This window comes from Neopelma chrysocephalum, unplaced genomic scaffold, assembly GCF_003984885.1.
Source record: "Neopelma chrysocephalum unplaced genomic scaffold, ASM398488v2 Primary Assembly neopelma1_61b, whole genome shotgun sequence".
Classification (NCBI taxonomy): domain Eukaryota; kingdom Metazoa; phylum Chordata; class Aves; order Passeriformes; family Pipridae; genus Neopelma; species Neopelma chrysocephalum.
In genome coordinates, this window is record NW_020897717.1 from 9,117,096 (window position 1) to 9,188,242 (window position 71,147).

The following is a 71,147-nucleotide window of genomic DNA, read 5'->3' on the forward strand; positions in this document are numbered from 1 at the left end:
TTCTAGGAGGGGGTTTATTTTTGAAACAATTGCCTTTCAACTGCAGTCACTGCCACCTTTGAAAGGAAAATAGGCTATCAAACCAAAGAGGAGTCGAGCTCCCTGCACTGCAGGGGAGTTTGGGACCTAGTGTGGGCTGATCTCTGCAGGCAGAGGTGAACTGCCAGAAGCGCTAACATCTCTTCCTACCCAGCAACCAGGCAGGGCTCAGGAGTGAGCAAACTTTCCTGGTGCAGCTCAGGTCAGAGGTGACAACAACCAAACTAATCCCAAATCTTGATGATCTCTACCAGTAGCTTCTACCAGTAGCATATGTCCTCCACATTGTTTAACATGATTGACATGCTGAAAAAAAAAAGCCCACCAAATATTACAGGTCAAAAGTGAGCCACTGCATAGAGCCGGAGGAAGTGCTTGGCCCTGGCCAGCACTCCTTGTCAGCAGCACCAAAGGCACACAATAACCTGTAAATGAGCAGGAATAGAGACTGAATAGCTGTAAGCAAGGCAGTTTTACTGCAGGCTCATGCACTCCCTGCACCATGGGAAGGCTTTTAGCTATTTCAAAATTATTACTGCACAATCCGAATGTGGCAGGTTTAAGGACCAAGACATCCCTTCTTCTTGCAGCCGGCTTCCCCCACTGGCAAAATCCCTGGTTCACAATTACCTTCAAGCCTGCAACCAGCTATTTAACTGCTAGAAACAACTCAGATTTTATCACCAGGCACCACCTGTGCCGGAACATGTCTATGCCAGGTTATTAATGTCATGTCCTTGAGCACATCTCTGGCAGGAGCTGGCATGATGGCAAACACTGATCAGTTTTGCCTTAAGTCTATCCTTAGGAATGGTCACTGCTATAGTACTGGATATGCCTGCTTCAACCTGGCATGAAAATTTGCATACAAGGACTGCTTGGAGACCACACCATGGCTACAACTGGTTTCAGTTGGCACATGTTTCTTGGCCCTAGTGATGTGATGTATAGACATTTCAACCTGTGGAGGAAAAGCAAGGCCAAGCTTTGTTACAAACTACTGGTGAAATCCTAAAATTAGCATTAAGCAGAATAGCTGCCTGAAAAATCCATGGCAGCTTGAGGATTGAAGGCATAAAACTGAAAGCCTAAGAGTTTCTATTGAGTGAAGTGCTTCAGCTGGCTTTGGGCAGGCCTTGTGCATTGGCTGCGTGCCAGCTGACACACGCACAGCGTCCTCCAGCTAAAACTAGAAACAAATTCACCTCTAGACTCTCCTCAGGGTTTTAAAAAATTCTCTGTTTGATCCCAACAGCTTGAAGAGAAAACTGAGGAGATCAGGACTGAAGGAGCAGAATCTCAGAGGTGGTTTAGCTGCACAATTGTTCAAAGACACTCACTGTTCAAACAGATGGGAGCAGAGCAGACCTTTTCATGATCCAGCAGAGGAAAAAACTTCTCCAGCACCAAAATAGCAAAACCAAACCTGAATGTGTACTACAACCTGAATAGCACTGCCTCCCATCTGTTCGATAAGGCATAATTGAAACCTATGATGTCCTGCAAAAACTGACAGAACTCTCTGCCTGAGGCAGAAATCGCAGTACTGTGTCTCCAGAGGGACTCTCATTGGAATGGAAGGGGTGGTCCTGCGTTAGATCTGACCTGCACCTCTAGCTTTTGCCAGAGTAAACTGGCTCCTTACAGCACATGCTGAGACCATCAGCCCATCTGTCTTTCTCATTCTGGCCCTCTAGTGCAGATACTTGGGCTCTTGCCAGGGCTGGTCTTCGTGCCATTTGAGCCAAGTTCAGCTGAATCCCAGCACCAGAGACTTGCCATGAAGGGGGAGGAGATTGCTCTTGCTCACATCTGTAGTCCTCCCCGGCTCACTCCTGAGGATCAAGGCAGGTTCCCACTGGCTTGACAAAGCTCCCAGCAGAGCCCTCCTCACAGCTCCCTATTTCCCAAGAGCAGCACGCAACAGGGCAGCCACACAGTCACCTCAACTCTGTGCACACTGTGGGGGCTGTGCTGGACAGGCTGTGACAGGGCCACAGAGTAACCATGAGCCTCCCTGGCTCAACAGAGGAGGGCTGGACAGCCCATGGTGCACAGCTTGAGCATGCAGGCAGGAAGGTGTGGCTGCACACCTGGCAGGATTTGCTACAAGAGGGTCTTTTTGGGAGGACAAACAAAATTTCTCCCTGAGTGAGCAGTGAGGAGAACAGCACTGGCCAGGCAGGGCATACTTGAAGGAGATGAGGACTGGACTGGTTTGGAGTCTATCACTGCTGCTGCTAAAATTCCAGGCATCTGCAGCAAGGCATTTTAATGGAAGCTAAAAGCTTTCCAGAAGGATAGCTTGAATCTCAAGTGAGCGACAGAAAAATGACAGGCTAATTCTATGTTTCATTTTTAGCAGTATTATTCCGAAGTGTAGGATGGTGGTTAACTGATTTAAGCAGGTTCTTACTTGAAGCAGAACAAAGAGAATGACTACTTTTTTCTTTCTTTTTGCAATTTGTCATTACAATCAAGCAGCAACATTTATATCTTTAGCTAAATTTCCATATATAAGCTTTTAATTGTTAATGAATGTGATTATAAGAATAGTTTTGCTTAAAAACAATACATAGAACCATAACTGTGCACTTAGGTTTGTGTAGTAATAAATAATTTTACTTTTAAATTACCCACGATGTTGGTCACCCTCAGACTGGCTGAACACACTGGTGCGTGGTCCTTGGAGATGCCCAAAAATATACCAAAAAACAAGCCAAGGAGAGAGCAGCTTTCCCTGGCCAGACAGCCCCAAGGATAGTGCCTAGGGATGGATTCCCAAATCAGGCAGGCTGCCCTAGGGAGGTGGTGCAGATGGCATTCATCAGCCAGGATTAGTGGGTCCTCCACAGGTCCTAAGCCCATCCTCTCTGCAGAGGGTAACTGAGCTACTTCCTCTCAATCTCAGTGGGTTCCAGCTTGAGGGACAGAGGTGTGCTCCCACTTGCTTTGGAATCACACCCAGAAGGCTCAGGTATCAGCATCAGTTCCCAGTGGTAAATGATCTTGTAATTAAATGCACAAACTAAACTGCTAGTAGGAGTGTGCCCACATTAGGCTGAGGGTAAGGTGTAAGGTCAGGTTAATAACCAGCTATGTGGCTCTCATGGTGTGATTTACACTGGGAACAGGAATGATGCATGTTAACCAGGGATCCTTCATCCTTAACCCAAATTATAGCAAAGATGTAGTGTTTGGCAGATGCCGGCAGGATGAAAATCCCCTCTTTCCTCTTCAGCAGCCTCTTGGTAGGTATAGGGTGGGGGTGGATGCAGAAGGCAAGCCTCCACAGCCCTTTCAGCTGCTCCTTTCCCAGGAAAGCCCAAGAGCTCAAAGGTTCAAAGGTGTTCCTGTGCCATTATCTCTTAGGATAATTTTTAGGATGTTATTCAATAACACTTACTCCTTTACAGCAGCAAAATCCTTGTTAGTGGGCCAGTGAGCAATGATTATTACCCTGATTACTAAAGGGCTTTGCACTTCTTTCTTTCCTGATCACCTAGCCCTGTGTGCTAATCCAAACAAGACCTTTACTGGCAACATGAGCAAACCAACGTTGTGTAGGCTAAGCTGGGCAGGAGCATCATCTGCTCAACTACATGAGGTGGGAAGGGTCAGACTCTGACCTGAGCTACGATAGATATAAGCTCTCTAGGACTCTAAATTTCCTCAGAGTTCAGGAGACTCCAGTCTGACACACATCTCCAAGGTAAATTTTATGGTACAGTCAGAAGACAGAATGACATGCCCCATGGCCAGCCCTCTCTAGTTGCTGTTCTCCCTTAAACTTCTTTTCTGTTTGGTCTGAGATACACCCTCAGTGGCAAGCACTCTCTTGTGCACCATTTCTGTTCCAAGAGCAGAGCCATTTGGAAGTGTCACTGGAGCATAAGCAGTAATAGCACACAAGTGGGGGAGAAGAAGCCCCCAGAGTGCATCTACTGCCCAAACAACCTCCAAGAGCTCCTTCCCTCTTTTCCTGAGTTTTGCCTTTTCCTTTGAGTCTGCAGGGCAACTTCTGCTGTTGCTGTGAGGTCCATATATCCCCCCATCCTGTAGTCCTTAGCTGCTGTGGCACCTCAGTAGCTCTGTGATTTGGTACAGACTCACAAGGCAAAACTGTCATGGAATTCCACACAGGCAGAGAGCAAAAGTGATCTTACAACAGTGACTGGTTTTTTTAACTAATTTTTTTTAAAAGTTGAGCCTGTATTTGATCACCAAAGGCAGGTCTTTTTGGGTAAAGGGCACATACATTTACTGAGCTCCCTTGTGGCAACAGACTGAACACCCTCTCCCATCACTGCTTTGCCTCAAAGAGTATGGTGAATAGGAAACAAACTCAGCCTTCCTCAATTCTCTCATCTCCTGTAATCTAGCCCACTAGCCTCCTGCACCAATTTCCTCCATAGCCCACCATGCAGAGTGTGCTCTCCTTGCCCTGGGCCTGCCTAACACGGCTCTACCTTAATCTGCACCAGCAGCAGCATTACATAAATTACTTACTCACTAATGATGCCTCTCTTAAGTAAGCAAATGGGATGACATCACCCAACGGCAACATACCAGCTGCTCAGGGAGGGAGGGAAGGGGTGAGAGTGTGCCTGCGTGGGTGTGCACACAGACACCGCTTAAGCCATGGTTGCATGGCAAAGCCCAATCCTCCCAGGAATGGAGACAGGGTCAGGAATAATTAAGGCCTTGAAGAGACTTCAGAGGATCTCAGCCCAACCTCCTGCTCACAATAGGGTCAGCGATGAGGCCAGACCTGGTTGCTCAGGGCTTTATACAGCTAAGTATTGAAAGCTTCTGAGGACTCAGACTACAAAGCTTCTCTGGGTAACCTGCTCCAGGGTTCAACTGTCCTCACAAGGAAAAAGTTTTTCCTTGTGTCCAGTCTGATTTCTTTTTGCAACTTAAGGCAACTTTGCCAATTGTAAAGGTAGTTTAAAGTACCCCTATACATAAAAACATCATGTAGATGCATTCAAATCAATCCATATCTCTGCCCACATCTTTGTTCATAGCAGCCCAAGCCTTCTCCAGCCTTTAATAAACTTGTTATACAATATTTGTTGTACACAGCATCATTTAATTTGTCTGTGGGAGTGCAAAAATTTGTTCATCTCCTAAATACCTCAAGCAAACAGGACTATATGCAATAAGGCAGCTAAAATGACTGCAGTCTGTGTTGTCTCCAGATGCTACATCATTCATTCTTGTTACACAAACCTGCCACTCATGAACTGTTCACAGCCTCCCTCCAGGCAGGAGGACCCCTGCCAGGTGCTTGTCTCCAGAAAGTTTCTTCCTGCCCAGCTCAGCCTTCTCCATGGAGTCAGACAGTCCTACGCTTGGGGCAGCCCTTCTCCAACCCAAGCTGGTTGGTGACAGAGACATCACCTTGCCAGAGGCCACACAAAGTCTCCTAAGTGCTGCGGGTCTGTCACTGGCCTCAGACACTGATAAGCTGTGCTCTGGGAGGTAGACCCTCAGCACCCCCAAAACCATTACCCCCCCACAGAACCATATCCACCAGCACCTGATTTTACTCCTTCCAAAAGTGTGGTCAGTAGGATCTGGTGTGAGTTGCTGCAAAAGGAAATTGCATCCACCTGCCACATTCAGAAATCATCTAACAAACTGACAGCTGGTGAAGAGGAGGGAGTGAAGAAAGGCACTGACAAGCACCGTAACAATTGGTGCTTGTTAATACCCACCTTTGGGAAGGGAACTTTGTGTGAGATGGTTTGGTGGTATAATGCACAACCAGGACAGTGCCAGCTTGCATCTCTGGGCCCAGATGTCTCTAAAGCTAATCCAGATGAGAACAGTCTTGCCAAGTCTCAGTTGTCACTATTTACTCCATAGTTTTATGCACAAGCCAGTTCTGTATTAGACACATGGTAGAAGCAAATACTTCCACTTGCTCTGAGACAATTATCTCCAACACCAAAACCAAGGAGCGTATCTAAGTCCACTAATTCCCCACCCCTGTACAGAAAATGTGCTTTCAAAATTACCAGCTTTAACATAAAATCAAATTCAGGATATTTTAATTTCTCTTCTGATTTTGAGCCTCTTGGATGTGCTCCAGTTATGTTGTGAGGCTTCTTTCTAGAAAGATGAGTGCCAGAATTGATTTTTTTTTTTGATCCAAAAGCAAGACTCTCACAGAATTCTGTAATTCTGTGAAGGCACTTGAGGAGAACAAAAATCTATGAGATCTTGCACAGAAGCAATGAGAGCAGTTGCAGCTCGTATCACTCACACGGAGATATACCTGTATCTGGGGGGGAGCCCTTTAAACTGAGGAACACCCCTAAAAGGCAAAAGACAGTGAACAGAGTAAACCCCTCGGAAGCTTAAGGAAGGAAGGAGGTTTGCTGCTCAAGTGTTTTGCTCCCTGCCCTGCTTGAGGGACTGTTGTTGGCCACGCCAACACCCAACACAAACATCAGTTGCAGGTTTACTGCCCACCACCCCCAGCCACACTGGGGATTACTGCTTGCAAGTGCTTTGAACACATAAGCCAAAATAATTGTGCACAGAAATACAAACAGTACAGGGGTGCTGGAGATTAGGTACACCTAGGAAATAAGGGGCTTTTCTTTCCAAAACTACCCTGAGTTGTATCAGAGGACGGGAGCCTGCAGAAACACTGTTGTTCAGTGTATACACTGCTGTATGAAATTCTTGCCTGTCATCTCATATTAGATCTGGTAACTTCCTCAAATTGGAGGAGAAAATGGATTTCTGTAGTAAATTTCAGGTATCATAAAGAAACGTTAAATTTTAGGCTCTTTAATTATCAAAGCAAATTCTGAAGCCAGAGGAAGCAGAGAAAGCTATTAAAATCTGCTCAAAGGATAATTAAGTTAAGATTGCTTGAAAATGTAACATGGTTATATGCTGCCTTTTGAGCTTTGTGAGAACAAGGTTACTGGCTCAGATATATCTGCTTGTTAGGAAGACTCATCTGCAGCAACCTTGCTGAATAGGCTTCTGGCAAGAATGGAAAAGTTGGCTGTCCTCAGTGAGTGGGTTAATACCATGCTCACAGAGTTTGCCAGGGGATAGAGAGACCTCCCTTCTCCCTATGGCTAGATTCCTGAACAGAGCTCGCCAAATCTACAGCCTGCAGGGCACTTCTTGAAAGTAAAATGTAGGGTAAAGTGTGTTCAGCCTGGGGGCTGCAGAAATCAACCTCTCCCTACCTAAAAAAGAGGATTCAGCATGTGCTAAAAATAGCACTGACTGCCCTGAAGTCTTTTCTGGTAGTGCAGAAGCCCCATCTGTAACCAGAAAGTTGCGATGTCCGGTGTAAATAATTACCAGTGGGCAATCCGAGGAATGCCAGATGTATCTACACCGAGAGAAAAACGAGGCTCGAGCTTTCCAGCACCTCCCTCTCTGGAAAGGTGCAGCGGGCTGGTGAGGCGGCATCATGTGGAGAGCAGCCAACTGGGAGCTGCTCCAAAGCCAGCGCCCAGACAGAGGAGAAAATCAATAACGCTGCTAATAAATCAAAGAGCAATCACTGGCACGCAGCCCGACTTTGCCCCAGCCTCGGGTTAGTCACTCCTGGCTGCTCTCCTCGGGCTGGGAGCGGTGTAGGTGCCTGCTCCTCCTGTCAGCCCCCGGCCCCGACAGGGGCTACTCCCGGCTCCGCTAATCCCTCCGGTTCCTCCAGCCCGGCGGGTGGCGCGGGAAGGTGAGGGGCTCAGCCGTGCTCGGCCCCCGGGCTGCCCCTTCCCGGGAGCTCTCCCGGAGCACCCGCGGGATTTCGTGGGGGGCTCGGGGCGGGGGAGAGAAGGGGCTCAGCCGGTTCACCCTGGCTGCCAGCCCGCACTCCCGCCCGCAGCCCGGCTCGGTGCGGCGGCCGGGCCGGCAGTGACACCGCGCGGCGGGCACCGGCACCGGCCCCGGGGGCGAGCGGGGGCACACGGCGGGGGGAGCGCCTGCTCCGCCGGGGGCGGTGGCCTCGCTGTTGGCAAGGACTCTGTGCGCCCTCATCCTCCATCAGCCTTGGGAGAAGGAGCTTTCTCCTCCCTCCCTTTCTGAATATATATATACACACACGCACATACACGTATATATATAAATGTATATATATAGCTACAGCCCACCTCCCTCCTCCTTAACTCAAAGCCTGTAGCGCCGTCGTGTCTTGCCTCCGCACCCCGCCTGCCCATTCCCACCGGCAGCCCGGCAGCCGAGGTGCCAGCAAACCCTCCCGGCTCTGCCAGAGCCTGCAGGAAGCAGCAGCCTTATCTGTAATCAAACTCACGCTGCTTTTTCCCAACCTCAGTCCCTTACACCATCCCCATTTGGCTTGCCCTCCTGGGATGCTTTAAATGAGATTCTAATTTCTTCGGGCCAGGGATGATCCTTTATCATGTCTCGTACAACACTTACTGTGCTGGGTCCCAGGCAGCATGGGACCTGCAGGCATAATTACAGTCCCGATGATAAGTACCAGTCATGTTGTTTGTGTCCCTGCTCAGGCTGCCACACTGTGCTGTAATCAAACTTGCTGATTGTTTTTAAAAGGCAGGTGTGTACTTTGGGCCTGATGCAAGGCTGTCCTACATTCTGCTCTGGGTCACGTCAGGATCTTTGGATTCGATGCTGAAGGACAGTGGTACTCCTCCAGGCTCACGTGCTGCAGGGCTCTGGCTCCGTGTCTTCCCCAAAAGACCTGAGACCCCTGTGCTCAACACAGCATGTGGGCACAGTGCTTGCCCAGAGGACACACCTGTTTGTTTGTCTGCTGCAAAGGAAACGGTGAGCTGATGCAGTCTTCTCGTTTCACTTGGCGACCCACAGCGTTTTGTGAAGGCTGTCAGCCCCACGATGCCCAGTGTGACTAACATGCTGGGTACGTTTCTCCTAATCTTCCCATTAAAAAGCATGTGATAAGTGCTGGTGTTGGATGGCGCTGTACTGCCAGCACCACAGACTCCCAGAAGGAGACACAGGAGGACAAGAAGACTCCTCTCTGCCTCTCAGATTAGCATATGTCAAGTCAAGGTGGTTGCTCCAACTGAGAAGATCAGTACAGGATAGATACATCAGCACATCCTGAAATGCCAATTTGCAGCTGCAGCTCCCTCTGTGTGGCCAGCCTGCCCCGTGGGAGTGATAGGCCAGGACTGCCAAACTCTCTGATGAGCACACAAGTGCTTGCACACACTGCCGGCACATGATGCTGCTGTGGAGCTGCACTGCAGACATAAACTTCTGCAGAGACCATGTCCCAGGTTTTCCCCAAAGTGACCTGGTTAAAGGGCAAGTCTTTAGCTGGGGAGAGAGAACCAGAATTGTCACTGCCAGCTCAGGTGCTGTGGCACTCAGGGAAGGCCTGGGAATGCAATGAGACCCTGGAGAACAGTCCTTCTTTCAGATGCTACTGCGACCACAACAGCAATGCCTGTCAAAGTGCTGAGGCTCACAGGGCTGCGTATCCCTGTGCCCAAGACCCCTTTGCATGTGTTACCCGTCACAGGGGTGAGTCATCCCCATATGTCCAGAATGAAACCTCAGGGACATGTCCCTTCTTTCTGCTCACCCTGTCCCTTGAATACTAAGTTTCTTCTTCTGAAGTCTCTACAGGGGCCTCAGATACAGCCCGCTCAAAAACATGGCTTGGAAAAATGTAAAACACATCCACACCTGGCATCAGGCAGATGCCCATCTGGATGCTGGAGAGCGCTACAAAAGAGTCTGCTCTCTGAATATCACTGAGATCAGAGAGAGCTGGGCCTCTCATCTGCTGAGCAAACAGTTGCATAAATGAAACTGCCTCAGGCTCACTGGAGTAAACTCACACACCCAGTGTGTCCTGGAGTTCAAATGTTTTAGAGAAGAGAAGAAAAGCACGGACATATCCTTGTCCACTGGAGACAGTTCACTGCTCCACCTTTTTCAGCTCTCCTCTGGCAGGTTGTCATCACTCCTTGCCTATCACACAATTCTTCCCTGCCCTGAACTGTGGGCAGATTTCCAGGCTCCAGCTGGGGAATACCAACTTGATTAGATTTGATTCACAAAAGCATTTCACAACACTTGTTCACCAAAGCAAAATAAAAGTCCTGAATCTAAGGATATTAATTAAAGGCAGGATATATCCTTTTGAAGCAAACTACTGGTAACTCACCAAATTTTAAATAATACATTTTCCTGCCAAAATCCCCTGCTGAGATAAAGTTCATATAAGTTCAACTGCTCAACCCATAACTTCCTGAAATAGGAGGTGACATGTTTTTTGCTTTTGGGTTCCTTAAAGATAAAGGCTCCTGTTCTGATTTTGTCAAATTAACCACTCATTACGTATGCAGGAGGTTTTAGCCACCTTTTCAGGACTCATACAAACAGGATGTCACCAAGGATGAGGAGAATGTCGTGACTCTTACTCTTCCATCTCTGGTTCCTTTTGCTTGGACTCCCAACTGATGGGTCCAACATGCACACTAGGAGCAAGAGCAAAAACCATCACTCATGCAGCAATGTTCAGTTTCCAATAATCTCTGCTCAAGCTCGCTCGGGAGGGAAGAATCCCTGGTCCAGCTCTGTGCTGTGGTTTCTGTCATACTCAAAATTCACTTTTACTCCCCTAGCTGTTTTCTCTGTAGCTACGTATAAGTAGGAATGAGCTGGCTCCTTTCTGAAAACTAGCAGTCTTTGATGATTACTGCTGAATTCATAGTGTTGTTTGCCACTCCAGCCTCTCTGTCTGACATCATGTTCAATTCCACAGCACGTTGCTCACCTTGCCCATCCACGAGGCTGTAGCTGGAACTGCTTAAAAAGCAACAAACAAAGTACGCTGCACAAGGAGAAAACTAATGCTGACATGCCAACACCCTTCCCGGGTGCTCAGGGAGAACAGCAGAGCTGACCTCTTTGGAATGAGGACTGGGGAGCATCATTTGCAAGCCACTGTCTCTCCTGGGGAAAAGGTTAGCCTCGCTTACCAGCTCAGCCGCCTCCTGAAGCATTCACAGATGCTGAGGTCAAGGCTGGCTTTGGCTCCAGCCCTTCTGGCAGCTTCATCCTGAAAGGAAACCACTGTAGGGACACATTCAGTTTCCTCTCCATTAAACCATTCCAGAAAAATAATCTCTACCAAATGTACTTTCTTCAGAAGCAGCACAAAGCCTGCTCTGTGAATCCCAACAACAATGTGCTCATTAAAAACTTCCTGTTACAAAAAATGAAAATGCTCTTGAGGAATAGGCCTAAAAAAGGGGGTACAGTCAAGAGCAGAACGATTAATTCATGAAGAAAGGAATCCACAGTCAGACAGACACTCCTTCACTAGGATGGAGGTGCTTCAATCTTACTGCAAAATGCTTCAAGGCAAAGCAAGAGCCATTCCTGAGCAGAGAAAAACATTCAGGCACATGTTACACTGGCCTATGGACACTGCTCACGTGATGGAAAGGGCACCTGAGGACCACATGACAGGTCCCAGGAGAAGGCCATGGTTGAGGTGGACCTCTGAGAAGTGCAGGAGACTGGCCTGGAGCTCAGCACTGTTCCCATCAGATCCCAGCCTTGCTGAAGGTAGAGGGGTTTCATGCAGTCTCAGATGCAACACAGGATTGTGCCACTGTTGTGGCCACAGCGCCCATGCCCATGCTCAGGCACAATCCCTCACATCCTCCAGGGAAGCACAGACCCCAGCTTGCCAGGTAGGTCTGGTGCGCCACACTGCAACATGAGACAAGAGAAATTGCCCATATCAAAATGAGTTGCTTTGATAATTCCTTTAACTGGAAATTTAACTGAAGTGAAGACCATTGTGCAAAATGTTTCCGCGTCAATGAATCAGCTTCTTCCGAAGGGAGAAAGCTGTGTCATTCGAAGAACGCTAGCCTGTTACACAGAACAAGCCGTCCCCCAGAGACCTTGCAATTAAGTCCTGAGACAAGCTGGAGCAAGCAGGCAAAATAAACCCTGGGTTCAGAGGTATCAATTAAGCAAGGAGAGCAGAAATCTGAGTTTACCGCTGGCCTGACCAATGCCAGAGGGGAAGAGTTTGTTGGCAAATTTCAAAATTAGATTTAAAAGAAGAAGAGCTGGTTAATATGAACCAAGCAGCCTCGCTAGGCTGAAAAATGATGAAATAGCCCTTTGCATGTTCCTGCCTTCCCCTTTTATGCATATGTCATAAATAATTAACTGGCTCTTTGTTTTCTGCCCTTGATGAATTCTGGGGTGTAATAACAGGAGTAGCTGATGGTATTTTGACTCTTCTCTCTACAGACAGTACTGGGCTCTTGCATGCAATCCAATAGTGGCACAAAGCAGGTTCTCCTTATCCTCTCAATCAGGCTTCTATCCTGTCTTCTTCCTGTGCATGTAATTATCTTCTGGAGTCACGTTCATAGAAGCAATAAGTACATATACCACTCACCAGCACCATATGGACTGGCAGAGCTGCTAAGGCTGGGCTGTAATTATACAGTAGAAATCCTTCAGCAGCCCTGGACAATAAACAGCAAGCAAGTAACACCTTGTAGGCCAGTTTACCCATTAGTTTTTTTATTATTTTTGTGGTCATGAGTCACATGGGAGTACCTAGAAGGTAACAAATGTTGGGCCTGGAGACCAAAGGAGCAGCCAATAATGTCTTTTCTTTGGCTGTAATTTGAGCCACCCTCATGAGGCAAGGTGGGTTATCACCATCATGGCAGTCATCCTGGTGGCCAGGAACTCTGGGAGCTGGGCAGGCACACCAGGAACTGGGCAGCATGCCTACCAACATCACATGTCCCAGTGTCATGTTTGGTAGAGAAAAGTGATTTCCTGTGATTTTGTTGAAGAAAGCTACAGCTCAGGACATTGTAGCAGGTCAGTTCCTTCTGCCCAGAAAGTTGTTGTCTCAGCTCTCTGTTGGCACCATCTCCATATGGGGCCAGGTGCCCATAGGTCTGCAGGTGACCATCAGACCCGCTCTGGTCTCGCCTGCAAATGATGTTCCATGATGTGAAAAGGTGAGGCCAGGTTCCAGCTGGTGGCCAGGAGCCCAAGTCTGTCACCTCTGGCGTGGTTCCTGGGGGTTTGGACAGAGCTAGAAGCCTTCATGACTCACACAAAGGACATCACCATCTTCCTGCTAACTGCCTTTTCCCAGTGCCCAGACATCCGCATCCCCTGTCCCAAGAGAGATTACACCTGAGAAATTCCTTGGGATGCTGTCTGTGTGGCCCATCCATAGTGATGTATCATCATGATGAGTTGCCAAAGCAACTGAAATGCAAGACAGGAGGTACTTGAAGAAATCTGATCTACCACCACTGCAGGCAACTACAGTCCATATTGAGAACAAGTCACAGAGAATGGAATCTCATCCCACCCAAGGACAGGATTGTCATATTCCACATTCTACTAAACCATTCAACTGCCAAAGCTTGGGAAGCTCTGCAGGACACCTTGCACATGGTCACCCACCTCCTGCGATGTGGACGAACATCATCCTGAAAGTGTGACAATATTGGAGGCTGAACTAAATCACACTTCCCTGTGCAGGTGCCCACATTTCATCCAACACAGCTGAGATGGGGAAAGGCAGCCTGGATGAAGACAGCGGTCACTTCTTCTGTGAACAACCATAAGAGCCTGGCAGAGGGAAGATGAGTTTTCTGGGGAAGGAGACAGAGCATGGCTGGCACAGAGGGCATAGACAGGAGGATTGGACCTAGCCAGGGTAAGACAAGCAAGTTTACATTGAGATCTTGGGGGCTGATTAAAAAAATGAAGCACAAAGGTAGGTATGAAGAGTTGCACGGGCAGTCACAGGCGAAATAGCACAAACAGGTACCGCCGGTCTGCGTCTCCCTCCCTATCACTCACACCCCTCGTCCTGCCCCAACTGCTGGCTCCACAGTGCCTGCATCTCCATAGCTCCTTTCTGGGAAAGGAGGGCTCCCAACTTTCCTCTCTGTCTCCTGCCAGCATCTCCTCCCCACATCTCCCCGCTCTACCTTTCCCACCTACATGCTCCCATGGGCCTCAGGAGGCCTGCAAACTGTCCCCGTCTGACACTGCAAAGAGGTGAGGGGCTCCTGCACCCCTTGTGGCTCCTTCCTGGCTTCTGAAAGGGTCCTGCAGGCAGCACACAAGGAGCGACAAAGCTCCAGTGGTGAATTTTCCCCCTCCTTCCATTACGCATTACAAGCCTTTTGCGAAAGCAAATAATTAAAAAACAAATTAATAAAATAAAATGAACTGAGACATGACCTCAGCCTGGCCGCTCGGAGCGAGAGGCAGTGTCTGGACCTGACCGACTGTTGCTACGTCTAAGCCACAGCACTTTACAGAGTAGTCAGAGAAAAGGCAGAGTTCATGTTGCAGGTTATTAATGTTTTTTGGTGACAGAACAACACTATATCCCCAATTTTCCAGCTTTTTTTTTTATGAGAGATGTAAGGGTTTGACTGGGAGGTGTTTACCTAGTCACTGGAGCTGAGAGTGAAGTGAGTGTGTTGCACCCAACAAACTGCCCACTTTTTCCTTTAAAACAAATAAAAACAGCAGGATCAAAACTTGTTCTTTTCTTTGGTAGAGGCAATGCCTGACTCGTTGCAGCTAAACAAAACACCTTTCCCTCCAACTTTGTCCTTCACTTTTGTGTCACTGCCCCCAGCAAGCCTGGGATCTAGGAGCAACATGGGGACAACACAAGGATCTATCTGGGACAAACACTCCTGTGCAGAGTGACAACGAGCACAAGGGAGGTGATTACTGTGGGCTAAGGAGTGTATCCACCTCAAAATTGCTGTTGACTGCAGATGTATGAGGAAACATGTCACCATTGTAGACAGACGTGTACATAGTGATGTCTGATTCAGATCACTGCTAATTACACTGGCAGAGCACCTGAGGTGCCTTAGAAAGCCAACACCCTCTGATGAGGTGTGATGCTTCCTGGAGTGGTGTTCTGCCGCTGATTGCAGCTTGGGTGTTTCAGCTTATGGTTATCTTTCCTTCTGAGAAGGGGGTTGCAACAACTTCTGACCCTGAGCTCCCACAATGAGTGTGTTCGCTGCTCTATCATCACCTTCTTAATGAAAACTCTGAAAGCAAGTAAATTTACGATAGTTTGATACTGAGCTATACATAACTGTTCTTGGGGCGTGAGCTTTCACCCACTAGGGCTTGGCAGTAAATTCACTCAGAAATTGAAAGAAAAGTAAGATGTAAACCATGCCCTAGGCAAGGAAGAGGGAAGATGCAAGCTCTGCCCCTCTGTCCATGCAGAAAGGCTCCGAACAAGACAAAGTGGAAAAAAAAGAGTAAGGCAAAAAACAGTGATGGATGTGAAATGCAAGGGGGAAATATAGCTAAATATCAGAGGGGTAAAAAAGCTTTCCAAAGACAGCAGGGACTGCTGAGGGAAGTGGTGAGAGAAAGAGCAGCAGTGAATGTACTCCCTATTCTCAGTACAGAAGCTCTATGCATTAAGACAGCAAGGGGCCAGTGCAAAAACTCATTTAATGATATCCAGGAAAAGATGTACACCTGGGGCACCCTTCTCTGCGGCCAGGGCTTCCATTCCAGGCATCTGTGCCACCTCCAGCCCTACCATGGCCTCTTACCCATAGCAGGGGACCCAACAGATGTGAAGGCCACTTAGAGCCAAGGGTCACTGATTTGTCCCCAGGGCACAGTTCATCCTGCCCAGCCACCTCTGTATTCCAGCACAGTGAATGAAGAGGTCAATGCCAGCTCTTCTGGACCCTCCCAAAGTGACACTGAACTCATGTAGCACAGGCACTGGCTCCTGCAGGACAGGTAATCTTTAAAAGATCCACTGCCCCAGGGATGAAGTATTTAAGCTTATTTGTAATTTGTTTTTAAAGGTTGAAGAATCCTAGGAAAAGAGCTGGGGAAAGCCGCGTAAAATTACTGCACTGGTTTTCTAATTGGCATCTTCTTGGTATTGTAGCAACACACATTAGCAATAGCAAAAAATCCAAGACAAGACATTCAACAAAAACACGGTCACTGGAATAAAACACATTATCACCAAAAGCACATTGCCTCACGACATTAACTGTGCCACAAAACACACTGACTCAAACCTGATAAGGGATGAAATGTTAGAGATTGCAGCACACATTTCTCAAGATCTCCTCTATTGATCCCACTGCCCAGTTGAACATCAGCCTCTGACAACTTCCAGTTTCACAGGGTGTCCTTTTATTTCAGCCTCTGTGCTGATGCGAGGCTCCCACATTATGGCTTGTGCAATCTGGCATTGGCAGCAGTGCTGGCTGCTCTAGATTCTTCTGCATGGTACTTCTCATACACCCATGGCACTGCTACCCTGGCAGTTCTACCTCCTCCTGGGCTCCTACTGCTGTTCATCCCCTTCCAGTTGTAGGGCTAGAGGGTTGTAAAAACATGTGATCTGTTATCTGTGGAAATAACCAAATATTTTTGGTTGAGAGGATTGGCATGATGATTCTGATACAGAATTTGGCATTTCAGCTGCAGAAGCCTATCCCACACAAAGGCTGTGCTTTTCCATCACATTGCTCACACATTTGTTTTAATAACTTTTTTTTCCAAAAAGGAAAATGGAATTATTTTTTTCAGGTTTGCTTTCTGTTTTGGGTTGGTTTGGTTTTAAAGCATCTTAGTATCACTTGTAGAAAAAGGGTTTGCATTTTGGACCTTGAAAAGTGGACTGACGCAAGTGGACATAGGTGAAAGGATACTCTCATTCAAATTTTGTACTAAGGTCACACAACACAAAGAAGCCAATTAGAATAGTTTTATCACTGTTATGCTAAAGACTTTTGAAAAAACATCCAACATTTTGCAACCTTACATTTCCTGACACATGAAGATAAATCTAAGTCCCAGCACTGGGAGTGAAGATCTTTGTTTCTTTGCTCATATGGAAAAAGAAAGTGAAAAAGCCCATCAAAAGGGTACTGCTGTCTATCTAGATGCCTTGTTGGAAAATGGCAGGACCATGCTCCAACAGAAACGGTTGAGTAGACACCTGCAGGTGGACTTCAGAACCATGGCAAAGTTAGGAAACCCACTAATTTGACTCAGAAAGAAATTCGGAAAAGCCTTTGGCTGCAGATGAAAAAGTACTCTTGACCTTTAGCTCTCAAAGCTCCCCAAAAAATCTGAGCTGGACTTTAGCTGTATTTCTAGAGAAAATAATGCCACAGGTGTACTGAAAACTGGAAAATAAATGTTAGCAACAGGATGGTTCATTAATGATAAATCATCACAACACTCTCCGTCGCACAGAAACCAAGAAGTTTCTTTTCTCAAGTGTACTAAGGTCTTGAGGAAGAAATGATTGCATACATAGTTGCTGAGTCTGTTACAGATAATTATATCTGTTTTTTCACTGAGGTAAACTCCCTCACTCTTTTGCAGTTCAGCTCAGGTGATGGTTTTCAACACTCACATCATCATAAAAAGGAGTGTCCAAAGTCCTGCAGGGACTGGGAGAGGCAAGCAGCAGGCATCGGCTCTACCTCCTGCCCAGGAGCATCAACAGCACCTGGCAGGTGATATGCAGCATCCAGCCTGCGTAGGGGCAATATTCAAGCAGGTAAAATCAGCAGGTTTCCTATCCTGAAGCAAAATAAATTTGTTGAGTTTTGAAATAAGATTTTTATTTGAATGAGAAAAGCTAGCATGGAGGAGAAGCTGGGAGAATCAGCAAGGCTGCCACTGTGGGCTGCTCGTGCAAGGTGAAGAGGGAGATCCCATCCCATCCCATCCCATCCCTGTCATTCAGGGGAAACCTGGAGCACTTGTTCCTGGAGCAGGTCCAAAGGCAGGGGATGACTAGCACAGGCACCACAAGGATCGAGGAATGCCCAGCGAGGGAGTGTGGGGAGCTCACCCTGTGCCACTGCTCGTGTTCCCTGCACGCTGACACACAGCCCTCTGGGTCAGATCAGTACAAGTATTTAGCTGCCTACAGATGCAAATCAGGCGCAACGTGGTGTTTCCCAAACCATTTGCATCTCAGACACCCACATATTCTTAAAACTCTAGCCTTCCGCCTATGCATGCGTTAGTTTCTTAATTTCTAAAATGGATATGGTAATTACCCGCCTCTCTGGCAGCAGTAGGAGGAGACGAGATACCTGCTGTGCCGTTACCCGGCAGCACCGGGTCCTTTTTCCTTCCCGCTCTCTGCCATGTGCCAGGCAATGCCGGCTGATCTGACCGCACCTGCAAATTCATCAGGTGATTTTGGGAGAGGAGAGAAACGCCAACTCCGAGTCTAGCCCTGATTAAGATGGGTTTCTGGAATGATGCTTCCTGACCATCACCTCAATATCTGTAGGCTTGTGCTTCGGGAAAACTTCAGGCTCGTCATGTTTCACACAGGCAGCTGCTGGCAGGCACGTGATGGGGACTTGCCAGAAATACCATGGGGTCATGTGCATGCACTGCAGGGAAACAAAATCTGTGTGGGTGCCTTTTAAGGAAATCACTAGCCTGCCTTTGGGCACCCAGCAGTCACACATCTCAGGAGAATCCCTCCCCTGTGTGATTTTTTTGCAGTGTATGTTTCCTGGATTGTCAGCCTTTTGTACTTCCCCTTTGTAGCTAAGCCACGTCTTCATCTCTTCTTGGCAGTGATCATTCCTCGCAGTAAGAGAATATTGTCAAAACCTAAGAATAACAAACAGCAGTGTATTCTTGCCCATCAACAGAAAGGGGCTCCACATTAAACCGACACGCTGGATATCACGATAGCATTTCACATACTCAAACGTGAAATCCTATTTTCCTGTATATAAGAAAATGAAAAATGTATGGACAAAATGGTTTCACTTCAGGAACAGGGAATACCAAAGAGAGGTCCCCAAATCAGTTTGCAGCCTGAACTCAGCAATTAAAATATTAGGACACAAGTAGGAATTGATATGCCCAAACAAACACTTTGGCTGATTGTCAAGGCAGGCAGGCAATCCATCAGGTTTGGCCACTGTGACACTTTTGAAAACTTGTGCAAATGAAAGCAGCAGACAGTGCAGCGAGTTAGACCTTGAGGCGGGTGAACCAGCTGTGGGCAGAGCAACACACCTGACCTAAAAGCACCTGGGCCAAAGAGGGAGCCGTCAAGACTGCGGTCACAGTGTAACACTCATAGTGGGGTCATGGTCTTAAATTCCAGGTGCTCAGGCGCTTCTTTCCATCTCAGACCTGACATAAAAGGTACCACCAAGCCAGCAGTGTAGCAAGCAAAAAGATGCGGCTCATTCCTTACAGCCTCTCAGGGATGTGCTTAGTGTCAGTACGTTAAATTAGCAGGAATGCTGCAACTCGCTTATTAACGCATCCTGGGAGCTGCTGGGCTCACAGAAACTCCACAGGGCAGGGTGGAAACAGACTCTGCTCAGCTACGGATCTCTTTGTTAAGCTGTTCCAGCTGTTATTTTTCATCCATAGCAGGTTCATTCTGAACTAGGGCACAGGGTATGGTGACGATGCAGTGGTCTTGGGTTTTTCCCTTTGCAACAAGTGTAACACAAAACAGCCTTGGAGTTTTAACTCAGCCCATGGTGCTGCCTCCTGGGAGTCTGCTACCAGCGTTTTTTTCTCATCTGAGCACTCAAAAAATTGTTTGGTTATCTAAACACACCAAGATACACAAAACCCTGGGAAGATCCTAACAGTGGAGAGCTGAGCTGTGGTGTTTAACACAAAGACACCAGATCCTTCAGGCTTTCATTAGCGACTACAGCAGAGACCCGAGTCACTGGCTGCTCACTGGGTTTGCTGCAGCAGTGGCACTCAAAACCACATTGCAACACCTCGCAACACCTCTGCTGGCTTAGCCACCTCACCTGCCTGGAAGTTTCACTGCAGCCCACAAGAGTTATGCTCCAAATTGTGCCGGAGGATGGAAAAATTGCCCAAACCATGGTTTCTTGAACAGTACACTGGCTTGTAGAGTATGCATTTCAAATCTCACAGCATGTGGAGGAGTATCAGGGTACTCGGATACAGGAGTTACAAGAACAAAGCTACAAGTGCCCTGGTCATTAGAAGGCCTCAGGGTTTAGGCCCTAGGCAGGGTGTCAGAAGTATCCCACATTCATCAGTTCATAAATCTCTGTAATTTTGTCACCTAGGGACTACTACACTGGGTCTGATGGGTCTTTCATTCTGTAGCCTGACTCCAAAAGGACCCAGCAGTGGGTGCTGATGGAAAAGGGGTGAGAAAAAAGGCATGCACTGCCCAGCCCCTCCGTTGGTGTGTCCTCCTTTTCAGAAATTCTCCTTTTGCCTCTGAGGTGTGCAAGGCTAGAGGCACATTTCTGCTCACAGATAGCTTATCTCTCTGGTTCATCCCCAGCCCTGGGGCCCTGGATGCTGCAATGCCTGCTGTCCAGCAGCAAACCTGCATAACTGCCTTGGGCAAAACCCAATAGGGAAAAAAATTAACATCGTGCCTCGGGGCTACAAGGGGATTCAGGCCGAAAGGTCTCCTGGCAGGCCCCCTCCACAGCGACTCCCATTGCAAATACTCTTCAGAGCAGACCCCACTTCTCCTTAGAAGATGTTGCCAGCCAAGGAGCAGAGTTGGGCCAGAGAAGCAAGTGACAAAATTCCTGCTGAGTTCTGTGATGAGAAGCAGCAGACCAATCTCTGATGGTCCAGATATTCCTGCCAGATGCCAATCCAGATTTTTCAGAGCTGGTTCATGTTATAATGGAAGACACAAAGCATTTATCTGGCTTCCTCTGGCATCCAGAGGTTTCTCCTTAGAGAGAAAAAAATGATTAAAGACTTTGGTAGTTATTTGTGCAGTCTGGTCTTACACTGCTCACTCCTCTCACAAATGACAACTGCAAGCATGGTGGAGGTGGGCTAGGACAGACACAAAGCCCTGTGATGGGTCTGGCTCAGCAAAGGCTGCCTAAGACTTACCACGGGCCAGGGCTCAAACTTCCTCAGCACTCGCCCCTCCACAACATTAGCTCCTGTTATGCTGACAGTTACAGCTGTGGAGAGCCTTTTGCTGATTCATAGGCTTTGCAAGGGTTATTATTAGCTTATTGAAAAGAAATAGCTGTTGATTTGAAAAGATTTGTTACAAAACCAGGGCAGGGTGACCTGAAACTGGGAGGATTTAATTTTTTTGATGGTAAATGTCAAGGCTCATTATGCTTTGCCTGTATGCACATACAAGTTGATGAGGATTAACGCACAAGTAGTGCACTATTGCTACTCTTAAATCAGCAGCACCCTCCTCCCCAAAGAAAAAAGGGGAAAGGGAGAAGTCCTTCCACATGGATCCCCATCCACCGAAACAGGAGTACAGGACCTGGAGATGACAGCTCTGAGGGTTGAACAAGTGGGGCTGACAGTCACTGACGTGAGGTGTCCACCTGCCACGGGCTGGCTGTTTTGCTATACAGTATTGGTTCCTAGCAAAAATGCCCAGTGTCTTTGCCCTTCATCTTCCATAGTCATCTTAATCCTTCAAAGCAAGACCTGTTGTAGTAGAAGTTGGGAAATGGAGTCTAATGTTTCCTGAACTGTCCTATAAAGTTTCTCTGCTGCAGGGTTCAAGCAGCAGTGACACTGCAGGAGGAACACAGCAGCAGTCGCTACACAATCCTTCCACCACCTCAGCAAACAAAGAGAGTAATGTATCCTGTAACAATTTATTTGCACCAAATCATCCAACTCCACTTCAGAAGCAAATCAGATCGCTTCCTTCATGTTTAATTAAGACAGTCTGCTCTTCGGGCCAGGATCAGTTGCTGTCACAGCCATGACCGACTTCTCAGGGCTCCAGCTCTTTGCATGGGTATTGGAAGGGAAGGATTACTTTTAGTAGCAGGTGATTGGGAAATGCTCCCTGGCTGGCCACTGCACCAAGAGGTCAAAGCTCAAGTCCCTGCCAGTGTGGCACCCCAGGAACAGGTATTTGTGCTGGTGCTGTCCAGACTGGGCTGTGCTTGGCACACCAGTCCAGCTCTGCAGCCTTCTGCCAAGGGAAACAAGGGCACTGTGGTGCTCCAGGCAGGCTGATACTCAGCTTCATGCATCTCCCTGATGGATTCAGCCTGCAGAGTGCTCACACAGCTCCCCTGAATTCTGCTCATCTCAATGAAAGAAGAGAGATCAGCGACAGAGTTGACAGCTGAAGCCAGACCTTATGGTTTCCCCCCATTCAGATCCGCTGTCACTGGAGAGCCTGGTTCAGGAATCTCTCTCTGACTTTCCATTTGGACCAACAGAATTAGTTTGAGTACAAGAGGGCAGCGATCACATTCTTAATTTGTTTCACCTTGGAATACATCATCATTTAAAAGTCTGGAATATTTATTGTTGGCAAAGAGATATTGATTGCCTAGCCACAGGCAGAGTAAAAATCATTGAGGGGAAAAAAAACCCCAAGCAATGAACCAACGAGAAAAATTGCTCTGGTGCTTCCTGCCATGCTGGTGTGTGATGCGCTGCTTTGGTCTTCACTGCCTTCCGGCATCCCTCAGCTCTCAGCTTCCAAGGCACGTGAAACGGCCTTTCCCTTTGAATTTATTGGTGAATGGTTTCCAGCAGCTCCCAGGCACTTTATCACCTTCCTGCAGAGGAACATAAAACAGGGCCCTTGTCTCTGCCTCTGCCCTAGGAACAAATAAATAAGGGCAGCTCCCTGCAGCTTTGCCACCGGCTTGTCCACGCGCGGGAGCTGGATGCATTGTACTGAGGAGCTCAAGCTGCGGAGTTCAGAGCCAACTCCACTCTGAACTTCCCACCGCCCCTGGATGTTTGGAGCCAGTTATTTCCTTCTTAAGGTTTGCCCAACAGGAAAGCTGTTTCCCACCCCTAAAACCTGGTTAAAAGCTAATGGCTCATTGTGGCTCTTGTAAAAGATGAATTTCCCTGCTAATGGTGGCTGCCCACTTTCTTGTGGTGGTGGCAATTCCAGCACTTCTTGGACGCTGCAGTTGGGTGCATGTGGCCAGAAAGGTTTCATTTCAGCAAACTGCATTTTAACAGCACAGGGGCAATCGCTGTCATCGTGGGGGTTGGGTAGTGACCCTGTGGAAAGCCTCACTGTCACCCCATTTGCCACAAAACCCCTTGTCCTGGTTTCCTCTGTGGTCTGCACTCAGGAAAAGTGGCACTGGCAGGATTGACGCCTTCTGGGGCAGCTGTGGGGAAACGCCAGACAGAGACCCACCAGCAGGAGAAAGTGGGGCTGATCCTGAGGGTAACGGCCAAGTCTTTCATTGGCATGGGGCAGGGGGCTGAGCTAAAACCTCCTGGATGAGTGAGCAGTGGTGGAAAGCTCAGGAAATTGCCACTGTATATGGAGGCTGGCAAGCTGTCACACTGCTGCTGGCCAGAGCCTGCTCCAGCCCAAGTAGAGAGATCCCTGGGTTGCTCCGGGGCCAGGGGAGAGGCAGGGTGGTGCCGGGCTGCTTTGTGAGATAAGTGTGGGGCTGTCCCCCTCCACCGGCGGCCAAGCCTCTGTAATCTGCCCCCTGGCACTTTTCCAGGGCCATCCCAGTGCAGCCGTGCACGAGGATTGCAGCTGTGACTGAGGCCATCCACAAGACCCGAGGCCAAGCACGGGGATTGCAGTGGAGCACGAGGATTGCAGTGGTGCAGCCCCTCTGGAGGCAGCTGGCTCCCACAAGCCCAGGCACAGTGGAGTGAGAGACTGAAATGTTAACGGCAAGGCTGTGCTCGCCTGTGCTGGCATCAAACAGGGAGCAACATCCCCTGCGCAGCCGTGCTCCCCACCACGCAGCCAGCCTCTGATCTTCCCAGCACGCTCTTTGTTGGAGTGAGAAAGACGTAAATTAGTGCCTCCATAGGTTTTCATAGGCCGCCTCTGGAAATCTGGTAGGCGTTCCTCAATGTTTTTATTATTCTAATTTTTGCCTGGTTTCAGAGGCAAAAGAATAGCATAAGGTGCCACTGTTATTTCAAAAAGAAGCGCGTCCTAACCTGGCAATTGCAGGGAACAATTTGTTGTGTTTTCATCAAGTCATACTTCTATTTGGTTTTGCAAAAGAAAAGTATTGTCTTTTGTCAGCCTGACCTTACTGATTATCCCTCCCCAGAAGCTTTAATTATTTGGTTCAACATTTATCATTTAAAGAGTAATTCATGTGCTAATATGCATAATCCAACAGCACAGTTTAATTGCAAGATCTTAGTGCTACAGTCGAACTGCATTGTTGGGATTAATTTCTCTTATTCTTCAACGGGTTCTAATTAGCACTGTGCAAATAACAGACTTTCTACATATTAGCATCTCTGAAAGCCATTAGCAAAAGCTACTGGGGTCCAAATGTTTTGTTCTGCTCAAAACACTGAGAGAATTTGAACTTATAATTTCACTTACAAAAGCATTTTAAAATGGAAAGTGGTTTGTAGTCAGAGATTTTTTTTGTAACTATTTTGGGAAGTTAAAACATTAAAAAAAAAAAAAAAGTCGTCATCCCCTGAGTCTGCCTCTGCAGTGAAATCATCACCAGCTACTGAAATGTTTGTGCCGGTATTTTCAAAATTTGGGGGAAGATGCAGATTCCTGCTCTTGCCTATACATCACTAAAAGGAGTAGAATTCAAAAGCACACAAAGTTAACCATCTGCTTATTAACGAGATGAGAAAGGGCTTTGGATGCCCCAGTGCCCCAGATCACGTCTGGGCTTTCCAGTCATACCACACAAAATAGCATCTCTGCTGTATGAGCACTTTTTTTTTCCCCAAACAGACTTGCAGCATTTCCAAGACAATCTCAATCCTGTATAAAGCAAACAAACTTTCTTTAAGGAGCCTTAACGTGCCAAATACAAGTTAAGGAGCCTAAACTCTATGAAAAATCAGTTGGGATGTAGGCCTCTAAAGTACACAGGGGCTTGGAAGCACTTGGGAGTGCAGCTGATTCCTCTGGGTCTTTTAGAAGCATCTAAGCAGCACGTGAACATGGTGGTTTGTCCCTACACCCTGTGAGACAATGTGACCCCCCTATACTTCAGTAGACTGACAGGTGTCCTGGAGGCTGCTGTGAGCTGGATGTGGTGCTTCCTTGCCCTGAGGGAGGACAACGAGGGAATACCCTGGGACAAGTGAACGCTCTGGGACAAGATGGATATAGTCTCTTCTAAAACCATGGCTCTTGTTTGCACCTGACATGCTATGGACTCCTCCCGAGCACCAAGACTTCTCTCTTTCAGCCCCTCTGCTTCTCCCTGTGTGAGAAGCCACGTACCAGAGGAGGCGATGCTGACTGTATTTTTGTCACACTGGCTGAATACAGATTGTGGAGGGCTCTCATTTAACTACCTCACACATAAAGGCAAAAAATAAAGAAGTCAGAAATATTATCACCATGGAACTGTCTTGGATGAACTTCGTCTGAGATTAAAACCAAACCAGGAGCATTTTCAGCATGGCAGACATTTTCTTTAGCTTCCAGAAAAGAAAAATATGAGTCAACAGGCTAAAGAAATCACAGAAACAGGTGGCTGTGTGGAGTTCAGTATTTGTACAGTTGCTCTGGTCCTTACACAGGCCTGTTTTAAATGAACCCAAATGCCACTCTGTGTTTGCATTTGATATACATTTACTGCTTTACAAGCAATGGACATCTACTGTAGTTTTGCTTCAGTGATGTTTATTCATTTAATAAGATAGTCTCTTAAATCTCTTCTCTACAACCTTTAAGAAAACCAATGTGTGACCAAATTTAAAAAAAAGAATTAATAACCCCCCCACACATTCTTTCAGTTTTGGTTGGGTTTTTTTTCTGGTTCTTCTGGACATCAAAGAGAACAAAATGAGGAAAATCCTTGAGTCCAGCTGCTTCTGTATCCCTCCTAATTGACCTGCACAGGAGTCTGTCTCTATATCACTTTCAAGCTTCTTTAGCTAAATAGCTTCAGGATACAAGAGGTTAAAGCATCCTGCTGGGCAGAAAGCTTTTACTTTAAAGGTCTAACAGCCTTTCCCTTAATCTGCAGAGTGGAGCTGTGATCACACAACAGCTAAAGTCATGAGCTTGTTAATGCTAAAATGACAGATGTTATAACAACAGGATATTTATTAAGTTTCCCATTACCCTGCTGAGTTTTCAGACCCCAATTTCTTTCCAAGACTGCTTTTTGGTTTTTTAATAACCAAAAGTTAACAGAAGTCTGTTTTCAGCCTTCTAACAAGAAGTCACACAAAGCGCAAAAGGAAAAAAAGCTAAACAGAAAACATTTATAAACTGTCTCTGTCTCAGCTTGACTCCTGTTAAAGAAGGAAGTAGTACTAATTCTGTCTGTCTTTCTCCCTCCATGTTATGGTATAGATTTGTTTAAGAGTAGGTGTCGTTTTAACCTTGTCCTCCACTTAAGAGTTGGACTCAATAATCCTTGTGGGTCCCTCCCAACTCAGAATATTCTGTGATTCTGTAAACATTATACAGCATTGCATGAAAAGTCAGAGTCCATGTGATTCCAAAGTCCTGGACACTTCAGTATCTATTAGTTATTTAGTGAAGCACTGCAAACTCTCTAGTGGTGGGTGTTTTTCCCCATTACCAGATAAGGAAGCATCCAGCAGCCCTGCCTGGAGGATCCCTACCTGCATGCTCAGTGCTCCACTGGGAGGGGACAACCCCTGCCCAAGCAGTGCTTAGAAGTCATTGTGGAAAAAGTGGATAACCTAGAAAAGCCACCTGCATAAGGAAAGAAGAAGTAACCAGGTTTAAGCAGTTATTTCTGCATAATTTATGTTTCAAGATTCATTCATCAGTTCTAAACTCAATAGCAGTGTTAATCCTAGAACAACTGGAATGGTAGCCCTGTATCAGAGTTGCTACATCACAGACAGTGCCGTTTCTACCAACCCATTGCTCCCTTTACACCTATGCCACCCATGGCTGGATTTGGAGGTCTTTCCTATACAGAGAGTGGAAGTTCTAAACATTGAGGGACAGCACTGTGTGTGCATTTGTTGTTGGATGGGTGCTTTGTGCCAGGAGTTGCTTGGAGCACAAGTTAGCTGGCCTGCACATGTCCCAGCTCATGGCAGGAATACCCTTGCTTCTCCTGTATGCTGTGGCCCTAAAATCAGTGCAGCACAGACAGGATTAGCCAGCAGCAATCCAGGCCTCTCCTAGGAGGACTGCTGGTTTTCCATCCCTCAGGTTGGGTTTGCTTGGGGTGAAGTCAAAGGGAGGATGACTTCTTTCCCTAGCAAGGCTGTACTCCTGCTGGATGCCTCTCAAGAGTTGTACAAGCCACTCCCCATCCCTATTTTTGAGGTCATCCTTAAACTGAAATTTTAGCTTTTTGGGGAAATTGAAGTCCATATGGAGACAAATGAGACCATTCAAAGAACCACAGGTTCTACAAAAAAAGCAGTCACATTTTCTGCTCTCAGAGAGTACTTGTATTTCTTTAAACACTATCTAGCAACATTTGATGGATGAAAAGCATGGCAGAGGTCAGAGCCCTGCATGTGCTATGAACAGAGAGCACTTTTCACCAGAGTCCCCAGTACTGTACCAGGGCAGGCTCTTTCATTCATAGTCTACTTATCACAGATGCTACGAGATGGAAAACACTGCTCTGAGGGGTCCTGAAACAACTACTACCATCCTATTCAATTTACTTAGTAAACATCTTAGATCTGCCAAAAAGCAACTCAGTGACATTTCAGTGAATCTTAACCTTTTCCTCCTCTAAATATGAGCAACTCTGTTTGGAGTTAGTCACATTTACAGAAAGTAAAAAAAAAAAACAAAACAAACAAAACCAAAACCAGACAAACAAACAAAAAAACCACCAAACTCCAAAGCAGGAACCCAATCTTCCTTAACAAAGGTTAAAGGTGTTGAGAATTATTCTTGCCTCATCCTCAGCCCATTCTTCCACATTTTCAGATCTTGTCACTGGCTCAGCCAGCCAGCATGCGGCCCCTGAAGGCATTGTCATGGCAAGGCACTCTGAAGCCAATTTGCTTAAAACATCCTCCTTCAAAAAGAACCTGTCAGAACAAAGTTCCTGTCAGAACAAAGTTGTTAGAAAAGCAGGATGATTGGATTTGGGTAAAACCCCAAACACACTCTCACGTTATTTAAAAGAAGAATTGCATGCACTCCAAGGAGTAGCTGAGTGATGTACAGTCCAGAATTGCATCTATCACACTCTCCACTGTCCTCCTACCATACTTTCACTGGCTGGATAAATCAATGCATAGGACAGGACCTAATTTGGTTTTCTGGAATAAAGTTATAATCACATGACCAGTATCTCGAAGAGTTAGTTTTGCAGGATGCTATCATGCAACTTAGGAACAGATACATTTTCTTACGTATCACTGAAGCAGCTTCTTCTTTGTGGAGTTCAAGCAAATATTTTTCCACCCTAATTTATTGCTGTGGTCCCTATTCTCACATGTTCTACAGCTATTCAGAGCTCTAAACAGTGCTTAAGTACTTGTTAGTGGCGAGTGACCCGCAACCAAAATTGTGTAGTTAATTCAAATTTTCTTAACTGAAACGTCCTTTCCTTCTAGCTGATATTAAAAAACCCCACGGTGTTAGCAAAAATAGGACAGGTTTTTGAAAATGAAGGTTATTTCTATGTCCTGTGAACTACTTGGATTAGAAACAAGGATACAGAATTAGTAAATCATTTATGAAATGCTTTATCAGGAAAAATAATTATTTAATTTTAAAACATCCTTAGTAGTATTTAGTAATATTAAAAAATACTTGCATCTGAACTTTAAAAGCATAAGAAATAGTGCCGTTACCTAGAGGAACTTTAAAACCTTCATCATCATCGAAATAAATAAGATCTACTAAAACACAGCTGGTTTCAGTAATTGCAGACCCACTGCATTGCGTTAACCTCAAATTTGCAATTTAAGGTTAAGGTTAGAGATAAAGGGGAAGGGAAAGATGACAGCAGTCCACCCTTGTTTATCTTGTTTAATTTTTGCCCTAGCCCAGACCAATGACTTTTTCTCTCCAAAGCACTGTTTCAAAAGGGGAACTCTCATGTTGCACAAGGACTCTCTACATTTGACTTTACCTTAAGTCATTTGGAGAAATACCGCTCTGTTAGGGTTTTAACCATTGCCAGCAACAAAGCCTCCATGCAAAGACATTATTTTTGCCAAGCTGCATTCTGTTGCAGAGAGAGACTACTTCTCCTATGCTCGGGTGTGAAACAAAGCTACTGTTACCTGATTTTCTACACCATTTCTGTACTTCACACTACCCTTTCCTGATATAACTGCTGAGGCTGTGCTGGCTACCTTCTCAGTCTCAGAAAGACTAAGGTCTCAGTTTCAGCTGTGATCTGTTTAAGCTTTTTTCCCATGTGTTTCACCAACTTTGATTTCCATAGACACCACGTGTAGGTCTCACAGTAATAAGCTATTAAGCGCTGCAGAGCTATAGAAGGCGGCCAAAGAACATCATTACCCTCACTGAAACAGCTGCAGGAGGAGGAAAAAATTATACCCAATCCAAAAGCAAAACCTATACATGCTCCATTGCTCATTTTTTGCCACTGATGCCATAACTTTATTTGCTCTCTGCTAACCAGTGACCACCATGGGAGAAGTGATCTGCCTTTCTGATACTACCAGAGCCAAAAGAAATTTTGGCAAAAATCTTGTAGATCATATTTTCTATTCTTATTAAAAAAAAAATCTGAAGAGCTTCAGTGCCTGTCCCATTCTTTTTCCATGTCATACTAATTGTTGCATGCACACGCAGTAATAGCCAAGGTAACTGTCCAGGCAGAGGCCAGCAAATAAGAGCACCACAGAAGGCAACCGCAGAAGCTGTGCACTTCAGTATCTCACCACCTTTCAACAGAGAAACATTATTTTGACATTCCTTGTTTTTGCAGATACTTTTAGAAAGGGCACACAAAGTGCAATGGCGTTCAAACTCTGGGTTCAATGGCACATAACTTTTCAGAGCAGCACACTGTGTTGCAGGGCCATTCAATTGCACACTCAGTAGTCTCCCCTTGGCTGTGTGGCTAAAGCTGTCTGCATTAAGGGAATGGGAAAAGAGGAAAAAAAAACCAAATATGAAAGTTTTCAGCAAATGTTACCGAGCTTTTGAATAACACATACAGCTTGGGTGATGCTCTGAGCTTTTCACGTATGGCTAGTGATGTCACACTGCGACTGTGACATCAGTGCGGTTCTGACACAGGAGCTCTACCCACGCAGCTCGACTCAATATTTAGTTCTGTAGTTTTCCTACTCCTTCAGAAGAAGATAACTGGGACATTATGGTGCCAAGTGTCATTCCATTTCCAAGCTCAAGCATATGTACCAAACACCTCCTTTTTAGCGATAGCTTGCCAACTAACTCGGCAGTGTCTCTACTGTGCATCTCCTGTATGCAGGGAGATTTTTGACAAAGTGGAAACACACCTACCCAGGCTGGTTAATAATTCTTGTGATAATTAAACACAATTCTTCCCTTCTTTTCTTTTTTTTTTTTTGAACAGCAATGTGAAAAGAGCAAATCACTTCAAAACAGCATGACATAGAAGTCTAAAACCTCTGGCATTATGGGTATTTAGGATGAACTGCTTGAGCCTAGATTTTACCTAGTATTTAAACCCAACTGCTCCTAACACTCAGCTAGAAGGAAACAGAATAAACCCATCCACTTGGGTCAGAACCTTCCCACACACGCACAAAAATACAAGTGAAAATTATCCCCCAAAATTTGCAAATTCACATAAACCCTTTCTCAAGGGAAAACATGCTTGTCTGCAACTGACTGGGGAAAGAGTCCTAGAGCACCCCAGGATAAGAACAACGGGCTGTGTCTCCAGTTGACACTGCCTCATGAAAAAATCTTGAGGGTATAGCAATATGTGCAGCATCTATCTGTGGGAGTGTTGTTCACTCCTAAACTAGGGTATGAGCACCCAGATCAGGTACGCGGCACTGACCCAGTTACCTGCAGAGACTCACTGTGCTGCACTCGCTGCAGCCTCAGTGAAGAGGATCACACGGTAACATCAAACCAACCCTTGGAGCTGAATCCAGGTCTGCAGCAGGCCAGCAGCATCCGCTTACACTCAGCAGATGTACTCTGAAGCACGAAAGGCTGGCAGCAAGTAAATATTTCACTCAGCTGAGGTTTTGCCTATACTGCAGAATGAAGTTGCCTATAGTGCAGAAGGCAACTGAAACGAGTGTGGGCCAACCCACAGCAAACCAAATCCAACAAATTAAATCTAACAAATTCACCCAGTGAATCCAGCAGCACTAGTAGGGAAGATGAGGAGAACAGGCTTCAACCCAGGCCAGCAACACAAGCACAAATGCAGGAAGCCCAGCAGGTTGCACATCCTGTTCCACAGCATCACCATGGCTATTCTTAGCTGCAGGAGCTGGTGCAAGGGAAATGCTGGGAAGCCGAGCAACGCTGTAACTAGAAACAGAGCTTGGGTGATGGCGGGGCGGGGGTGGGGGGCGGTGTTGCAATGTGGTCTCAGCACTGATTTAAGGTTTGCGCTGATTGTCACACAAAAAAAGAAAAGAAAACAAAACAAAACAAAAAAAACCCAACCAAACAAACCAAAAATGCATATATAAACATGCTAACCAAAGTTTCAGTGGCACAGGTTTCATGCCAGGTTTGGGATGGATCAGACTGAGAAGGTGCCTGCTGAAAGTGCTTGTCTGCCTGGGGTCAGACACAGCTTCACTATCAACCTGCCCTTCTCCTGTGGCATCAGCTCCTCCGATGCAAACACAGCAAGGAGTTGTTTTTCTGGGAGCAGGATCTGGTCCTTGAGGTGGTCGGGCAACTATCTGGGGTAGGAGGTCTAGGAATGACATGGATAAAGGTAGGTGTAAAAGCAAAAGTAAGCTACAGATCTGAAGTTTCCCTTTTATTAATTAAAATTGCCAGAACAGCATGTCTCATAAAGGATATTCAGATTAAGTTTAAATCACATCTTTTCATAATGAGGTAGAAGTAGCTTTGGAAAATGGCAGAACTCAAGCTCATGTGCAATGCTTACAGCACATCCAAACACACCCTCCTGTGCATATAACTAATAATATGGGATCACCTTTCCTTGAAGTAGTAGAAGGAGCGCTGAAGGTGCACCAGTGAAGGGCTCCAAAATGAACTCATCATTGCAAGCTCATTAACAGCTCAAGGCAGGTATTAGTAACCATCTTGCCCTCCTCAGTACTAGTGCTGGCAGCCGCAGTCAGTCCTTTTCTCCCAACAAACTTCACAAACTGCAGTGTTTCTGAATTAGATCAAATGAAGCTGAAAAGTACCAAAGCATCTTCTGCTCTAAAGCAGCTTTTTTCCAAAGACATTAAACAGAATAGTACAGACTTCTATTAGGAAGCCTACCTTACTGACTCTTACGTTAGATATTTAACCACGGCCAATTAATAGGACAGGAAGATTTTTTTATTCTTTTCAAAAGCTGTTTTTCTTACAGGAAAAAAAATGCTTTTTGCATAATTAACTCTTCACATGATACTAGAACGGAGCAACTGTTCTTTTAATTGCACCTGGAATCCAGATGGTTGGAGGCCAGCACTTCACAACCCATTTACTAACCTCTTCTTCTATTTGTGCGCTTTGCATTTGTTTCTGAGGTTCTGTGAGATGGTGAAAGTGCATTCCAACCAGTTAAATTCCTACCCAGGAACTGATCTGAGAAAGAAATCCCAACTAAAAGCATTTGATATTCAAGAGCTCCATTTATTTTCTCAGCACTTTAATACTTAAAAAAAAAAAAAAAGAACAAAACCCCGAACATTATTATTTATTTTAAAAGAAGGTAAAAAGAAATATCATCAATGAACAAGCTATGCCAATTATATTTTAACATTGTTCAGAGACAGGATCCAGGACATGAAAAAAAGAAGCCAAATTAATCCCATGTGCTTTTTGGAGACATATAGATGAAAGATATTTTTCAGTTTTGTGGTTTTGCTCTTCAACTAATTAGACCACATGGTGAATGCAAAAAATATAAATGTGAGCCTGCTAAAACATGGTGCTGTACCTCACGGGCAGCTAACCACACAAAGAAAAGGTCACAAGAAATAATCAGACCCTTCTGTTATCAGCAAAGCTATGTTCGATTTAGAAAACTGTCAAGTCTGGCTTTAGCCCAAGCAATTGGAGCATCCACCTCTTTCCATCTAGCTGAGAAAGAAAAAACCAAAGATGCTATGGAGCTGACAACTTAAATGCATACCTAAAAAGGGTGTAACTGATGCTATGCTATGAAACTAAAATAGTCAGAGCATATTTATATGCTTTTAAATATAGTTAGCAGTATTTCCCATTCCCTCCATGTGGAACTTGGAACATCTAGGTAAAAAAATTCACCCCCTCTGTCCCCCCAGGTCTCTCCATAGCTGAAGAGATTAGAAAGTGCAGTCAAAGCAGGGGGCAGGGGAACGAGAATGGCAAGAATCTTTATCCCTCCTCCCCAAACTCTACCAAGCAGTGTTTAATAAATTCAGATGGCCTGATTTCAGAAGCAAACAGCAATGTCAGTTTAGCTAAACTTGTTAATAAGTCTTAGGACACTCAGTGAGCTTTTTTCCCTTTCTTTTTGAAGAATGGGGGAAAGGAATAAATCCTGGAATTGTATCAAACTGACAGTATTTCTGCAGCAAATTTAGAAACACCACAGTAGTCCTGATTTTAATACATCCATAAAACCTAGGTACTTTCACCGGCAGAAGCTTTGGACTCACTCCCACAAGTAATTCTTTCCATGCAAGTAAGTACTCGTCAGCCCGATGAAACTACTCAAGAATACAGAAATTTTCAGGAGTGAGCCCTTGCCATGACTTTTGGGGAGTCACAAGTCGGGGCTAGTTCTTTTACATAAGTCTGTGTCTGTCCATACCGCACACCGTGATGCAGCAGCAACAGATACTACCAAAAGCCCAGAATGGCTGTTTAAAGCAACCAAGCTAAAATTATTAGGGGTTCCACAGAAACAATTTACTCTGCTACAAAGGAAGCTTGATGGAGCTGTGGCTAGCCCACTGAGTGTCTGAATTAGTGCTGCACTGCACCTTAGGTGCAGATATAATCTAAGAAGTGATTCTAAAACAGCATGTTCCTGGATGAGACATATAGTAAGTGTAAAATATTTCACCCAGTGACGTTTGGTACATCTCTGACACATTTAATCAGAAGCCTAAACAATCTAGACATTGAAGTAAAAACTTATTTTTCCTTAAAATCAGTGTTCCATAGGCTTTTTTATTTTAAAAATTCAGGAATGTGATACACAATACAATTAGCTCCCCCTCCATTGCAGTGTTCACTTACATGAGATTCACTAGTTCCATGCTTTGTGGAAAAAAAAAAAAAGAGACTGTGCAGTGTTTTTGAATGATCTCAGTATTCTGGAACTGCGATCTTCACAACAGATCAAGTCTGTATAACGCCAGACAGATCAGGTTAAAAAAAAATCAAGCTCTATCACAAGCTAGTGGGCTACAGTTGGGTCTCATACAGCCAGAACAAACAGAAAAATTGTGTTCCTGCTGCTGCACAGCCACCACCTTGACCTCACTACATGTTTTCAGGGAATTTGCCACCGAGGGCTAAAGAGACTAAAGGGCCCCGTTAACACCAGCTGGTGCTGCACGTGCAACACAGCACATGACAGAGAGACCACGCAACCCCCCCTTCTGCCCCCATCACCATCATCATCATCATCACATCTTTATCCTGTAATTAAAATAATGAGGGGGAGAGCTTTTTGTCTTCTAAGCTAGCCATTGCCTGCAATGGACACAGAAATAGAAAAATATGACTTCTGGCTCAAAAAGAAAAGATTAAATAGTTTAAAATGGAATAGTGACTAACTTCATCTATCCAGATGCATTTACTGAGACTGTTAACCAGCGATGGCAACTGTTATGACTTAATAGTTGCTCTGTTTTTATAATAGCAACAGGAGAGAAGTCACAGTCAGTGCTACTATGGTTTCTCTTGTTGGTATCTTTTTAAATAAACTAAAGAGCAGTAGTACTATGGTGCATTAGAGACATACAGCAGGACCTCAACTAATGATTGAGACCAATTTTAAACTAATGATCAAAATAATTAGTGAAAGTTTACCATAAAAAGCAAGGATACACATTTTAAAAAAAAAATAGTACTTTGTTCCTTTCAAAATTTACTTGCTTAATACTCTGTAGTATACTAGCAGTGGTAGCATATTCTGCAAATGTAGTCTCATACAAGATCTCATTTAACAGTCAACTCTAGATCATATACAGGTAACAGAAGAAAGAGTTAAGATAATTCAGACAAAACGAAAACATATATAAATACTATATTAACATATTTAAGTTAGTTTATGAGACTGTACAACAAGCATAAACACAGAAGAAGGTGAGCAATGCTGGTGGCTGTGAAGCACCAACATCCCCAAACCAGCACAAAGCTGAACCGACCTATCCACACTCTGCAGCTTCCTGCAGATGCATCTGAGCAGCCAAGAGGCAAAATAAGTGCCTGGTGCTGTGCTGCACCCAGGCCAACACACCCTGCGAGAGGGGCTCCTGTGGAACCGGCTGAGTGCCTCTGCCTTTCCAATGCCTTGGCACACAGCACTTGGCCAGTGCACAGCACGCGATGCAGGGCTGGTCTGGGCTCTGCAGACTGCACAGTTAATACACAACACTGGTAATCAACCCATGGATAATTGAGAGTTGACTGCAATGCTCTGCTGAGAGGTTGGGTAAGACCACTGACATGACTTGGGCCAATCCAGGTCCAATGAGCAGCAGGACTATTTTGAACTATTTAGGAGCAATTACAATATGAGACATGTAAGAAATGCAAACTAGGAAGGTGTTCTGTATCTGGAGGCAAAGCTACATTCCCTTCACTAACAAAACATTCTTTTTTTAAAAAAATCTACATTTAAATACTGTTAAAAACCTGAAAACCACAGCATCAAAGAATTTCATAAGGCCAAAACTATTCTCAGTTCCCTCTGGTTGTGCCTAGGTATTGCCATACATTTGTAGAAGTAGCAAACACTATGTAATCTAGTATCTTATATACTCTTTTCAGTGCCTTCCAGTAACAGATCTCAGAGCTCTTCACACAAGAGTTAAGCCTCACAACACCCCTGTGAGGTAGGTATTATCCCCATTTTAAGACAGGGAAACTCAGGCAAAGTGTTTGTCATGTCCAGAGTCATAGAGCAAACAATGGAAGATCTGAGTTGTTTTCCAGTTTTGAGCATAGCAGAGTCAAATAATCACAAGACATTGGTTCCCGTACGTAACGCGAGAGTGGATCAAAAGGGCTGGGGTTTTAGATTACATTTCTTATATGTTTTATCGTCAACTCTCATCTAGTCTCTGCCAAATTCACAGAGCCCACTGACCAGTTTCTCCTCTGCTAAGGTGTAAGCTGGCAGCATACTGTAACAGCTTCTTTAGAGCCAGTTGTCAATTAACTGAGTCAAGATTTTAAACCACAGATTTGGATACTTAATAAGTGAAATTATGTGATACATAAACACCTCAAAGTGTGAAATACAGTGAATGAAATCCTGCTCCCTGCGCCACTTCCTCAAAAGTCCTGGAGGGCTCCTGAGGACACGGTGGGGACCAGGACTGTAGTCACTGCAAGTGCTTCCACTCAACTAGAAGCAAAACGCACCACCACGTTACTTGTTGCGAAGCTGCTGTCTGAGCTGGAGAGCACAAATTATACTGTCGGTGCTTGGCAGACGTTCCCCGACTGCGCACTTACTGACATAACTAATTATTTTGTCTTAGTAAACTCGGCATCAGTTAAATATAAAGCTCCAGCTCTTGATTCACAGCACTGTGAGTCAAGGGTTCTTTAAATATTGAAGACTTCCAAGATACAACTTGGAAGCAAGAAAAGCCAACAGAAAATACACAAAATATGAAAGTATGTGTTACTGTATCAATCAGTCTCACATCTTGATCACAGAGCAGTATACAGTAGCTTGAACTTCCATTCTGGTAGAAAAAACCCCTTTCACATCTGTTGTTTTCAATTACTTTGCTACTTTACCAAAAGAAGTGGGGACAATTTCTAACAATCACAGGATGTTCTCTTCAAAAAATGCAATAAATTCAGTTGAAAAGCCTTCACATTTATTATTACATAGCTTTAGGAAAAATACGTGAAACTGCAAAGTGGTTTCCAGTTTTTAGTTGCTATATCTTTTAAAATGTTCTATGAACTTTGGTTTTCTTAGGGCTTCTAAATAAACAATATATTAAAACATCTACAAATCAAATATTAAAGGAAAAAGTAGGTCCAAGAAATATGTAACACAAATCGAGTTCCTACATGCTTATCCCTCAAATACCTTTTCACTTGAAAAAAAAAATCTTAATTTGAAGCACAGCAAAAAGTGTCTCTGCTGAAATGTTGAAACTGGTTTTCTGAAGTTGTTACAGCATAGGTGCACTTTCTGTCTGTCTCAGTCAAACAAAGTCAACACAAACACATTGTATCATGACAGTGACATTATATTCTTTAAAACAAGCATTCTATATTTAGCAATATGACAAGAACAAGGACTTCAGCAATTACACTACTTGGCAAAATTGCAACTCAAACGTCTGTCTCTTCCTCTTGCAACACAGCTGTTGACAAAAGTTACCACAACTCAGGTAGCACCGTTCGGGGAGTTACAAGGATGACTCAAATTGCTCATTTTGATCAGTGTTCGCCTCTAGCTTCACTGAAGGGATGCTCTCCGACTTAGTCCTCCTTGTTTTTGGAAATTCAATGACAACTTCTGAACAAGAAATACTAAGTGACGAAGATTTTTCTGTCTTCTTTGCAGTAGTATCTTCCCCTGTTCCACAACACTGCTTCAAAGCACACTGAGTCCTGCAAGGCAACTCACATTTCCCTCTCCCTGATTCAGAGCCAACGCTGGCAAACTCGGGCTGAATGGTAGTTGCGTGAATCCCTTCGTCATGAAAGATCTCTTTAATGCGCTTTGCCACCATCATGTATGTGGAAGGGTCAGGGCACTTGATGTGAGCAGTGCCAATGATCCTACTGCCTGCTAGTTGCCAAATGTGTAATTCATGGATTGCTTCAACTCCTTCGAGGGTACGTAACTTTGAGTTCAAAGAATGAACATCTATTTGTTTGGGAACAGTCTGCAGAAGTATAAGGGCTGACTCCCTAAGTAATGGGTAAGTTGTGTAAAGGAGTATACAGACCATAATCAAACAAAGGACAGGATCTAAATATAGCAACCAGCAAGGACCAGCCACTGTAATGCCCTCTTGCTCGGACTTGTTAGCTCTGCCAAGTGTCTGGGATAAAGTAGCATTTTCCATGCAAGGATTATTGATACATGGATTAAAGCAAGGCCCATCTTCAGGGCATGGATTCCACAACCCATAAAAGAGCAAGGCATTCACTACCACAATTACTGAACCTAAGGCATCTCCAAAAACATGCAGAAAAACTCCACGCATGTTAAGTTGCGCACTAGAGTCTTCTTCAACCTCCTCTTCATCCAGAGGATAATGGCCAGCATTCCCGTTCACTTGTAGGTCAGCCACGTCATCTTTCATATCACCTGACAAGAAAACAATAAAACCATTAGGCAGATGCTATAATACTACACATTACTGTAATTCCTTATAAAATAATATCCAACATTAGCATGCCACATTGAGTATGAAACTGAAAAGCAAGCAGCTCTACCCACACACTTAGCAAGATTTTCTCTGTCTGAGAAATATTCAATTGTCCCAATAAGTGATCTAAACAGTCAAAAAGGCAACTGTTTCTACATGGAGCTTAAAGATGTAGAGTAGCAAAGAATGAAGATGACCGTGTTTTAATCTATTCTACTGAAAAACTACTGTCACCTTTTCCAGCTGTTTAACCACTTGACTACTCACTGTTTGTTTCTTAAACAAAATGCAGAACTACAGAGCATATGTAAAAAAGCTGGTTAAGTAGCTCAGTTAGTTACATTAGTTCCCTCTTTTGAAACACTAGAAGACTAATCACATCGCTAAAATCTCTCTTAAACCATAGGACTGCATTGCTCTTTTGTATTACAATTTGAAGCCAGAAGCTCAAAAGCTGTATGAATACAGCTGTATAGCAACTTCTTTTCAGGTTCAGCAGTGTGTTTTCAAAAGGCTTCTGAATTCAAGGAAAAGGAAGTTTTTCCGAGATGGCACATGGAGCCAGCAGGACCGTGAGATACAATCAGCTGAGCTTCTGGGTCTGAAATGCAGAATTTATCAGCAGTATTGAGTATAGGACAGTATAAGTTATCTCTGAAGCTCTCAGAGGCTATGAACTAGTGTTATTTATATTTCAGAATGTAAGTTATAAATAAATAAATAAGTACCAAAATTACACTTTTTATGCAAGTGACATACAGCTTCTGATGTCCAATGCCATATGTCATGGACTGCGCAAAGCATAAACGAACATTTTACTGCTCTTCTCTGTCAAAACTGTCTGCACTATTTGCCATTCCAATACAGCTAACCAGCTACAGGGGAACAAATACACACATCATGTTTTCTGAAAGAAAATCATCTTCCGTTGTTTAAATTTGAAAGAATTTTACATGATTAACCTCTTGCTTTTCTTCAAAAGTTCTTCTGTAGACACTTCCAGTGCTAAAGAAATGCAACAGGCACTGGCCCCTGGCCTGACAAACTGAGACAAGGAGCTCTTACTGCTTTTGAGGTTATTCAGTTCAGAGCTTTGTAAACATTAACACATTAATAAGACCTGCAGCTTCTGTCACTCTGCTCTCATGGCTGCGATTCTGCAGTGGTAAAGTGTGCACAAGTCCTTTCCTCTCTGAAGAAGGGGTGGGCTCTTAGAAGGCAGTTGAGCACTGAGTTCCAAGCCTCAGGCTCATTACCTCATGCATCCCGCTTCTGCCCTAAAGCTCCAGCTAAATTTTCCACACTACCTCTAGGAGTTACGGAACATGGGACCTGTAACTTTCCAGAGAAGTCAATAAATTAGAGGAAAATATCTCAGGTTATAGAGTTCAGACCTCAAGGTCCATCATGGAAGCAAGGAAAGAGGAATGCTCTGCTCTATACCAAGTGCTTGGAATAAAGGAGAGCTGAAAAGTCAGTAGAGCTATCTATAAGAAAGGGTAACAGGAAACACAGTTCCAGAAAGCTCTTGAGATTTTTTTTAATGGCAAATGGTTAAAAGATTTCCATCTGAAATATGCTCATTGAAATCTAACTATAAACTGATTATTTTACATAAATTGTATGCACAAAAACGCCTGTGCAGGACTAGCCCCTAAGGTTATCCCTTGCTTTCCACTTCCACCTTAGGAAATCAGGGACTACCCCTCTTTGCAATTTCCAGTGAAGGCACAGGACCACCCTAGTCTTTACCTATACATCTTGCACCTTTTCTTCCAAGTCTCCAATCACATTTACCTGTAACTTTTCCATGGGTAAACTATGAATAACTCCATCCGTTACATAATCATGACAGGGCACAGAAGGAAATACAAACTTATTTCAAAGTTTCACTGTGACCAAAATTATGCCCTATTACCACCTAAATACCCACAACAAATTATTTGTTATTGCCAGAAGCACATCCATGAGACATTCCAGACAAATTAGCTCAAAACAGTATACATTTTAATTCATGCTATAAGGTGATCTTTTGGTCTAACTAGTCCAAAACTTGGCTAAAACCACAACTTTTCACTATGTAAGAATAATTCTGAAGGCAAGATATCTATCAGACCAAAGGTTAAGGGAATTTTACATTGTTTGAAACTAATTATTAGGATATCTTTGTTGGAACTAAACCAACACTAAGAGTTTATTACGTGGTCAAGAAAATGGTGTAGTGCATTCAGAGGAACTCTCCTATCCTCTTGCAAAATCTGTCTTTCCAAAGCCAACATGGAGTCAGAAAAACAGAAACTGTTTCTCAAATGTATACTGGAACCTCTGACCACAGAAAAAATGAAACTGTAGCAAAGTTCACTCTGTTCAATTAAAGCTCCGTTCATGTCACCCTGAAACTGAAAGAGAGAGACATGGCTTCCAAAGTCTTAAGCCCCTTCCTCGAGGTGACAAAGGATGCCATACGCATAGAGAAGTGGCAATCGCACACCTTTCACTCTGCTACCATGCAGGACTTGGGCTTCAACCAAGCAGCTTCAAAATCCAGGCTTCTGGATCCTTCAAAAAATAAACCAAGAAATTCCCACCCACGGAACAGACAGTTTGACCACAATAGGGAAGGGAAGATTTTAAATTTGTGTCTGTGTGAAGCTGAGTGGGAAGATGCATGCTTTAGAAAGCTAAAGAAAACTCATTCCAAGACACCATGCGTGTGCTCTGACACCAGTGAGCTCCACATTCCGACTTCCACAGTTCTGACTGGCAATTTCCAAGACTTCTATTAATACCGATGCCACGGAGACGTACAACATTACTGCAGTGGAATATAGTTCAGCATGTTGCGTTTGGATGGAGAGCAGCTTCTCAGGTAGCTGATAAGTAGCCGATAGCTGCCCCAATGGAGCAGCCGGGACCAAGGCGCTGAGCCGCGCTCCATTTGATGTGCAGCCAGTTCGGATGGCATTAGGGCAGCGTCTTGTGACAGCTCGTGTCGCTAGGCAAGAAAGGCTTGTCATGTGCCTTCCCTAGCAGAACCAACTTTTCCCACGGTACACCGCTTTATCCCAAGACTCACACTCTGACCTGTCTGCAAGACAAGCATGCAGCTCACGGCATCTGAAGGAAAGGTGTGAGGCAGAGGTGCGACAGTCATGAGCCCAACAGCGCTGCTAAGAAAGTTTCTAGCCTCTTCCCCAGCAGGGGGGACAGGTGGTCCCCGCACAGCCCGCGCCGGGTGTGACCAGGATGCCACCGCCCTACTCGGGGAAAGGACCCCTCCCGCTTTTCTAAGCCTGGACGGGGCAGCGGCGCCGCGGGGCTTACCCAGCTTCTCCTGGCTGACCCCGTTGGAGCTGCTGCAGTTCTCCACCAAGGTGCTGGTCTCCTCGCGGTGCAGCGCTGCCTCCCCGTCCCCGGGCGGCGGCTCGGGCTTGGGGCCGGCGCGGGGGTGCTGCTGCCGGACGCCGTGCGAGTGCCCGTGCCCGTGGGCGTGCCCGTGGCCCCCGACGCCGTGGTGGTTGAAGAGGCAGAGCCCCAGCAGGTTGATGATGAGCCCCGCCACTCCCACGGCGATGACCACCAGCGGCTGCTGGATCTCGTGGGGCTCGGTGAAGCGCTCGATGGCCTCCAGCAGGATGGTGAAGCAGAGGGCGGTGAGGAACACGGCGTTGACGAGCGCGCCCATCACCTCGGCCCGCACCCACCCGAACGTGTTCTTCTTGGTGGCGCGGGTGCGCTGGGCGAAGCGCACGGCCACCAGCGCCACGACCAGGGCCATCACGTCCGAGAGCATGTGGAAGGAGTCGGAGAGCATGGCCAGGGACGACGTGACGCGGCTCACCGCCACCTCCACCACGAAGAACAGGAAGGTGAGCGCCAGCATGCACAGCAGCCGCGCCCGCCGGTTCTGCCAGCACCGCGGCCCGCCTGGACCCCGCGCCGCCATCCCCCCGCACATCGCGGCTGCCCGGCGGGAATGGTCGGAGCGCGGCGGGCGGTGGGAGCCACGGGCGCTCGGGCGGCCGCTCCGCTCGGCTGCGCTCGGCTCCGCTCCCCCCGCGCCACCGCCGCCGCCGCTCCCTCCGCAGGCGCCGGGCGAGCAAACTTTGCACCCGAGCCCCCTCACTCTTTCCACACGGAACCCAAGCGCCGCCTCGGCCACGCCCCCGTCCTCGCCCCATTGGCCGCCGCGCCCCCCCCGCCCTGCCGTGCCCTCCCGCCCCCGCGCGCGGCCCCGCTCGCCATTGGCCCGCGCCCCCTCGCGACAGGAGGGCCCCGCCCCGCCCGGTAACGCCCATTGAGCCGCCCATGCCTGGAAAAGGGGAGGGGGCGGTGCCACGCATGACGCACCGGGGAGCGACCGCTCCGATTGGACGAGCCCGCCGGCTTTCCCCGCCCGCCCCGCCCCCGCAGGCCCCGCCCGCGGCGAGCGGGACTCGTGCAAAAGGTGCGCTTCACACGGCCCCGGCCCGGCGCGCGCCCGGGGGCGGGGCTCCCCCTGCGGGCCGGGAGGGGCGGGGCCGCGCCTGAGGGGGCGCTGTGACGTCACGGGCGTGGGGTAGTGAATTTTGTGAGATTTGGCCCTTTTTCAGTGAAGTTTGGCCCTTTTTGCAGCCCTTTTTGCTGTTTAATTCTTCTCCCGTTCGTACCACTGAGGACAGTGAGATGAATCACTCATTCATCTCATGAGGCGATCAATAATAACCGATGAGCTACTAAAAAAACTGGGAGAGAAGAGAGGAGTTTTGCATGAAGTTTTGAGAAGCTGTATAATACGATAGAATAATATACAATAATAATTGTTATTAAATAGCTATTAAATATTATAATTATAATTATATAATAATAGAGAAAAAATCAATGCTGAAAGGTCAGTCCCTGGATGCAGTTTGGCTTATCGCAGAATCACAGAATCAATTAGGTTGGAAAAGGCCTCTGAGATCATCAGAGCCCATGCTTTGGCCTAACACCACCTTGGCTACTAGACCATGGCACTGAGTGCCACATTCAGTCTCTTCTTACACTTGTGGTTAGGAAAGGGAAAGAAAATGTTTTGAGACATCCAGACAAACAACAACAACAACAAAACACATAAAAATGTAATCTCAAAAAATTACAAAAAGGCAGAGCTGAGCTCATACTTTGCCCACTGTGTTCCAAGGGAGCCAACAATCACGGCAGCCAGGGAAAGAGTGCCAAAGAATATTCCATAAGGAGAGAGATGGAACAACCAGCCATGGCTCTTTGCAGCTGTAGAGGTGTAGCTGTGTGTGTGAATACATAGAGGCAGGAAGAAAAATGCTGCCCTGAGAAGGAAGATCTAGCAAGATCTGCAAAAGCCTGTTGCTATAATTGGAGATTCCAAAGGGATCGTGATCTGGAGTCTGTGCAAAGATTCTTGACTTCACTTCATTAGTAAAACAACAGAAAGTGTTCACATTTTGACAAGGAAAGATTTATCTGTTCACATTTTGACTAGGCAAGATTTATCAACAAGCATAACTGAGGGCAGTAATTCAGGTCAGGCTTCCCCTGAGCTCAGCAGCATCCCTGTGAGCCCACCTCTGAGCACCACGCTGCTCTAATCTGTGTGTGCCATCCCCTCACATTTACTTAACCTTTTTTGCGTGCCAGACATGGCTTGGGCATCACAGGCACTGCTCTATTGACCTGTGACCCCAAACCCTGTTGTCTGTGAGATCATGCTTGTGTCAAAATCCAGGTCTGCTATGGAGCATAGCGGTAGGGGCTCACAGGGAATGCTTTAATGACTGTCGTAAAGAGAGTCAGCGATTGCTGTAACATTCTCTTCCCCTGCCTGGCTTCCCGTATGCCCTGATGTCACTTACTAAGAAGTAAATAATCAGGAAGCTAACCGGCAATTATATGGAAACGGAACATGCCCGTGTCCTTTCCTCCTCACTCCCACACGAGGCCATTAGTTGGCAAGGAAGAATTACCTGAATTTAGGATATATGGGTCAAAGAAACTGGTACAGCTCAAACCTTTTTTACTGCCTGTTAATGAGGTGGATTATCATTTTACAGGGATTGGTGTTAATCCAATGGAATTTAGATAGGAAGGCAGGGAGGACAAGGAGTTTAATATCTCTCATTGGCTCTACCTCAGGAATTACTGAAGCTGTTAGTTGGTTGCCCCTGTGATGTCGTCATAGTTTTCTTGATTAAAAGTACTCAATCCCCTCCTGAGGGAAATAAACAGGATATTGATATCAGTACCACCCTGATAAAAAAAATTCACCAGCACTGAACATAAACTGTGTCAAGAGCTTTGCCTGACTTGAGGAGGAGAGTTAGAGCTTTTTGGGCTTCTTTCCTGGTATGTAAACAATGTCCAGATCAATTTGTGACCCTTTTAACATTTCTTCACTGCGAGACCTCCTAATCTGCTCAAGGATACCCGTACCACTGGTCCATGTGCTGCAGTCTTCCCCTTACAGGATGGCATGCTCTTGATCCTTATCCATGTCCAGGAATAGCTTTTCTTCCCACTATACCAGGCTGAATGGTGAATTGCTTTTGGGGCCAAGAGCCACAAGACATGGACCATATACCTTAGGAGAATGGGAGGGGATGGTTTCTTCTCAGGCGGGGAGTAACAGTGTTCCTCAGGCCTTCCACTGCTCCCCGAGGAATAGTGCTGCACATGTAGTTTTGACCCACCGGCCACCATTGTCTCCAGGGCCTTCAAACACAGGGGCTTTAATGTATAATTCCCCTGTGGCAGCCCAGTCCTGCTGCTGGACATGACAGGCACAGACCAGCAGCTGGATCACACAGGAGTTCACATCGCTATGACTTCCCCACACATCGCTACAACTCTTTCTCATAACCCAGTTGGCTGCATGCTGCTGTTTCCAGGCCTTTCCATTGTATACACCATACACCAGCAGCCAAGAGAACCAGGGATAATTCCTAAATTTAGGGCTGCCCATCTGGCAACACTATCAATTTTAAGGTTAATGGGAAAGCGACTGATAACGGTACCTAATGATGCCATAAATGGTTTGTTACAGAGGAACATTTTGTTCCTGCTTATGCTTTTGAGGAGAATACTTTGTCTTCAAAGTAGGGAGGACTCAGGGGTTTTTGTTGGGTTTTCTTTTTTAGGCTTCCAGGCATTGTTTGTGACTCACACAATTCTTTCTCGGCTCAGCTTCTGATCCACACATGTGGAAGGACCCATCTAAAATCTGTTTACTTATCATAAATGCTCTGTGTTCCTAGGGGAGAAGTAACTCTGGGTCTCCATCACGCAGCTTCATACCACCCCAGAACCAGCTGCTAGGGCTCAACAGAAAGCTGCTGCTTGTCGCCTGTTCTGAGAGGAAATGTATTGTACTGAGTGCTGCTGAGCTCTCCTAAGCCAGCTGAGCACTGTAGGAAGAACAGGACTTTGGGTGGGAGTTTTGCTATTACTCAGCATATTTGCTGAGTAAATAAAGTCACTGCTTTTTTCCTTTGAATTTCTGCACAGGTTTGCAAGTGGAGAGATCTCCACCATGGAGGGCTCTTCATCATTCCATGCCTTTCCACTTGGAAAAGGTGAAACCCTGCATATAAACCGCTGATGCAGTCACATATTACAGAGCACACTGCCTCCTTTTAACACCTAACTTTTCCCCTTTCTGTGCAGTCATCAGACCTGTCTGCTTTTAATGAGGGCTTGTGGGACTGGCAAACATGACTCCATCTGTCTGTTCCACTTCAAGGCTGTCAGTGTTCATTTTAGGCTGTGTTTCTTGCAGCCAGTGTCTCTCCCTGGTAGCTGTCCTTTCAAGGTTTCTTCAAATTAGGTCCATTCAGCAACACCAAAGCCAACAGAAGCATTCACTGTCCAGTTACCTACATAAACAAGTTTGTTCCTTGGGATGAAAAATAAAACAAATGAAAAGTGAATATCACTGTTCACATTGCTCTGCGTGGAATTTACTGTTATGTCCTGATTCAGGAAAGCAGTTTTATCAAGGAAAGGACTTAGACATGAGTTTGCAGTTAATTAAAAGGACTTCTTTGAACAGAGGTGAGTTAAGTATGAGCTTACATGATTTTGTTTGCGACCTGTGAAGAAAGACTACAGCTATAATTGGCATTAAGATAGGAAATGAAGGACACCTTGCTCTATAAAGAGATTTCTTCTTCTACATAGTTACAATGTCTGTGAAATATGGGCTCTTTGGAATTGGTAGAACTCCAGACAAGTTGAGGGGGTCAGTACATCATGCACTATACTTCTTCTGAACCTTGCAAAGCAGATTAAAAAACTGCTTTTTTCCCTTCCAAGATATTTTTGCCCTAATAAAGAAACAACTGGTTTTTAAAATATGCCTTTCTTATGTCCAGTTTTGGTCTTTCTACTTCAGTTATTTTGCTTTCTTACTCTCAAGCCATTCATTTGATCCAATGGCATTCAAAGGCCTCTAACTGCTTCATGACTTCTGGCACAATTAACTGCACAACCAATCTATAACTGTTTCTTATAAACAGTTGGTTTTTTCTGGTGGACTTAAGAGCATGTCCTGTCTGCTTTGATTACCAATTTGTCTGCTTATGAGACAATTAGTATTTTCTTAAAATCCACAACTAGGCAGGCAAAATAGTTGGTCTAATCAGCTGTGAAGTTAATACTAATAAGGTATTAGTTGGAGCTAATACCTTATTCAGTCAATGCTCAAGTGGATCCTACTAGAAAAATCACAACCATATTAATCATTAAAGGAAAAAAGTCAGGGAAACTTGTGGTGTTACTCACTTTTGCACACAGTGTGGCTCTCTGCTGGAAAGACAGTAACAATGATTCAACAGGGACAGGAAAATTCTGTAAACATGGAATTCTAGAATGAAAAATATTCTTTTCAGCTGATTGGTTGGTAACATTTTTAATTGTTACTGAAATAAATTATCTTTCATATGGCATTTTAATAAATCATATTGTTAACTCTGCTTTTTATTACCTTTAGAAAGAACATGAGATTGCTCCCTGTAATCCAAGCCAGTTCTCTTGGAGCTGTGGCAATGAGTGTCAATGAATTAATGGGTAATTGCCAAGGACAGACACTGAGAGATATGTGCTAATCACTGTAGTGCCTGTTCCACCTACCTTCAGTATCAGGCCCTGTTAGAGAATATACTATACTTTCTGGCATCTGAGTTGGTCATTGGGGCAGGATTTTCACTGTCACTATAGGAAAAAGGATTTCATTAGTGTAGGATCTCTAAAAGTCTTTCATTGGAAAAAGATCACTCAGGTCCTTTGAGGTAAGTCCCTACAAGAACATGTAATACTGTAGGAAGTCATAAACATGCATGTTGTGGCATTGGAAAAGTCAGTTCAAAACTAGTTTAACAAGCGCAGCTTTGAATTGTGCGAGGGTGCAGAGCACCTCCGTGTAATGCTGCCAAAGAAGGCATGCCCTATGGTGGCACGTTTTGCCCTGACAAAGGGGGTATGCTGGTACCCCCCCTCTCTATGTCTCCTGAGAACTCAGTGACATCAAGGGAACACTGTGCAAAGAGCTGACTTTGGTCCCAGGGGCTGAACTAGGCAATGTTAGAACATGGTACGAGAACAGTATTGGCCCAGAAGAGGAAGATCCCCAGGCAAACCGGAGTGGAAGCTGTCACGCTGGCTGTGTATATACAGAGTTTACAGGGTGGTTCCTGGCACAGCCATGAGCACAGGATATGGCACATCCCATAATTTCTGCTCTGCAAGACAGGCCTGCCTGCAGCAAAGGGCCTGGTGGCACACGACGTGTAGGGCATGCTCAGGCACAGGGGCCCCTGTGCAACACACTTTGATGGGCTCCCACTCTGACCTGGCACCAACAGGTCTGATCTGGAGGGCAGCCTCAGGCTCACCCTCCATCAGCAATCCAGGTACTCCTGGTGTTTCCAGCCAGCTCGCCTACCCACACATCGCTGCTGCTCTTGCTGCCACAACACACATCAGGCAAGAGCTGCATCCTTCTGTCTTGGCACAAAGTCTTTTTTATGTAAAGTCATTCAAGTGGCTGAGCAATAGCATACTCATCATTTTACCATTTGTGTGTTAGATATTAACTACATCAGCTTGACATGGATGAATTTCACTTTATTTCACAATAAATGCTGATGCTTTTATTTGGAATGTGCTGCGATCCTGACTCTGAAACCTGCTGAACACCGCTCCTTTTTCCAAACACCAAATGTGACCTTCATATAAGGACAGAGACATGAAGGCCTCTTTGAAGGATCAATTGTATTTGATGTTTGTCAAATCATATCCCAAGGCAGTAAGCATAGACATGTTAACTTCATGTTCTGTAACTACATCTATTCATTTTCAGAACTGCCTTCCACAGAGGCCATTTTGTGGTCAACTTAAGCTGGTCCAAATAAAAGCTGGTGCCAAAAAGGGCCACCACAATTCCTTTTCAGAAATTACATTCCTGCTCCCAATCAGGCCTCAGATCTAGAAATTAGGGCATGTGAGGGGCATCAGCTTTGCCTGACAGTGTAACCAAAACCGAATTCTTTTTTTTCATCATTACTTTTCAGCCAGTTCAGCAAGTTAATCCTATTTACCTAGCGCTGCAGGATTGCTAGAGCTGACACACAGAACCATGTGGTTGGGGCAGGGAAAAGTGTGTGACCATATACTGGCAACAGCTGATGCTGATCCTGAAACCACAGCCTCAACTGGACAGTAAGGGAGGGATTCATGCTTGAGAATTGGCAGCTGATACACAAACATCTTTAGATCACGAGTCTCCCTTCAGAGTCAGCAGAGATCTAATCACACTTGTCAGTGGAGTGGTTTATCTCCTCCTACAGTGCTGTGTACTTGATTAGATGAATCCCATCCTTAGAGTGCGCATTTCTGTCGTGGATTATAAAGAAAGTCTGGTGTGAATTACTTGGAGATTAGGTCAATGGCTAATGAGGTGACTCCTGCCACAAGTGTTAGTTCTGCCCATTTTTAAACAAGCATTTTTCTTATTCATACATTAAAGCATGAACTAAGTGAGCTCTTTAACATCACAAACTGAATAATGTCAGAAGAAAGAGTAGAATCCAGTGGTCTGTCCTGCTAATATTAACACTTATAGCAATATATTACAAATGTGATGTTCAAAGCTGTGTCTCCAAGCTAAAATTCATAGGCATAGAGGAAGTGTTTTCATTTAATCAGTCCTAGGCAGTCGACAGTTCCCTCAGAAGCAAACACAAGAGGTGGCTGCTTTTGGAAAGCAGGTCATTTATGTAGGTGATTAAGCATGGAGGAGCCTCACTTGGGGCATGAGTTTTCAAAACACTTTCATTTAAATCTTACAAGCTGATTCTATACAGTTCGTTATGAATGGCTATTTGCATGGCAAAATAGCAACTGTGAACACTGCTTCTTGCAAGCTTTATTTGTGTAGATCTGCTTTACAACTAGCCAGATATTTTGATCTTAATGTTTGGGGAAACTAGAGTTCACATCAGCATGGGTGGATTAAATGATGTGCTACATACAGTAGCTGCAGAGCCAATGGAGGGAACCCATTTCTATAACTGCTAAGATGACAAAGCAATGATCAAACACAGCAGTTACTGTGGCTGTCCCAGGAAGGACTTGTCAGTCAAGTTTCCAAGTAATCTGTTTGTGAAATACGTGCTCTGTCTCCCTTACTGACTAACAATGTATATTATCTGGTTAGTTAACTGTGGGGATAAAGGTCTTTTTTCCTGTCATTTGTCAAGCTCTTGTGCAAAAAGCTGCAGTTAAACTGTGTATAACCTTAGGATCCTGAACAGTGCCAACTAAAGTTCTAGGAATATGCTATTCAGTTTTTTATTAGCCACATATAGTAGGCATACTTTGTGCCTTTGCCAATTAGATAAACCAGAGCCTATCTCTTTCTTGGAAATTTCCTTATAGAAAGATATCCTCCTTGTAAACAGGGGAATATATAAATAAGCAAAATACGTGCCTATTTGATGAGCAGCTTCACAGCACACCAGTGTTGTTCATGGACAGGTACATGCATTTTACACTAGTGTAGTGATATAAAGTCACCATAAACACTATCAAAATACATAAAGACACTGCTGTTAAAAGTCAATGAATTAGTAGATCTTTTTCAAACTGGTCTTCAGAGCTTCTCTGTTGTTAGTAGTTATATCAAACACCTTTGTACCTAATCCTAAGTGGGAAAAATGTTTCCCATATATGTTTCAGACTCATAGAGACTCGATTGCAGCATATAAGCACACAGAAAGGCAGCCAATAGTGTTTGTGTGTTCATGTTTCCCCAAGGAGTTGTGTAACAGACTGGGCTGACACAGTCCTCCATGGGAGGCAGCCATATCAGTGGATTGTTCTTTAGGACACTCTGTGTGAGTGAACAAGGATTTGGGCGTGCACGTGTGTGGCCCCTCCTGAAATCTTCTGTATGGCAACATGCAGGCAGCATGTAGGCTGGGAAATTTTATGGGGGGGAGAGGAGGAGCTGCTTGATCTCTGTCGTCATAATTTACCATAGCCATATGTGATGGGTTCCTGGCATTGACTCTGTCCTGCTCTAGCAGTCGGGGCAACAGGGGCAGTCTGGCAAGGCTACATGGCCCAGCACTTCCTAGCAGGGTGTGTAGCATGAGTGAGCTCTCACCTCTACTGAGATGACTCATCTTAGCCCCACATTCCATAGCATCCTCCTGACCTCCTTAGTCCTCCTGGCCTCCTTAGTCTCTCTCTGACCTGCTGTAACTGTGTCACATAGCCTGTTTGTGCTGTTTGGGATGGTGACACAGGTCCCAGCACGTGGACATCACTCTCTGGCAGCCAAAACCCAGTGCTCAGCCTGCCTGTGGGAGGGAGCAACCAGTTACAGCAACTCAGTGCTGTACCCTCTGACTGACATGCCTCAGTGTAACCCCAAACTTGGAGGCGGCTCAATTTCATGTTTCTTTGTTATCTGCTCCATCCAGCAAGGGAACCCTCTGGGTCAGTGGGATAGCAGGGGTGCTTGGAGATCCTCCTGCCTGCAGCATGGCAACCAGCTCCTTATATTCACTCCTGCACAGGTGTTTATCTGGGAGAGATGGAGCCTTTTGAGGGGAATGGTAATCTCCAGCTCTTCCTTTCAAGACTGCCTGCACAGCCTTTGGGTGTGCCTGAGTGCCATGATCTACAGTCTGCACTCAGCTTGCTGAAGTCACCAAGGTGGCAAAACAGCTAATAATTAAACCTGCTTTTTCAGTTTTACTGCTGGAGAAATGCTTCTGTGGCAAGGCACTGAGAAGAGTACAATACTCCTTTCACATCAAAAGAATATGCAGATACCCAAAGTAAATACTGGCCTGCATTGAGCACACTAATTTCTGTGCTGCTATCTACTTACCCTGATGGTTTCAGTGAACTGAGTTCTTCAGCCCTCTAAACAGTTCCCAGCACAGCAATCAAACAAACAATGTAATATTCTGGGTTTTATTTGTGCCAGATTAAAAAAAAAGGGTGACTGAAAAATACAAAGGAAATGGAGCAGAGAGTCAAGATGGAACAAAGACAATGAGAGGGAAGGAAAAATCAAAAGCAAGCAATAGGCAGTGTTAGATTTAGTAATTTCTTCTAATTCCAAAGTTCTTGCTTTCTTCTGCCAGCCTCACTTGATTGTTGGGCAGTGAGGGTGGTTTCTACAGGTTTCTCTTTAGTTAAAATTATTTGTTTATAAGACATATTATTTGTAATAAACATAAGGGTATCACTTTGTAAAACCATTCTTCTTCAGGAAGTAATAAAACACTTGCTCAGTTTAAAGTCTGTCCTCAAGTGTTTTTGCTGGATGGGTGTTATACTCATGTGGTTTTATTCCACTGAATCATCCCTGGGGAGAGTAGAAATGAGGGATGGTGGGGAAAGAGATTTGGAAACAAATAAACACTCTAAATCAAAAAGACAGGACTTTGTACACAACCCAGGCCACAATAGCATCAATGGCTCCCACAAGAGCTTTTAAAATCCAAGGACAAAACCTAATAATCTTGCCCTAGCTTTGCATACTGTAGCAACTTTCCTTGGTAATTTGCAAACCTCGTTCGTCAGTCTCTGAGGTATGGCAGATGTCTCCCAGAGCTGCAGAGCACCAACACTGTCATTCTTCTGATGTCACTCATGCCTGAAACTTAGAGGACTTATCAGTGGGCAAGTGGAGGAAATGCATTTAACAGCAGCTTTTAGTAGGATAGTTCTTAGCAGGTTATATATTTTGTGAATAAGGACAGGTTTCTTTGGGAATCCCCTGTCCTTCACAGATGCTCTAAGGGAGATGAAAGAAAATTTACAGAAAATCTCAAGGACAGGTTCTCAAATTATTGCTCAAAGGTTGTTCATTAAGAGCTGCAGCATTGATATAACTTTAAGCCCTGACTCAGAGATTCTCACATCAGAGACTCCTGCCTAAACTGTGAGCTGACTTTTTGAAATCTAGCCAGCAGTGATGGAAAGGTTTCAGGCCATGGGGAAGCCGACTCATTCCTTAATATCTCAGCCCTGCAGTCTGGCTATTCCCTGTCTGCCAGTGTCTTCTGGCAAGAGCAGCCCCAGTCACTCAGGTCCACATACTGGAAATGTTTCAAAAGTAGATAAATAAAACATTAATTAGGATCAGTATAAGAGAAAATCCAGAAGTAATACACTGCAAAGAGTTGACCCTAATAAACAGCTGGAGGGGTCAATGGATTTTTTATTATGATACTAAGCCCAAATTTTGAAAAAAAGGTTTCTCTATAAATCACAGAGGAAGATGTAATTGTGAAATGGGTACTAAATTATAATTTCCAATTACAACACACGCCTTGCAAAGGCAATTACACGGAAATCCTTTGCTTCCAATGATGTCAAATTAGGGTTAGTATTTCTACCATCCCAGAAATTACAGTGAAACCCTAAGTACCTGTAAATAAACTACTGCTCTTTTAACAACCGCTCTCCCTCCTGTACCAAAAGACAATTAGCTTAGACAAAATAAAAAAAAAAAAAAGGAAAGTATATCAAATATTATCTTTTGCTTCCTCCTCAGGAATCTACATAAAATTACTTAAAATTATCCTTCCTCTGTTTTTCAAAGAAGTAACCACTTCCTAAAACAGATAAGCAAGAGTGACACTAATCTGACCAACCTACATGAGAAAGCAGAGCACTGAGTGCATGCAGAGACAAGTTCCCCCTGTTAATTCAGAGTGAACTTCCTCTCATCAAGTACTAGGCTTAATTTAAGTAATAAAATTAAAAGGGTAGGTGTTGCCATGGAGATATTTCCAGTTTCACCAAGTGGCCTGCATTGGTGTGATGTGAAGGACCCAACAGGTGTGCAAAGACAAAATATAAGCATGGGTTTGTTCCTACTAGCTACATGCTTAAAACCAACCGAAAACCTCACTGCCAGATAAAACAAACCCTAAATACAAGTTTCCTTAGATTAACTCCCAGGTTAAGAAATGTCTAGTGCATGCATTTATTTAATGCATTATTATATTAAATATATATTATCTATTAGACATTATATTTTATATACTTATATATAATATTATATATTATATTCATGCTTATTTCATGTATTTATTTATTTATTTATTTATTATTTATTTGCCAAGGACAGGAAGGGACCTCACTGGTAGTTGCAGATCTTAAATGTGTTGCATGTGGTCAGGGACATGCGGTGCTGAGGCTGGGTACGTGTCCTATTTCTCAGCATTGCTGAGGCTGAAACAGGACAGGATGATTTACAGCATGGTAAGGAGTTCTCCTGGCATTAAAGAAGTGAGCAGCTACTATTCTTCAAGGCCGAGCCTGTAAATGGGGGAAGAGGCTAACTGTTTTGTGCTTGGTTACTAAAAAGGAGAGTAGAAGACAATTCTGTGTTTGCATATACTGAAAGCTGTCCTTACCATTGCAAAGGTTTGATTTTATTCAGTGCTTTCCTTGTTGATGCTTCTGATTTTCTGCAAGAGAACAATTGGTGATTCTATTGTAGGATCATTCAAAAATATTTGTTCACAGCCTGATATTGTGGGATACTGGACTAGAACTGAAGTTGACAGTGTCTTTGGTAGTATGCATTTGTATAATAATAACAATAATAAATCCATGCAAAACATACACAGTTTTTCTCCAACTTTGTACTGATTGTTTGTGTACAGTATATCCTAACAGGTTCATTAATAACTCAAAATTTAGGAGGAGTTAAAGAGCATTAAGAGTTAAATAGCATATCATAGTTGTTGAAAGGAACTTCATCTGGGGCCAGCTCTTCTTCCCACTGTGAGTGTCTCAAGAGGGGTATCTAGCTTTGTGGCATGGGGGGAATAACAGTGTTGGGATATTGGAGGTGCACACGAGCATTCTGCTTTTGCAGCTATGGAGGAGGTTGATCTCCCATGGTTAGCTGGAAGAGGTGGCACACGTCCCTCCATCCTGCTCTCCTCCAAAATGGAGAATCAAATGGGAGATTGGACATAACTCTGAGCACTGCAAACCCTGCAGTGTCATAACTGGGCACTGCAAACCCTGCTGGAGGGTGGATTAGAGCCTTCTCCCACTGACTGGGGTGGTTTCTCTCCCCAGAGTGCCAGCACCTCATCAGATGGTATTTTTCCATGCATCCCCTGGACAGGCCATCACTGGAAGATATTTTCAAGCACTCTTGGTTGGAGGATGTTCACCTGCCCCAGAAAACAGCAGAGATCCATTCCCCTACAAAGTAGGATCCAGGAGCCCAGCAAGTAGCAGCTCCACACATCTCATGGTATTAAGAGGCAAAGAAAACCAGACTGTATCCCTGCTACTCAGTAGCACTGAGTAGGGATCACAGCTGATGAGATGCTTCCACCTGCCCTGGGGAAAGTGTCAGAGGAAGTGGCTAGGTGCTTCCATCATATTTGAGAAGTCGTGGCAGTCCAGTGAAGTTCCCACAGACTGGAAAAGGGGAAACATCCCCCTTGCAGTGCAATGGCATCATGGTCACCCTGCAACTCAGGGCACAACTGTGGCATCCTGCAGTGTGACATCAAGCTGGAGAACATCACCCTCAGCTGGCCACCAGCAGGGCAAAGCTGTTTGTCTTTGGTTGCAGCACCTTCCTCAAAGACACACTCCACATCCAGATGAAATCAAGATGAGTCCACACCCAGTGGGGGGATGCTCCCAGTCCCAGGCATCAAAGGGCCCAGCCTGGCCAGGCAGTAGAGGTTCCCCTCTCTGCTGGGGAGGGATGGAACTAATTTTTCAGCTGGCTGCCAAATTGCTTTTTGGAGGGGGAGGGTGTGGATGTTGTGGAATGGGAGCCAGCTCCCACCTTGCTGGCAGTGTCCACCACCCACCCCGGCCTGGACTGGGACTCGGGGCGGCAGCCTGACAAAAACATCCACCCGTGGGAGTGCCAGAGGGAGGAGTCCCGAACCCGTGCACAGGCCAGTTTGCTTTCAGGTGAGGAAGGGCTTGGGCTGGGCTGGGGGAGGGAAAGGTGGGGTTTTTCCCCACCTGTGGGTGGGGTTATTCCTTGCATGTAGTGGACAGCTTTTCCCTGGGCCTTGATACAGTGATAACATTTTACCTTTTTTTATTTTTTCCAGTTTTTTTATTAATGTACTTTCATGCATTTTAATTTATTTTTTAAAGGAAGATTCTACCTGGTGCCTGAACAGATCAGGAAGTGCTGGGACCGGCTGCCAGTGCTACCCTGGCCATGATCTGCAGGGACATGCTCTTCAAGATGAACAAGGACATCATCCAGGATCAGCTCCTCTCCTAGAAGTGGGTCTCTCAGGGTGGGTACCCAGCTTCATGGCATGGGTGGGATAATGGGTTTTGGAAGGTGGCAGCAGGCACACAAGCATCCCACTCTTACAGCTACTGAGGAGGTTGATCTCCCATGGTTAGCTGGAGGAAATGGCACATGTCCTGCCATCCTGCTCTCCTCCAAAATGGAGAATCAACTGGGATGCTTGGGTGCAGCTCTGAGCACAACCAGTGGAGTCTGGACACTGTGGACCTGGTAGAGGGTGGACAGGACCTTTCTCCCACTGAACATCAGTTTTCAGTTTCTCTCCCTCTCCCCAGAGTGCCAACACCTCATCACATTGAAGCATCATCACTCAGCCTGTGAGTTTGGAGGGTGGGGGTGGGAGGAGGGTATCTTTATGAGGAGGAAACACTTCATTCACTGTCAAAAATAAACTTTATACTTTTGGTCACCTTCCTCCAGGGTAATATTTTTGTGTCCTTACTCACCAGCTTCGTTGCAGTTCGGAGGGGGTTAAGCAACACAAAAAGTGAAGCAGCAGCTCCTGTTTCAAACTGCAGCAGCCACTTCAGTGGCCCTGAAATGCCACCCAGGCACAGGTGCAGTCAAAAGCTGAGTGGGTTCCAGGGATGGAGATCTTGCCCCACTGTGAAAGCTGTGAGGAAATCAGAAGTGGCAAAATGCCATTTCAGCTCAACCCTGCCCAAACTCTTCCTCTTTCCCCACCCAAAGTGGGAGGCAGGGCTGGGCTCCAACAAGGCTTAATTTTTAGGGCTTTGCGCTCCCTGGCATAAAAGTGATCAAATAAACTATAGTATGTATTGATTGGAATATGGCTACTGAAGGAGGAAAGGGAATGTCAGGAGAGAAGAGAGTCTCTCCCCAGGAGCCCCTCTTAGAGAGAAATGCCTATGCTGGGTTCACATCTGATCCCTCCCCACCCACCCGTCCCTCACTCCAGTGTCTGATCCATTCTGTGGGCCTCACTAGCTAAACTAAGAGGAGTCATAGGATCAATCAACATGCGCTCCCTCACACAGCAGGAGAAAACACTGCATGGAGTGGGGCTGTTGATCCCTGTATCATCTTGATTCCACCTACCCCACTCCCCCCAACCAAAGATACCAAATGATCCCCAGGAACCGCACAGTAATCTACTAGATCCCAGGAGCGCTCCCTTCGACAATCCTTGGTGGCCTCAGAGGTGCTGCATAACCATGCAGCTGTGAGACAGCTTTTCTAGGACCACTTTTGCTGTGTGCAATCAGCATACAAGGAGCAGCTACACACGTTCAGAGTATAAAGTAGATCATCATTGCACACAAACAAGAACTGGGATTTCATGGCCTGGCAGGATAAGCGTTAATATCCTCACTGCCTGTTTTCCCCATGATCATGCCGATGAAATCTGAAGAATTGCCCCTGTCCAGGCAGCTATCAATGAGGGCAGCTATCAATGTGCTCCTCACATTTCTAAGATGCTAACTGCCAGTTCCTCAAGTTTTCCTTCAAAATTACTGAGGCTTTTACTATTTTTACTATTTCAACATTTTCTGTGGGTGAGTAGCCACAACGAATGCTCTTTTTCAAGCCCTCGAGGTACTCTACAGCCCCATTCCAGCTCAAGTTTCTGTGCTTCCACTATCTTGCACTATCCTACAGTATATACCTTCTTACAGCTCTATCCAACAACTTAGCAAGTTCCTGAGAAATCTGAGTGCACAGATGGATGCGGCCAAAACCAGGTCTTGAATCAGACCACAGAGAGATGAACCTTGGAGATTACGAATCTTACTTCAGGAGTAGAGTTTGAGAGTTGTATCTTTCAGGAGTTTATAATTTACTCTAGCAAACCACAAAATGCTAAACACAGGCTGTGAACTTTAAATGAAATAGCAGGAGGCCTGAGAGTACAGGGATCAATAAATCATAGGCCTTGGACCACAGCAATACCCTGTAAGTTGTAAACTCCTGGCAACCTACAGCAAACACTGAAGGTTAAACCATCAACCCTAAGCAACCATCAGCCTAAAGCTGGGTGAAAAGCTGGAAATGCTGTTTTACAACTTTTCTGGGGGGTAAAGAATATGACAGAGAATAGGAGGTTCTGTCTGCAAGATGGTATTTCTGAGAAGTCTTATCCACTATTACACTTATACCCTGTTAACACCTCTGTGTGGGGAGAAGTGGGGGTACTGGACCTCCAGAACAGCATCAGCTCCACTGATGGCATCGTGGTCCTCCCACATATTTTCCATATCCTTTTCTTGGACTGGGAAATGAGCAACAGCCAAACATCAACCATGTCTGGAGAAACTCAGATGAGCACCGTGGAGAAAACCCACCTGGGGTGCAGAGGCTGCACTTGCCACTGGGACACAAAGAGACGGAGACTTGGAGCTCGCATCTCCCATTTTTACTAAGCTTGATGGTCCTCTATATTTATGTCTGATTTTCTCTGAGCATTTTGTCTTCCCAGCACTTTTACACTGTTCAAGCACTATAGTCACATGGAATGGACTGCCAAACTGGCTGCAGAGGGGACACTTGATCAGGCTAATCATTAAATAAATTATTTTAGTAAGTCACCACTATTTTCCCAGTAAATTCCATTCCCTACTAAATGCACACCTGTCTGAAGTAGGAAACTGAAGTGGTTATATCACTGTTACCAAAACTCTGCCCAAATGCAGACCTGTAGAGCATCCCAGTGCTGTCTCTGAGCACCCTGCTGTGACAAGCCTGTTACACATGGGAACCTAAGGCCTGGGACAGGATCTTGATTAAGGTCACACATGAAGGCTGAAAATCATGAAACTGGCCCAGAATTTTCAAAGATGATGCAACTTCCTCTCTAGACTACCCTTGAGCTAAACGATGTTCTTATGCATATAAGCCTTCTGTAATTTCAGAGGTGCTCACAACTAATCATATTATTAAAATTCCTGACATCTGTATTAAACATTAATTTATCTCACAACATTCCACATAATAATGGTGTACACTATAATAATGGTGTACATCCTTATTATCATCCTATAAGGCTTAAGCTGTACCAGATCCATATGTACAGACTTACTTTCTCTTTTAAGAGATAAGTATACCCATCTCATGATGGCAATGTTTTGCAAGCACTCCATAGGCAGTCACTTTTTGCATAAATATTCTATTTTATGAATGTTCTATTTCCTGAATGTTTTTGCAAACTGCATCCTGAATGCAATTCCACTGCTACACACATTCTATTCCAAAAACAACTTTGTTCTTTCAAGATTTTTGCTTTGGAATCCTGAAACTGACATTTTTCCTCAAGGGCAAAGACCATCTCCAGGATGCCTTTCCTTATGCTTGACATATAGTGGTATGAAGTTCTTATTTCAAAACCCTCAAGAAACACTGCATTTCTCATATTAGAGTGATAGTACTCCAGGAAGACATTGCAAGTAATGCAATTAAATAGCTTAATGCTACAGCTGTAACTTAAGCTGTTCTCAATTATTACTGCCATTGTGATTGATACAGTTTGCACTCTCTGCAGCATTTTGTATTCCTAATAGTGTAATTGTTAACTGGGACTTTGAATCAAGTATTTTTATGAAACATATATAAAAGTTGCAAACTGGCAAATTGGAGATAATTACAATTAATTGCACCAGCAAGTACTAAAGCATCCATGTCCTAAGAAAATCCGGATCTTGCAGCAACATGCATAGAACAAAACAGGTAAAAAATATATTTTAATCAGATATTAAATGTTGGACCAAAGTACAATAAAAGAGAGTCTCTGCAAAGACAAGGCAACAGTGCCATCTTGAGGTCATTAGAGAATTAAAGGAAGAGGAAAGCTGCAAGCATTGCTCTACTTTTAAATGCAGAAATTACTTGTTCAATCTGTATGTTCCAAGAGGAAAGAAAAATACTCCCAAGCCATTTTCTTACCTTGGTCTTGTTAAAAGCAAAGCATTTGCAGACACCAGACCTTTCACAAGTTGATTAGAGAGATGGAGCACCTCTTGTATGAGGAAAGGCTAAGAGAACTGGGATTGTTCAGCCTTGAAAAGAGAAGGCTTCAGGGTGACCTAATTGCGACCTTCCAGTACCTGAACGGAAACTACAAGAAAGATGGAGAGGTACTTTTCACAAGAGCATGTAGTGATAGGACAAGGGGGAATGGCTGCAAACTGAAAGAGAATAGGTTTAGATTAGTTATTAGGAAAAAAATTTTTTGCCGTGAGGGTGGTGAGCACTGGAACAGGTTGCCCAGAGGGGCTGTGGATGTTCTCTGGATGGTCCCCGGCAGTGTGCAAGGCCAGGTTGAACAGAGCTCTGAGCAACCTGGTCTAGTGAAGAGTGCCCCTATCCATCGCAGGGAGGTTGGAATTAGGTGATCTTTGAGGTCCCTTCCAACCCAGGCCATTCTATGATTCTATGGATATGACCTTTCAGGACTTATTAATTATTAATTTATTTTCTTGGCTGCTTGGTTTCCTCCTTTCACTAATTGATACCTACATTTTACAGATAACAAAGTATGCAACATTCTCGCATCATACATATTTTTTCAGGTTGGACTCACACCACTGCATATCCTACCCTTTAATGTTTTATGAGTTATACCCTCATAAAGGTCATGCACACACAGGCCGGTAGAAATGCATTGCAGGTCTTCTGATTGAGGCACAGAACAGAAAAATCTGAGTGTACAAACATGGTGAGAAAGCAGGGATTCATCCTCCACACATATGAGAGAAGCTTCAGCAATATGAAAAAATGCAGAAGGAAACCTGCACTGATCCACATGGCACAGCTACCCTGGCTGTGCATATATACCTGCCAGACATTTCCACCACACCTACTGCTGGGGAATGGCCACCAGAATGGTGGCAATTTTAGACTAGCAAATAAAATGGTCCTGTTCTAATTCTTTTAAGAAAAGGTTGTGGTGAAAATAGTAACCTCTATGCAAGCAAATATGGTCAGTTCTGCTGGGTGGTTAAGAATCAGCTAGTGCAGAACTATTGTTTGGTGACACAAGTACTTGTCCATCAGCAAATCATAGAACGGTTTGGGTTGGAAGGGACCTTTAAGATCATCTAGCATGTCAAATCAAACTGATGTTTCAAACAAGATTCTCTCTTATGAAGTAAAAAGCATCTTGAATACCTCTTCAGATAACAGCCATAGCCCAGTAAAGAAAAAAAATGTTTTGAAAACCAACTGTTTCTAAGAATGTATGTTTTGTGGCATTTCAATAGGGAGAGAAAAAAAATCTTTTTATAAAACATATGCCGGACATTACAGTTTCAAAGGATATTTTTAAATTCATGAGTTTGAGTTAGTTCATGAAACTTACACCACCTTAAGTGAACAACTGCTACTCTGGCAGAGAATTGTTAAGGGTAAGATGGAGATACCTCATAAGCTTCAAGACAATAAGGATTTACTATTCAAAGCACAACAGGTCCTCTGCAAAACACAGATGCTAATATCCAGGATGGTGTCCCATCCTGGACAGCAGTCTCAGGGGATCAGTTTTTAATACGGTTTCAAGGCAAAGCAAAGGTGTTATTTCAAATGCCATGCCCTGAAGGAACCAATGGACAAGACATCCAACTGCTCAGGCAGAAGGAATATAAACTCATAATTTAAGTTATGCTGACCCATCACACTCACTAGTCAGAGACATTAAATTTAAAGTAGCCTGTTTTGATAGGTCACTTAGTAGGAAGAGACAGCATAAAATCTTTTTGCTCTTTTTTTGGAAAACATTTACAAGCGCAGAAAAAAGTCACTGTTTTTCCACATGTACAGAATATCAATATTTCCTTTATCAATAACTGTGCATTACATACAGCATCATTTTAACCTACAGCTTGCAAAACTCTGTACATTTTCCACCTGAAGTTTTTCACATCAGATTTTAAACAAATTATTTATATATATTCATTCTTTATATTTTCAGAAGAGTAATGTAGGGTAAACAGAAGGAGGACCAAAATACTTTTTCTTTAATAATACAATTAGTATAAAATACCTATTTTCATAATATAACATCTTATGCTTTTATCACAAACTACCTGTCACAAACTAAAAGTTTGTACAAAAACTGTTAAAATCATTTTTCAGTAGGTTCTAGCTTAAAAGAGGGAGGCACAAGGATCTTCCTATACATTTAATCATCTTTTAAAAGATAAACAGATCTGTTACAGTTTCAACGCATGCCCAAGATTTGTCTGCTCTTTAGTTGATAGTTTTTTTCCAGTTCAGACAGTGCTTGAGCTCGTAGATTTGCAGCATATAGACGTTTTTTGAGATCAGAGCTATTGCCTTTAGAAAACAGATAGTTTTCCATATTATTAGGAGACACAGCTTTGTCTTCACTTCCATCAAAGTGTGCATTCTTCTTGATTGTAGAAAAGGGAAGTAGAAGTGGGTTATCTAAAGAAATCAAAAAGGAAGTAATGAATTAGTGCATCTTCCAGCAATTATTGCATTTACCCCTGTTGCCCATTGTGTCATCTTCCTATGGCTTTGAGTGATCTAATTAAAGTTATTTCAGTTAAGAGCAAAATTATATTTTTTGAGGAAAAATTAAAATAAGGCTTTTAAATTATTGTGGTAGAAGGATATATGCCATAGTAGTTTTTAGGTGCACATCCCAACACCAAAGGGAATATTAGTTGACATAAGGAGAAAAGACATGATGTTTCTTCTGAAGGACATAAATGAAACAGTAACATAATTCAGTTCCAAAAGAAAATAGAGAAGTAGGTTCTCAGATACTGAAAAGAAATTGTGTTTCCTTCATAGCAGGGGCAGACCCAACCTGTCCAGTGATCTTTCTACATTATCCACATTGTTCCAACTCTATCTTTGTACTAAGCCAATGGGGTACAAATTAGGCTCTGACTTGATGAGTAATGAGTTCAGGTGCATTAAAAATTAAGAAGTTACTTTCACTGCAGCCTCCGAAACAGGAATTTTCATAGTGCAACCTATAGCATGCCACAATCAAAAGGCAGGTATAATGACTCAAGAGTACAAAAACTACCATATAAAGCTATTATAACAGCTGAGTTGCCTCTTATAAGAGCCAACTTCACAATACTCAATTTAAGGTGTGATTTTTATTTTTATTTATTCAGAACTCTAACTATTCTAGCCTTAACAGTGTTGAAGCCCTTATTTTCAATTTATTAGGCTACAGCAAAGATGCAATAAGCACAAAAGAGCAAGAAGGAACTGAAGAAGCCAGTGAATATTTCAGCATTTTATAGTTTCATAGCAGTAAGTCAGATCTGTTTTAACATTAAATCATTTCCTAAAAATTAGAAAACCCCTGTAAAATAGGATAGTGTCTAGGTCACTGTCTTAGAAAACAGAATTTTTGGTATTCCATTTTACTGTGAAGTAAACCACACAACAGACTTCAAGGAGAAATTAGGGATCTAAGAGATGTGTGAGAGGCAATACAGTTGTGAAAAATATAGTAACATGAGCAACTGAAGATAAGCAAGTGATCTTGGTACCCTACTGGAGAAACACTTTGCCCATTTATACAGGAACAGGGAGAATTTTAGAAACAGTATTGCAAGAGCTCCATGGAATGAATTGGAAGAGTAGCAAACCAAGTGCTCTACAGCTACTGCAAGATTTGATCAGTCTTGTAGTAACAATGTTTACTTTTCTGCACTATCTATCTTGAAGTATTAACTGCCCAAAGTAGTTTTAGCTATCTTAAAAACTCCTGATAAGGTCAAAATATTATGTAGAAGGGTGGGAGATGCAGGAGAGAACAGAAGCAAGAGCTGAAGCTCATTTTGCTTCAGTCATCCAGTGTTAGATGCAACATCAAAAAGCCAAAAGCAAGTTTATTCTCAAATTAAATTCTTTAACATATTCAAGTCAGTATCTCAACAGTACGTTGAGAGACAGGTGGAATTCTCAAAGTTGACAGAAGTGTTAGTTAGAAATAGCTCAAGTATCACTCAATTCCAGGGGCATTCTACTTGTGCTCTTTCCTGCTGTGATAGGCACTTCTTAGAAAAAAACAAAAAGCCACTTCAGTTTTATTTGTATTGGAGGCAGGGATATGCTTATCTTGCTTTATTGGACCAAACTAAAGGAAGAGAGTGTTGCTTCATGTTAGAGGGTGTTCATCTGTCTTTGTTCTAGAGTATTACTTCTGACCCAGCTGTTCACTATTCCTACCACTACTTCAAAATGCATTTAGAGACTTGAATAATTTCTAATAGTAAAAAATGGGTACAATGAACAGATGATAGTACCTCTTATGATAGTGAGGATTGAACAACCAAGGCCAAAGTCAGTGTCAAATATTACTGTAAAACCAACTGGACTAGAAGGAGGCAGGAAGCATTATAGCACATTTTCAAATCTGGGTGGGTTTTTTTTCCCTATAATAGTAGTTTGCATTCTTCATAGATTATATGATGCACCAATCACAGCTGGGTCACTTGCAACAAATAATATTTCCCACACTGAACTTTTTGGAAGTTTAATGAAAGTTGAATTGATTAGACATACACAATTTTATTAAAATTAACTAAATCAAAGGTCTATAAAAAGACATTCACATGTAAAATAAGCACAGCTCTGAGAAAGGTTTGGGTTACAAGCAGGCACTTCCCTTAGCTTGCCACAAGAACCTAATTTCCAAAACAGCAAAAGACTGCAGTGCAAACAGTGGTAACTCAAAGACCTATGATTGAGCATCACTCCTGAAGTCCTTTTGCAAAGCAGAAAATCAAAAGTCTCTTCCCAACCATGCAGCGATAATTGGGCTTTGTACTGCCCCGATGGGACTATGTACAGCATGTTGAGCATCAGGGACATTCTTCTGGTCGTACCAGCCTACATTTATCTGGGCAAGTGCATTCTTGCGTATTTGCATACCTGGACCATCTGCGTAAGTTACCGCCCGCTGCTGCTTGTGGAGATTGTAGGTCCTCATCAGGCTTTCAGCTCTGTTTTGGAAAGAGAAATTTAAGCTTTTTGTTTTCAGATTGTAGAGTTTCTAATATAGACAATTATAGGTTAGTAAGATACCTAGCAAGTTTGTCCTCTGCCAGTCTCTCTCGCACACAGAGCTCCCGTTCTCTCTCTGAAAGTAGAAATATGTGATAGTATGTTGTGTTAAAATGTTAGAGTGATCATGCATGCTGGGTTTTTCTTGCAGGAAAAGACAGCAGCAATAGCAAGCTGCACACATATTTCTGAATCTATGGCTCTAAACAAAGGTAACTGTTGCGTAGATACACCTTTATCAATGCACTAGTAAAGCACTGGATGAGTAGGCTGAAATGCCAGGCATGCTTTTGTTCCCAAACTTTGACATATCTGCAACAACAAAGCCAGAGCAGATTTCTATTCTGCACATTAACTCATGGCACACATGACACCAGATTTAAATATTTATATGCCAGATACTGTAATTCAGCTATAACTAAACACAGTTTACAACATCAGCAGATGTCATTCAGGCTCAGGAAAAAATAAGTATAGTTAAAAACTGTATTGCAGAGCCTACTGCCTATGCAAAGACATTTTATGTGGGCAGGAAATCCCAGCACCTGAGGACCAACCATCTATACAGATTCACAGGTAAGCTCCCTGCAGAGTGCAGCTTTTATAAAAGCAGTTTACAGTTTACTCAAAGATGTTTTTCTCCAACATCAGGCTCACCTGAGGTTACATGTTAGTACAACCAATGCTAACTTACACAGTGGGTGAAAAGCAACCTACATGGCACAGTGAGGAACAATATATTCAAACCCTATTTTTCTGTATACTTTCCTAATTGCCACTCATGTTTAATAATCTTCACAAACCAGACTGCCATATCTAAACTGCCAATTATATCTTCGTAACTTAAAAAAACCCCTTTAGTACAGAATGAGTAAGCCCCAAGCATTCTTGCTTTGGTCTTTAGACACAATTCTAGTATTGAATGCAGGAGTACAATATCCTAGTGCATTAAAATGAGGGTTGTGAAAACTGTCTACCTTTCCTTCCTCCAACTGAATCAGAATCCCATTGCCCCCCCTTCCCAAAGTAGAAAATCATACGCTCCAAACGTTGTTCTCTCTCTTTAATGGCTTCTTCTCGCTCCTGTAATTGTTGTTCCTTCCGTTTCAGCTCATTCGCTGCAGCATCTGAGTATTGCAGCCTCTCTGTCTCCCATGATCTCCAGCATCTTCTATCAGAATTCTGCTTTTGTTCTTCTGTCACCAAGTCTGCTATCAAGGGGTGCTGCAGAATATCTTCAACGGAAGGTCGGCAATAATCCTAAAGGAAAGACATTACCAATAGATTCCATCTGTAACCAAGAAACATTAAGGCCAGAGATTCCCAAGCAAGACCAGCTGAGGTATTATACAGTGAAGAGGTTGGAAAAAAAATGGAGTTAGGAAGGGGTAGCACAACCAGTTGACAAAAGCTAAGGGAGGAGTCTGTTACTAGCCTTCAGATCCAGAGCCACAAGTCTGTCTCTCCCAGCCCAGGCACCCACTCCTTTCAGAGCCTGAATGGGGTGGGTGAGCCCACAGAGACAATTGTCAGTAGATTCTGGAGATATCACTCTGCATCTCTGCCTGTCACTTGATTCCTGAAGGATCCATACCTGCTGGAGACTTGGGACAACAAGCTGTAACAAGCACCCATGCAGTATTCTTCTCAACACCCTCATGCCAGCAGTGGGGAGCAAGCTATACATTAGCCATATAAAGCAAAACCCAAAATGAAGACAAAACAACCCCTTCCAACTTCCAAACAAACTAGAACCATTTTAACCCTGAAATTATAAGACCTCAGTAAGCAAGCTCTTAGGAAATCCTGTATAAGCCAATATTGAGGCAGCCTTTTTGCATCCTGTGAACCTGGCATAAAGCTTGAGTTGCTCCCTTTTTTCCCCACGGACTCAGAGCACAACTCCTCCCTCCTTTTCCTACAAGTGACACTGCCAGTGACAAGGTGATAGCAACCAGTGCTTCAGGTTGGTTTGTTTCATAATTGAGAAGAAAATCTAATATTTCAGTATTAGTTGAAATTCCAGGTGCAAATATTAGTAATTGATTCGTACCTTTACATTCAGCATCTGTTTGAGAAGTTCGTTCAACTCCTCTGAGTAACGATACGGTATTCTTCTGAACTTCCCTTCCCTTATCTTTTCTGCCAGTTCCTTTTGGTTGTAAGCTGTAAATGGAGGCCTGAAAAAGAAAAATTTTTCTGGATTCTTCCCCTGGTTTCACAGAATATTTTCAGAAAAAAAGTGCCAGACTAAAAAGCTGCAATCAAGGGTTTGTTTTCACTACCTAATGTCAAGACAAATACAGAAATAAAAATCTAGGACTAGACCCTGAAACTTTTAAGCTATCATCTATACAAAATTTAATCATACCTGCATTAACAACTATGTTTCCATATTCATTATCACACTACCATACTTACGAGAGAGCACATAGTTCATACAGAAGACATCCTAGGGACCAAATGTCAGATTTTTCGTTGTATGACATGTGGTTCATTTGTTCCTAAGGAAAGAGAACAATCTTAGGTTTATTAAAGAAGACAGTGTTCCACTAATGCAGGATAGTCAGCTACTATTCAAACCTGAATTACTTACTGGGGTTACTTCTAAGATTCCATCTTAATTAATCTCCACATTTAATCATACTAGCAGGATTTTAATAAGTTGTGGCAGTACTCCACTGCAGAAGACTCACATGTTGCACCAACCTTTAGTCGATACAACTCTATTTCAGTCAAAATTAATCTTTTCCCCAAGAAATGCACTATATAAGTAATTTCTGCTCATTTCACTACAAATTAAAATCCTACCATCAACAGGTAACTTCAGCTCTTTACCTTAGCACTACAAAACATAAAAGCTCTCTAGATTCCCTGTTCCTTTTCAATATACTACAACACCCAAGAACAAAACAAAACTTATACAGTGAAGAGTAACTTTAATTAGAAGGCAGTTGACTATGTGGGGAAGAAAGGAGATGAAAATAACTGCAAAATAACCTTGTGTTCAGAACATATACAGTCTACGAAAAAAGTCACCTGCATTTCAAACTAGTAAGTCTTCATTAAAACATCCCAAACATTCATGGACTCTGAGATCAACACTGTAGAAAACACACCTTGGAGGGGCAAAAGGGAAGATAAGGTATAGAAGGGAGGTCTTACTGGAGACATATAATATGGAGTTCCAACAAATGTTTTGGCAAAGCTGGTGTCATGATGCAATATTCTAGCCAGTCCAAAGTCTCCAAGTTTCACATTCTGTTTGCCATCCAGAAACACATTTGCTGGTTTTAAGTCACGATGCACAGTGACTGCACCATCACTCCGTCTGTGACACTCCTTCAAGGCCAATGTTAATTGAGTCAATACTCGGAGAACAAAGCTTTCTTCCAAGAAATGCCTGGAAGATGAACATATTTTTTAACAAACAGATTTTTTGAATGTATGTCAGTTCAAGTAGTTGCTGCCAGTCTTAGTTCTGTAACTTTTTTAACACGCCTCTTATAAAACATCACTGAAACAACCACTATCAGAAAGAGGTATCTATGTATTCTATTTTTAATTTTTTTTTTAAATCACTGCAACTATGCAGGAAGACATTTATACTTTTGTTGCAAAATCCCTGTAGCATTTCCTTCCTCGCCCAAACAGTCTAGCATATACATAGCATTTTCATTACTTTCAACACAAATTTGATCCTTTTGCGATGGTATCAGTCCCTTGATCACTTAAGATAACAGTATATTGTCAGCTGTTTATAATAAGCAACATCCAATAACAGAGCCAAGAAATGGCTGATTTTTAATATAACCTTCCTGAAATGAAAACACTGATGTTGCTGGGCAGCTGCAGTACTATTTTAGACTATTCTCACAAAGTAACAGAGGTGGAGTCATGTACTTCTTTAACATGAAATGTGAAAACTGATAAGTAGGCTCCTAAGTCTAAAATTAGACCAAGGTGAAGCCTTATCAACTTGATGTCTCCCCAGCCTTTATATGCAAGCACATAAAGTAGCTTTTCACATTGTGTTCATAATTATTTTTCCCTTCCATGTATTTTGGTGTTTTAATAAAACACAGGGTCCAGGTAGTTTTACTGACAGGGAAGCCAGAACCTGCAGACCAAGCAGTCTGTCTACAAGAGCTTGGATTTGCTCTTTATGTTTACAACCCCATGTATAGCCAGAAACCCCTCAACAGCTTCTGCCCCACAAGAGACCTCTGCTTTTGGGGTTTTTTTACTATTTCAGCATTGACATCCAGCCTGGTGGTGCATGCAATAGCACAATTCCCAACGCTGCTGTAATTTTGTACAAAACTTTTCACATTTGAGAAGAGTTGTTGGGTCCAAGGGGTTAAACCCAAAACTGCTCAGAAGTTAAGAGATGCATTTCCCTTCTCTCTGGATTGGCCAAGACACCTCGTGTAAGATATTCCAAGTGTGCCGCAAACAGATTTCACGTGCCTTTCTTTTGAGCACTTGGCAATTAAGCTCGCCAGGTCTCCCCCATCGCAGTACTCCATCACGATGTACAGGGTCGTGCTGCTCCTGTCGATGATCCGGTCGTAATACCGGACGATGTTCGGGTGCCGCAGCTCCCTCAGCAGGTTCACCTCCGAAACGAGCATCTGCTTCTCTGACTCTGTCATCGAGCCATAGTCCATCTCCTTCCATACCAAGATCTGGGGAGGAAGAAACACGTTACGGAGCGGCTGGGTCGCCGGCCAGAGCCTCGAAAGGGGAAGAGAGAGGGGCTTCCAGAGCCGCTCGCTCGCGTATCTCGGAAAGGCGGCAGCGCCGGGCTGGGACCTGCGGCAACGGCACAGCCGCACTGCCCCCACCTCCTCCTCCTCACCTTGCCGTCGGCCTTGCGGCGCACCTTGCGGCACTTCCCGTAGGAGCCGGCGCCGATGGTGAGCAGCACCTCATAGTCGTCGGGGCGGCCGGGCATGGCGGGCGCAGGCTCGGTCCCCGCTGGGCTCCGCTCGGCCCCGGCTGGGCCCTGACTCCGCCCGCCCACCCCGCGCCCCCCAGACCCGCCGCACCGCCCGCGCCGTTCAAACGCACCGCCCCGCCCGCCCATTGGCCGCGCCGCGCGCGTGCCCCGCCCGCCCATTGGCTGCGCCGCCGTAAACAGCGCGCGCCGCGGTCGGGCGGGTACGGCCGTTACCGCTGGGGGGCGGGGCCAGGGGCATCGCGAGAGCTGCGCGGTACCGTCGGGCCCCACCCGCGGGGCACCTCCGGCACGCCCTCCTCACATCATTTTTCCTCTTTTTTCCCCCTCTTCCTCCCCTTTTTCCTTTTTTTCTCTTTTTTGTTTTTTCTTTCTTTTTCCCTTTTCCTTTTTTCTTTTTCCTTTTTTTATCCTTTTTTCTTTTTCTTTTTTTATTTTTCCTTTTTTCTATTTTTTCTTTTTTTCTCTTTTTTCTTTTTCTTTTTTTCTTTTTTCTTTTTCTTTTTTCTTTTTCCTTTTTTCTTCTTTTTCTCTTTTTCTCTTTTTTCTCTTTTCTCTTTTTCTCTTTTTTCTCTTTTCTCTTTTTCTTTCTTTTTTCTCTTTTCTCTTTTTCTCTTTTTTCTCTTTTCTCTTTTT

General features: G+C 44.4%; 2 protein-coding genes across 2 annotated transcripts; both read right to left on the minus strand.

Moving 5' to 3' along the window:
• Window positions 1–32,864: 32,864 nt before the first annotated feature.
• Window positions 32,865–42,780, minus strand: SLC30A1 (solute carrier family 30 member 1). Its single transcript, XM_027681859.1, has 2 exons — window positions 42,043–42,780; window positions 32,865–38,657 (listed from the first exon to the last, which is right to left on the minus strand). The coding sequence occupies exons 1-2, from the start codon at window positions 42,674–42,676 to the stop codon at window positions 37,747–37,749; spliced, it is 1,545 nt and encodes a 514-aa protein (XP_027537660.1). The 5' UTR covers window positions 42,677–42,780; the 3' UTR covers window positions 32,865–37,746.
• Window positions 42,781–62,660: 19,880 nt separating this feature from the next.
• NEK2 (NIMA related kinase 2) lies at window positions 62,661–70,579 on the minus strand. Its single transcript, XM_027681935.1, has 9 exons — window positions 70,413–70,579; window positions 70,022–70,239; window positions 68,717–68,954; window positions 67,973–68,055; window positions 67,605–67,731; window positions 66,592–66,811; window positions 65,573–65,627; window positions 65,420–65,490; window positions 62,661–62,941 (listed from the first exon to the last, which is right to left on the minus strand). Exons 1-9 carry the CDS (start codon window positions 70,506–70,508, stop codon window positions 62,715–62,717), a joined length of 1,335 nt encoding a protein of 444 aa, XP_027537736.1. The 5' UTR covers window positions 70,509–70,579; the 3' UTR covers window positions 62,661–62,714.
• Between the last annotated feature and the right edge of the window lie 568 nt (window positions 70,580–71,147).

Bases quoted from the DNA above. Each gene is read 5' to 3' on its own strand.
- SLC30A1 (XM_027681859.1), bottom strand. From the start codon at position 42,676: ATGTGCGGGGGGATGGCGGCGCGGGGTCCAGGCGGGCCGCGGTGCTGG. The intron at 38,658-42,042 runs GTAAGCCCCGCG...TTTTCTTGTCAG, and splicing joins GGTCAGCCAGGAGAAGCTGG to GTGATATGAAAGATGACGTG.
- NEK2 (XM_027681935.1), bottom strand. From the start codon at position 70,508: ATGCCCGGCCGCCCCGACGACTATGAGGTGCTGCTCACCATCGGCGCC. The intron at 67,732-67,972 runs GTAAGTATGGTA...TTTCTTTTTCAG, and splicing joins TATGAACTATGTGCTCTCTC to GCCTCCATTTACAGCTTACA. The intron at 65,628-66,591 runs GTATGATTTTCT...TTCTACTTTCAG, and splicing joins GAGAGAACAACGTTTGGAGC to AGAGAGAACGGGAGCTCTGT.